This window comes from Nicotiana sylvestris, chromosome 10 (genome assembly GCF_000393655.2).
Source record: "Nicotiana sylvestris chromosome 10, ASM39365v2, whole genome shotgun sequence".
NCBI lineage: Eukaryota > Viridiplantae > Streptophyta > Magnoliopsida > Solanales > Solanaceae > Nicotiana > Nicotiana sylvestris.
In genome coordinates, this window is record NC_091066.1 from 103,782,031 (window position 1) to 103,854,119 (window position 72,089).

General features: G+C 38.5%; 2 protein-coding genes across 3 annotated transcripts; one reads left to right on the top strand and one right to left on the bottom strand.

Annotated features, from left to right (window-relative positions):
• Positions 1–18,158: 18,158 nt before the first annotated feature.
• LOC104247400 (anaphase-promoting complex subunit 8) lies at positions 18,159–23,527 on the top strand. The gene is made up of 4 exons (XM_009803411.2): positions 18,159–18,516; positions 18,591–18,927; positions 21,676–22,926; positions 23,060–23,527. The coding sequence occupies exons 1-4, from the start codon at positions 18,431–18,433 to the stop codon at positions 23,129–23,131; spliced, it is 1,746 nt and encodes a 581-aa protein (XP_009801713.1). The 5' UTR covers positions 18,159–18,430; the 3' UTR covers positions 23,132–23,527.
• Positions 23,528–34,256: 10,729 nt separating this feature from the next.
• LOC104247398 (uncharacterized) lies at positions 34,257–38,712 on the bottom strand. 2 transcript variants are annotated; one of them, XM_009803409.2, is made up of 6 exons: positions 37,979–38,711; positions 36,665–36,716; positions 36,075–36,164; positions 35,202–35,266; positions 34,908–35,075; positions 34,257–34,787 (listed from the first exon to the last, which is right to left on the bottom strand). In XM_009803409.2, the coding sequence occupies exons 1-6, from the start codon at positions 38,621–38,623 to the stop codon at positions 34,740–34,742; spliced, it is 1,068 nt and encodes a 355-aa protein (XP_009801711.1). In that variant the 5' UTR covers positions 38,624–38,711; the 3' UTR covers positions 34,257–34,739. The 2 variants fall into 2 exon arrangements, with proteins under 2 accessions (XP_009801711.1, XP_009801712.1); XM_009803410.2 differs by having other exon boundaries at positions 34,653–34,787; positions 34,860–35,075; positions 37,979–38,712.
• Between the last annotated feature and the right edge of the window lie 33,377 nt (positions 38,713–72,089).

Consider the following 72,089-nt stretch of genomic DNA (forward strand, 5'->3'; position numbering starts at 1 on the left):
GTGAGTCTTATATTGTGATCGTTGTGATTCCTATTATGTACTATTCATGTCTAAACTGATGATTAGCCATGTTGAACAAGACTTGTGGTATTTTCCTAGTAATTGACCTTTGTTGAGTATTGGCTCAAGTTGAGATTCATTTTGTGAAGTTAACGGTTGGAACGAGATTTGGTTATAGCTGATTCCCTTGCCGGGACGTATTTATTTCTATTGTTGATTCCCTTACCGGGATGTTATTGTTTCCACTGTTTGGCTGAGGAAAGAGCGATAAAGCACGAAGGGTGATGCCATGCACATTCATACTTATAAATATGGTGAGAAAGAGTGAAAAAGAATGAAGGGTGATGTCGTGCACATTTATATTTATATTGATGCATATGGTGAAGAAGAGAGATAAAGCACGAAGGGTGATGTCGTGCACATTTCTAATATTTATATAGTGAGGAAGAGTGATAAAGCACGAAGGATAATGTCGTGCACATTTTCATTATTGATTGCATGGTGAGGATTGAGAGTAAAAGCACGAAGGGGGATGTCGTGCATTCGTTGTATGTTTGTTGTGATTATTTGTTATTATCGGTTCAAGTGCCTTGATTGTTTCATTTTCGTTATTTCTGTGCTTCCTTATTCTGGTATCTCCCATAGTATGTTGCCCCTTCCCGTTAATTTCTATTTAGCTTCTATTATGGTTATTTTGTTAGATATTGTATAACTGCACAGGTTATGGTGTTTGTTGTGTCCTAGCCTCGTCACTACTTCGCCGAGGTTAGGCTCGACATTTACTAGTACATGGGGTCGGTTGTACCGATGCTATACTCTGCACTTTTTGTGCAGATCCCGGTACTGGACCATACGGACCATAGATTGTGGTTGCTGCCTTCAGTCTAGTGGAGACCCAAGGTAGTCCTGCAGGCGTCCGCAGGCCTTGGTATCCCCTTCTATCTTGTTTCTTTCTATTTTCATCTATTTCTGAGACTGATGTGTATTTTCTTTATTCAGACCACTATTTGTAATATTCGTAGATAGTCCGTGAGATTGTGACACCAGTTCTTTGTAGAGTTTGTGAAGATTTCACATTTGTACTAAGTTAAACTATTAAATTCTGTTCTTCCGCATTTTTATTTCCGTTGTTTCCTTATGTTAACTTATAAATTATTAAAAGATAAAGTAAAAACGTAGGATAATCAGTAACGTTGGCTTGCCTAGCGGGTTCAATGTTAGGCGCCATCACGGTCCCGACGGTGGAAAATTGGGGTCGTGACATCCACGTGCCTTGATTTCAAAATTTTTTGAAGACAAACATTACCCATAAAAGCACAAACTCAAATATATAATTTATTCCTATTGTCCAATTTCGTGGTCAAAATCCAAATTTACCATTTCTAGATTTTCTTCCAAAATGCCACAATTTCTATAAATTTTCATCTTAAAATTCATATATAATTCATGCATTTAAGTCACAATGGGTAGGAATCACTTACCATATGATAGATGATGAAAATGTCTTTTCAAAATCGCCCCAAAGTCTGCTCCCATGGAAGAATTGAGATAAAATAGCCAAAACCTGATTTTCCAAACTTATACACTGCCAAGCAACTCTTTATCATGAACGCGGCATTTCCCTCGCGTTCGTGAAGCTCAACCAACTCCGGCTCCAAAACACTTCTTTGCGAACGCGAGAAAAGTATCACGAACACAATGCTCCACCAGGCTACCTCATCGCAAAGCTGACATTACGAACGCATAGTGTTGCCATCCAAACCTTCGCAAACGTGAGACAGTAGTCGTGAACACGAAGCACAAAAGTTCCAGCAGCCAAAAATCCTACTTCGCTAACACGTGAATTCCTTCGCGTTCGTGAAGAATAATACTAGACACCAGCACCACCAGTTGCAAAATAAGGAAAAATGGTCTGAAACACTTCCGAGGCCCCTGGGACCCGAATTGACGGTCGAAATCCTTCTTTTAACTTTTAAACATTCAAACTTAGACGAGCGCGTCCGAATCACACTTAAACATTCCAAAATGATGCCAAATTTTATGTACAAGACAAAAATCACTATATGAACCTATTTCTAGTCTCGGAATCTTAAACGGATATCAATAACATCAAAGTCCACTTCACATCAAACTTAAGAAATTATAAAGTCTTAAAAATGCCAACTTTTTACGATAAGCGCCAAAACGCTCCCGGTCCACCCGAAACTCGATCCGAACATACTCCCAAGTTCAAAATCATCATAAGAATATATTGGAATCCTCAAATTCTAATTCTAGGGTGGTTTACTCAAAAGTCAAACCTTAGTCAACTCTTCTAATTTAAAGCTTCCGAATTGAAAATTATCATTCCAAATAAACTCCGAACTTCCCGAAATTCAAATTCAACTACGCGTACAAGTCATAATACATAAGCTGAAGCTACTTAAGGTTTCAAACTACTGAATGACATGCTATAGCTCAAAATGACTGATCGGGGTCATTACAATCAACGATTGTATACAAGTGTTCTTTTAGTGGTGTAACTTACATTATACCAAATTATAAAACAATAAAATATTAACCTTATACATTGTATAAAGTTGATAAATTTTAATTATTACATGTTGTATCTTAATACATAGCATAATATCATTTTTATGTATTAGCATTTTTATTAGTCCACTCTAATATCATTATATATTCTAACTTTATACCTTGTATATTAGTTTAACTTACTGTCATGCTTCTTGACGCAATGATTTTTTCCTCAGCAATATTTCACACTTTGTGCTAAGCTTTGTAACAGTTTCTAGTGCTCCGTTTTTGCTTGTGTTATTCCAAGCCATAACCAACATCATCAAGTAGTCTGGCATATTGTAGATAGGTAGATCCCTCGCCGCCTTATTCGTAGAATTTATGGATTCCGCAATATTTGAGGTCGTCACCATGGACCTGTTAACGGTTGAATGCGCTACCGAGCACCTATCATATCTAATATTGAATAAGAATTGTTTAACCCTCCCATCAAGGTTTCATATTTCTGATATGTATTAGTTGAATTCCTCAATTGTGTATACTTTAGCTATAGCAAAAATTATGGGCCTTATTTTCTTTTGGCTCTTCTTAAACCTCAACTTTATGTTGTTGTTCCATAGATGAAATATGCATATATAGTGAGGCACTTCTGGATACACAATTGAAGTTGCCTTAAAAATACTTTCATGCATGTCGGATATGATGCACATTCCTTCCCTTATACCATATGTTTCTCGCAAATTATGGAAGAACCACTCCCATTATGCATCGTTCTCCGAATTAACCACATCATATGCGAGCAAACTTTTTTGTGGAATAAGGTCTGCGTATACACCACCCTTCCCAGACCCCACTTGTGAAATTATACGGGGTATGTTGTTGTTGTTGTTGTTATATATGCGAGCGGAAATATTTTACCTGATTGAACATCGCAAAACTTAACTTTAAACTTAAATTATATAACATATTAAATGCAATAAAGCAAATTTGATGCAAAAGTACAATGATTTGATAAATTATACATGATTTATACTAAAAATAAAAGATACTACATGCAAATTTGTTATACCATCAAAATAGTCTGATTATTGAGGGTATAATTCATACATGTTATACATCACGTATAATTATACATGAAGTAATTTCTATTTAGTCTATTATATTCAATAAATGTCTACTTCAACTCACTTGCTGCATCTTGGGTGCAAGCTGTTAGTAAGGTCCCTTTGTGTGTTAATTTGAAAGCTACCATTAATAACTACATTAGTCATGCATACTCTCACCCTTTAATTGATGAGTAGAGTGTTACATATACATAAAAGAAGCACCCGTTATCTGATTTTTCCAACCTTGTCACTGACCTAGGAGTTGTATGCATTAGCATATACAAAAACCTCGGAAGCTTATTATATGAATCGCTTGGTTTACTTCTTAATAGTTCAAAAACTTTTTTCCTTCGACCTCCATGCTTTCAAATAGTTCAAATCAACTCCATAATCCCTTTTGATGTCACGTTGTATTTCTGCTGGAGTATACTCCAACTTAGGATCTTCTAACTTGCTCATTATTAAACTTCCAATGAGATTAGAGGTAGCCTGCCGTTGTGAAAATAATCTAGGTGGAATTATTTCACATGTGTAAACTTTTTCAAACTTTCTCACTTTAAATATATTCTAGGTGTTTAGGCTGATGACTTAAGATTTCATGAGCATTGATCACCTAGACATACAAGATAATACCTGCAATATTATGCCGCTACATACGTGAATTACTTTTTTGATTTCAAATATGAAAATTAATTTTGTAACTTGGCTAAAAACTCCAATGAATTTATACTAACACATATATAATACCACCATCGTTCCATGTATAATTTGTGCATATAATCTAAAGCATCGGTTCAATCTTTTAACTCAAATGTTATATTAAATTTATATCGTTTAATAGCAGTACATAGGAATATAAAATTACTAAATATTAGTGCTACCGTGCCCAATTATCAATCTGACATGCATATAATTTTACAAATCATGAGGTTCACTTGATACAGTTAGCTATATACATGTATCTTCAGCCGGGCATATCTAGATATTCATTGAAATTTATATAAGATTACCATTATTATGTTAAATATACAACTTACAAAGCATCCTACAATTGTATATAATTATACGTTAACTTTACCTTACCTGGTTTTATTTGAACGTTCAACCTTGAACTGGAACTACTCTCGTATTGCAAGATGTTTCATAACATTTAGCAGTATATTCTTGTTTTTGTACAACTGCCCTTCATTAACCTCTTGATGTGAACTGCTGCCGATTATACACTCTCCATCGATCTGCATAATATCATAGTCCTCTCCATTTCCGGAACTAATCAATTTAATGGTTTCCAGATTGTCAATCATGGGCAAATTCTGAAAAATATTGGAGTTTGACTTGTTTTTAATCAGATTCAAGCATGTAATGTCGTTACCCTGCTCTTTCAATGTTATAGACAATGGATAATCAGTGAAATATAAATTTTTCCTTTTCAACTCTATGTACAAGCCCAAACTCCTATCGTTGTATACTTTTATGGGTGGAAAATACTCTTTCACAGAAGATCCAATATCAATCATATCAATGTTTGCGATAACTCCATGTATCTTTGATATCTCCGAACGAAAAGATTTAAAAAATCCCAATCCATATTGATCGACACCCCACCGACGCAAAAATTCTAAAACATGTGTTGCATGTCCCATTCACTACTATGTTGAACCAAAATTGTGATTATGTTATCCATGGAAGAAGAAGTATACGAGATATTTCAGTTGTTTGCTTCCTATTAGTTGCTTCTCATCTCTTTATATGATATATGGAATATACGAAATACGGCCGTTTCGAATACGAAGATTGTTTGACACGGTTCTTAATTGAGGTGAACCAGCGTAACTGAAACTCTATTGGATGCTTGATTTAAGGTACAAGGTTTAAAGGATTTTGACTAGTAATTTAAATATTTAGTTGCCTTGTGTGTAAAAGACCTAATGCTGCTACAAATGTGAAAATTTTCCTATAATTTTGCCTAATTATGTTTTTTGCTCGGGGTTTTATTGTTAAATTCAGATTTAAATCTTATGAATAGGTTGAATCTATAGAGATGAGTGGTCATATAATTTGATATGTGACTAATATAGGATTGTTTTAACTAAATATAATAGATTAGGGACAATGTTGCTCTTTTTCGTTTTATTTTAAATGGTTCGTTAGTTTTTAGGATTTTTTGGGCGGTGTGCGCATTTTCAACTCAATAGGTAGATAGAGGGTATTTTTATACCAAATCTAATAGGTTAGAGGCAGTTTTAATCCTTCTTTTTTTTAAGAATAACTTATTTATACTGACAACTTATTTTTTGTATATTACTAATATAATTTAACATGTTATAGTAAATTGTTTACTTTATTTACACATTATGAATATTTGTATGTATTTATCTTTTAGATAATATAAATGCTAACCAAAAAAGAAAGAATTATACATAAATACAGTCTATACACATACATTGCAACTCGGTGGCCTTTATAAAATTTTGCAAAGCTATAGCCCAAAAATAATAGACTAGGATTCAATAACCAACTCCAAATAGATTCTCAAAATCTCTATTTAGGTTCTTAGCTTTTAACCTATTCTCCGAATTACTAATTGTGACTTAAATATAGTTTAACAAAGTGGTGAGAATTAGATTTGTAAGTGTCACGACCCTGGTTCACCCTCCGTGAACCATCATGACGGCACCTAGTCTCTACGACTAGGTAATCCTAACAATGCGGAATATAAAAAACAATTGCTGAAGAAATAATTAAAACTGAAATAGTAAAATAAAATAGTGTTTAAAATGTCGCTCGGCATACACAATAACAACTCTCAAAACTAATAACATTTCCCAAAATCTGGAATCTCATGATCACAAGCCTTTGAATGTCTACAAGTATCTAACTCCAGAATATCTAACAAGGGAACGAAAGTACAGAAGGGCTAATACAAAAAGGGGGAGTAGAAAGGGAATCTTCGGTCTGCGAACGCGGCAGATATACCACGGAGTCTCTACAAGTGCCTCGTCTCAAGCGTGATAAGTCTGAGTGAAGTACCTGGAGCTGCACATGAAAAACATGCGCAGAAAGGGCATGAGTACACCACAGCGGTACTCAGTAAGTGTCAAGCCTAACCTCGGTCGGATAGTGACGAGGAAGGTCAGGGCCCTACTGAGATTAAATAAAATATAAGATTCAACATTGTAGAACAAAACAGTATAAGTAAGTACAACAGTAAAAGTAACACATGATATAAAGGACAGCAACAACTACTACAAAGGCAAAGTAAACACAGAAAGAAATACAGCTCAGCACAAAGATTACAACCGGGGATCTCCCAGGATACCGTCCTGTAGTCCCAAATATAAATATCCAGTGGATCTCCCGGGATCCCGTAGTTCAACTTATAATGCGAGGGGATCTCCCGGAATACCGATCCGTAGTCACAAATGTAAATACTCAGTACAGGGAGAATCTACTAGGAGCAGTCCCGTAGTTCCAATATAAATGTGCAAGGGAATCTCCCGAAAATACCGTTCTGTAGTCTCAAAGTAAACATACAGGGAGATCTCCCAGGATATTGTCCCGTAGTCCCAAAGTAAACACACAGCAATAATAAGAAGAGTACATAGTTCAATTCAAGTTCCATACCAAGGTAAAATAGGTATTTCTAACCTAGCATGTTGCACGTAATCTAAATAAGGCAGTTTGAGAAAATAAGGCAATTAAGTCAATTAGACATGCTTTTCCTAAGCTAACAACATGCTTAAATTGCAAGTAGTATAAACAGGAAAAGAAAACATACTAGTAATTACTTAATGAAAACCAGATTTTCAACAATTAGCACAAGTATGCACTCGTTACCTCACGTACAAGGCAATTCAATTATCAATAATACCAAATCATAAGGGGAATGCCCCCCACATAAGGTTAGGCAATCCACTTACATCGAACCGGCTCAAAGTCAACCCGAAATCACGTCTTTGCCACGAGTACTCGACTCCAAATGGCCCAAATCTATTCAATTCAATTACATAATGTAAATAACACTTCAAGTAACTGATTCTACAAATAAATTCTAAGCTAATACACGAAATTAGGCAAAATGACTAAAATGCCCCTCGGGCCCACGTTTCGGATTCGGGTAAAATTTATATTCTCAGAATCCCTATACTCTCATGAGTTCATGCATACCAAAATTATCCAAATCCAAAGTCAAATTCCCAATCAAAATTCGAATTCTAGGTCTAAGAACTTTCTTCCAATTTTTCCCCAATTTTCATCTCCAATCCGAAATTAAATGATAAAACTAATAATAGATTAGTGGAATACAACTAGAAATGGATAAGGAATTGTTACCCAATGATCTACTCTTCAAAAACCCCTCAATATCGCCCTCTCCCGAGCTCCAAATCAATTTCTAACTTTTTGAAACTAAACCTTCGAATTCTGATTTTTCTGCCCAGCAAAGTCGCATCTGTGGTTCAATTTTCGCATCTGCAATACTGCTTCTGTGGTCAAGGGAACCGCTTCTGCGGTTCTCACTTAAAATTCCCTCTCCGCACTTGCGACCCATAGGTCGCATCTACGGTCACGCAGGTGCGGTAACACATCCGCTTCTGCGGTTCCTGCTCACTCTCATCTTGGCCACTTCTGCAGCTTGACTCCGCATCTGCGGGAGTCGCATTTGCGGCCTCTCAACCACAGATGCAGTTATGACAGCAGCCCAAAGACTTCAGCTGCAAACTTCAACTTTCCAACTTCCTGTTAACCACCCAAAATCATCCTGAGGCCCCCAGGACCTCAACCAAAAGTACCGACAAGTCATATACCACTATCCAAACTTATATAAATATCCACAACACCTCAAACAACATCAAAGCAACCAATTAGCATCGGATTCAAGCCTAAAAACTTCAAAAACTCTCAAAATATGCTTTTGATCAAAAGGTCTATCAAACCTCGTCCAAACGACCTGAAATTTTGTACACACATCACATTCTACACTATGGAGCTACTCCAACTTCCGGAATTTCATTCCGACCCTCAAATCAAAATCTCACTATCAAACCGGAAACTTCAAAAATTCAACTTTCGGTATTTCGAGCCTAAATTAGCTACAGACCTCCAAAACATAATTCGAACACGCTCTTAAACCCGAAATCACCCAATGGAGCTAACGGAACCATCGGAATTCCATTCCGAGACCGTCTTTACACTGTTCTAACTACGGTCAAATTTCCAAAAACTTAAGCTCTCATTAAGTGACTAAGTGTCCCAAAACTCTCCGAAACTTCAAATAAACCCTCCCGGCAACTCACAATAGTAGAAACAAACACGGGAAAAATAGTTAATAGAGGATCAGGGCGTTAATTCTTAAAATGATCGGCCAGGTCGTTACATCCTCCACACTTAAACATTCGTTCGCCCTTGAACGAGCATAGAGACATACCTGAAGTAGTGAAAAGATGAGGGTAATGGCTATACATATCCTGCTCGATCTCCTAGGTCGTGTCCTTGACCGACTGACCCCGCCACAGAACCTTTACTGATGCAATGTTCTTTGACCTCATCTTTTGAACATGCCTGCCCAATATCGCCACTAGCTCCTCAACATAAGATAGATCCTTATCTAACTGGACTTAACTGAAACCCAACACATGCGACGGATTAAGTGATACCTCCGGAGCATCGAAACATGAAATACCGGATGAACTCCTGCCAAGCTGGGAGGTAAGGCAAGCTCATAAGCAACCTCCCCAACACGCCTCAATATCTCAAAAGGGCCAATAAACCTCGGACTCAACTTCCCTTTCTTCCCAAATATTATAACGCCCTTCATAGGCGAAACCCGAAGTAGAACCCGTTCTCCAACCATATAGGAAACATTACGAACCTTCCGGTCTGTGTAACTCTTCTATCTGGACTGGGCTGTACGAAATCTATTCTGAATCACCTTAACCTTCTCCAAAGCATCGTGAACCAAGTCGGTGCCCAATAATCTAGCCTCACCCGGCTCAAACTATCCTACCGGGGATCTACACCGCCTACCATATAAAGCCTCATACGATGCCATCTGAATGCTGGACTGATAGCTGTTGTTGTAAGCAAACTCCGCCGGTGGAAAGAACGGATCCTAAGACCCTCCAAACTCAATCACACACACGGAGCATATCCTCAAGAATCTAAATAGTGCGCTCAGACTGTCAGTCCGTCTGAGGGTGAAATGTTGTGCTCAACTCCACCCGAGTACCAACTCATGCTGAACGGCCCTCCAGAACTGCGATGTGAACTGAGTACCTCTATCTGAAATGATGGAAATTGGAATACCATGCAGAAGAACAATCTCCCGAATATAAATCTCCGCCAACTACTCCGAAGAATAGGTAGTACACACAGGAATGAAATGTGTGGACTTGGTCAGCCGATCCATAATCACCCAAATAACATCGAACTTTATCAAAGTCCGTGGGAGCCCAACTACAAAGTCCATGGTGATCTGCTCCCATTTCCACTCCAGAATCTCTATCTAGTGAAGCAACCCACCCGGTCTCTAGTGTTCATACTTCACCTGCTGACAATTGAGGCACCGAGATACAAACCCAACTATATCTTTCTTCATCCGCCTCCACCAATAATGTTGTCTCAAATCCTGATACATCTTTGCGGCACCCGGATGAATGGAATACCGCGAACTATAGGCCTCCTCTAGAATCAACTCCCGGAGCCCATCAATATTGGGTACACAAAATCCGACCCTCAATCCTCAATACCCCGTCATCACCAATAGTCACATCTCTGGAATCACCATGCTGAACCTTGTCCTTGAGGACAAGCAAATGAGGGTCATCAAGCTGACGCTCCATGATACGATCAAATAATGAAGACCGAGAAACCACGCAAGCTAGAAACTGACTGGGCTCCGAAAGATCCAATCTCACAAACTGGCTGGCTAAGGCCTAAACATCCATTGCCATAGGCCTCTCCGATGCTGGTAAATAAGCCAAACACCCCAAACTCTCTGCCCGGTGACTCAAAGCATCGGCCACCACATTGGCCTTGCCTGGGTGATACAAATAGTGATATCACAGTCCTTCAGCAACTCTAACCACCTCCTCTAGCACAAATTTAGATCCTTTTACTTGAACAGGTGCTGCAAGCTCCGATGATCAGTATAAATCTCACAAGGCACACCGTACAAATAATGACGCCAGATCTTTAGGTCATGAACAATGGCAGCTACCTCGAGATCATGGACAGGATAATTCTTCTCATACACCTTCAACTGTCTGGACGCGTAGGCAATCACCCTACTATCCTGCATCAATACTCCTCCAAGGCCAATCCTCGAGGCATCACAATAGACAGTGTAAGACCCTGAACCCGTAAGCAATATCAAAATTGGGGCTGTAGTCAAAGCTATCTTGAGCTTCTGAAAGCTTGCCTCGCACTCTTCCGTCCACTGAAACGGAGCACCCTTCTGGGTCAGTCTGGTTATAGGGGTTGCAATCGATGAAAACCCATCCACAAAACGACGGTAATAACCCACCAGGCCAAGAAAACTATGGATCTTTGTAGCTGAAGATGGCCTGGGCCAACTCTGCACTACTTCCACTTTCTTCGGATCCACCTGAATACCCTTACTCGATACCACGTGGCCTAAGAATGCCACGGAATCCAACTAAAACTCACATTTTGAGAACTTTGCATATAACTTCTTTTCCCTTAGAGTCTGGAGCACTGTCCTCAGGTGCTGCTCATGATCTTCCCGACTCCGGGAATACATAAGGATATCATCGATAAAGACAATGACGAACGAGTCAAAATATGGCCGGAACACACTGTGCATCAAATGCATAAAGGCTGTTGGGGCATTGGTCAGCCCAAATGACATAACAAGGAACTCGTAATGACCATACCGAGTTCTAAAAGCAGTCTTCGAGATATCTGGCTCCCGAATCTTCAACAGATAGTACCCTGAACCCAAGTCAATCTTAGAAAACACTCGTGCACCCTGTAGTTGGTCAAACAAATTATCAATACTAGGTAAAGGATAACAGTTCTTCACTGTAACTTTGTTCAACTGGCGATAATCAATACACATACGCATAGAACCATCCTTTTTTTTCACAAACAAGACAGGAGCACCCCAAGGTGATAAACTTGGCCAAATAAAATCCTTATCAAGCAATTCCTGTAACTGATCCTTCAACTCCTTCAACTCAGGAGGGGACATACGATACGGAGGAATAGAAATGTGCTGATTGCCTGGCAACAGATCAATGCCAAAATCAATATCTCTATCAGGCGGTATGCCCAGAAAATCAGCTGGAAACACATCAGGAAAATCTTGTACTATTGGGACTGAATCAACTGAAGGGGTATCAATAGTGACATCTCTCACATAAGCTATATACGCGTCACACCCCTTCTCAACCATACGCTGAGCCTTAAGGAAAGAAATAACTCTACTGGGAGTGTGATCTAAAGCACCCATCCACTCAACACGCGGTACACCTGGCATAGCCAACATCACAGTTTTGGCATGATAATCAAGAATAGCATAATGGGGCGACAACCAGTCGAGCAACCATAAATCGGCTCTAGTCTCAAAACCACTAAGAGCAACCAAACACGACCAATAAACGCGGTCCACAATAAGGGAATCTCCCACAGGAGTAGAAACATAAATAGGGGAACTCAAAGAATCCTGAGGTACACCCAAATGCGGAGAAAAATAAGAAGACACATAGGAGTAAGTGGAGCTTGGATCGAATAGAACCGATGCGTCAATATGACAAACCAGTATAATATATGTGATGACAGAATCAGAGGAAACAGCCTCGGTACGGGCAGGAATGGCATAGTATCTGGCCTGTCCTCCCCCTCTAGGGCGACCTCTACCTCCCCAACCTCCACCTCTAGCTAGCTGAGTAGGTGGGGTAGCAACTGGTGCTGTAATTATAGCCTGAGAACTCTGCGGGGCACGCTGTGGCTAAGAAGTCTGTGGAGGTGCACCCTTCCTAAGTCTGGGGCAATACCTCACCATATGGCGTGTGTCACCATACTCAAAACAAGCTCTGGGAGGACGTGGTGGCTGTGATTGGCTCGGGCCAGGTCTGCTAGACTGACCACTGAAAGCACCCCACGCAGGAGGCGCACTAGATACTGGAGGTGTATAATAAGGCTCCTAGGGCCTAGGAGGAGCTGGAATACCACTGGCTTCTGGAAGAGCTGAATGAATGGGGCGACTCATATAACCCCTACCATGACGACCTGCTGATGGGGCACGGGCACCAGAATAATGGCCCGTCTCTCGAGACCTCTTAGCCTCCCTCTCCTCTCTCTCCTTAGTATACATACCCTCAATCCTCCTTGCAATGCTCACCACTTGCTGATAAGAAATATCCATCTCCAGCTCACGAGCCATGATAGACCTGATGCTGGGAATAAGCCCCTCAATAAACGTCGAACCCTCTCGCGAATAGTAAAAACCAAGGCCGGTGCATGTCTAGCCAAGCTAGTGTAACGGACAATATACTCTGAGACAGTCATAGCACCCTAGCGCAAATGCTCAAACTCTGCGCGTCATGCGTCCCTAAGGCTCTGAGGAACAAACTCTCTCAGGAACATATCTGAAAAATGGGTCCAAGTCAGGGAAGATGCCTCATCCAGACTGTCTAACTCATAGGTGCGCCACCACTTATAGGTGGCTCCTCGAAGCTGGAAGGTAGTGAAAAAAACCCCACTCGATCCTGATATACCCATAGTGTGGAGGATACGGTGACACTCTTCCAGAAATCCCAAGACATCATCTGATGCTAACCCACTGAATACATGAGGATCATACTTCTTGAACCTCTCAAGTCTCCGCTGCTTATCCTCAGAAGCTACTGCCCTATCCTCGGGCTGACCTGGGACTACAGGCTGTACATGAATAATCTCTGGAACCTGATCAACATGCACTCGCTACTCAAGAATGCGAGCGGCGGGAGTCTGTGCTCCTCCCCCGGCCTGAGACGTAGCTGCAGTAAGGGGAAGCAACCTTGCCTGAGCCAAAGTGGTGTACATGCTCATGAACTGCACAAGAGTCTCCTGAATAGTTGGAGTAGTAGTAGCAGTAGGCGTATCAGGTGCCTGGACTCCGGCTGGAACTGCAAGTAGCTCCTCGGCGGCAGCTCGTGCAGGTGCTCTGGTTGCACCGCGTGCGTGTCTCGGCCTCTGACGGCTGCAGTAGGGGGTGCGGGTGACTGATCATCTCGGGTAGCATGTGTCCTCACCATCTGTGAGAGAATAGAAGACAGAAGTTTAGAATTGTGTTAACAAAATCTCGCATGACAAGGAAATCAAATGAAAGAGAATTTTCCTAACAGTTACATAGCCTCTCGTAGATAAGTACAGACGTCTATGTGCCGATCAGCGAGACTCTAATAAACTGGCTTGTGATTCATGACTCCTATGAACCTAGAGCTCTGATACCAACTTGTCACGATCCCGGTTCGCCCTTCGTGAACCATTGTGACAACACCTAGTCTCTACGACTAGGTAAGCCTAACAATGCGGAATATAAACAACAATTGCGGAAGAAATAATTAAAAACAAAAATAGTGAAATAAAACAGTATTAAAAATGCCGCTCGGCATACACAATAACAACTTTCGAAACTAATAACATTTCCCAAAACCCGGAATCTCATGATCACAAGCCTTTGAATGTCTACAAGCATCTAACTCCAGAATATCTAACAAAGGAATGAAAGTACAGAAGGCCTAATACAAAAAAATGAGAGTAGAAAGAGATTCTTCGGTCTGCGGACACGACAGATATACCTCGGAGTCTCTACAAACGCCTCGTCTCAAGCGTGATAAGTCTGAGTGCAAGTACCTGGATTTGCACATGAAAAATATGCACAGAAAGGGCATGAGTACACCACAACGATATTTAGTAAGTTCCAAGCCTAACCTTGGTCGGGTAGTGACGAGGAAGGTCAAGGCCCTACTGAGGTTAAATAAAATATAAGATTCAATAGTGTAGAACAAAATAGTATAAGTAAGTACAACAGTAAAAGTAATACGGATATAACGAACAACAACAACTACTATAAAGGCAAAGTAAACACAGAAAGAAATACAGCTCAGCACAAAGATAACAACCGGGGATCTCCCAGGATACCATCCTGTAGTCCCAAATATAAATATCCAGTGGATCTCCCGGGATCTCGTAGTCCAACTCATAATGCGAGGGGATCTCTCGGAATACCGATCCGCAGTCCCAAATGTAAATACTCAGTACAAAGGGAATCTACCGGGTGCAGACCCGTAGTTCCAATATAAATGTGCAGGGGGATCTCCTAAAAATACCGTTCCGTAGTCCCAAAGTAAACATATAGGAGGATCTCCCAGGATATCATCCCGTAGTCCCAAAGTAAACACACACAACAACAAGAAGAGTACACAGTTCAATTCAAGTTCCATACCAAGGTAAAACAGGTATTTCTAACCTAGCATGTTGCACGTAATCCAAATAAGGCAGTTTGAGCAAATAAGGCAATTAAGTCAATTAGACATGCTTTTCCTAAGCTAACAACAAGCTTAAATTACAAGTAGTATAAACAGGAAAAGAAAACATACTAGTAATTACTTAATGAAAACCGGATTTTCAACAATTAGCACAAGTATGCACTCGTTACCTCACGTACAAGGCATTTCAATTATCAATAATACCAAATCATAAGGGGAATGTCCCCTACATAAGGTTAGGCAAGCCACTTACCTCGAACCGGCTCAAAGTCAACCCGAAACCACGTCTTTGCCATGAGTACTCGACTCCAAATGGCCCAACTCTATTCAATTCAATTACATAATGTAAATAACACTTCAAGTAACTGATTCTACAAATAAATTCTAAGCTAATACGCAAAATTAGATAAAATGACCAAAGTGCCCTTCGGACCCACGTTTCGGATTCAGGTAAAATTTATATTCTCAGAATCCCCATACTATCACGAGTTCATGCATACCAAAATTATCCAAATCCAAGGTCTAATTCCCAATCAAAATTCGAATTCTAGGTCTAAGTACTTTCTACCAAATTTTTCCCAATTTTCATCTCCAATCCGAAATTAAATGATAAAACTAATAATAAATTAGTGGAATACAACTATAAAGGGATAAGGAATTGTTACCCAATGATCTTTTCTTTAAAAACCCCTCAGAATCGCCCTTTCCCGAGCTCCAAATCAATTTCTAACTTTTTGAAACTAAACCTTCGAATTCTGATATTTCTGCCCAGCAAAGTCGCATCTACGGCTCAATTTTCGCATCTGCGATACTGCTTCTGCGGTCAAGGGAATCGCTTATGCGTTTCTCACTTAAAATTCCCTCTCCGCAGCTGCGACCCATATGCCGCATCTGCGGTCACGCAGGTGCGGTAGCACATCCGCTTTTGTAGTTCATGATCACTCTCATCTTGGCCGCTTCTGTGGCTTGACTCCGCATCTGCGGCCTCTCAATGGCAGATGCGGTTATGACAGCAGCCCAAAGACTTCAGCTGCAAACTTCAACTTTCCAACTTCCCGTTTACCACCCGAAATCATCCTGAAACCCACCGGGACCTCAACCAAAAGCACCGACAAGTTATATACCACTATCCAAACTTATACAAATCTCCACAACACCTCAAACAACATCGAATCAACCAATTAGCATCATATTCAAGAGCTTCAAAAACTCTCAAAATACGCTTTCGATCAAAAAGTCTATCAAACCTCGTCCGAATGACCTGAAAGTTTGCACACACGTCACATTCAACACTACGGAGTCACTCCAACTTCCGGAATTCCATTCCGACCCTCAGATCAAAATCTCATTATCGAACTGGAAACTTCAAAAATTCAACTTTCGGTATTTCAAGCCTAAATTAGCTACGGACCTCCAAAACACAATCCGAACACGCTCCTAAACCCGAAATCACCCAACGGAGCTAATGGTACCATCGAAATTCTACTCCGAGGTCGTCTTCACACTGTTTCGACTACGATCAAATTTCCAAAAACTTAAGTTCTCATTTAGGGACTAAGTGTCCTAAAACTCTCCGAAACTCCTAATAAACCCTCTCGTCAACTCACAATAGTAGAAACAAACACGGGGAAAGTAGTTAATAGGGAATCGGGGCGTTAATTCTTAAAACGACCAGTCGGGTCGTTACAGTAAGGTAATTCATCTTTGTTCAACAGACTTAAAATAAGTAGCTTTAGATTTTGAATTTAATTTTGTGAGAAATTTAAAGTGGGTAGACTTGTTAAAAATAGTATTAGGAGGTTGTCTACAAAATTTAAAGTCAGTTGATGGGGATTTGGAGTGGTTTTGAACAAGAATTACTGTTGAAAATCATAAAAGAAGTTTGTCTATAGACGTTTATATGCTTTAATACAATGGAATGCACTTTTATACATGGTAGGTACATTATGTATATAGGTATATAAAAGTAAATAAAGAAGTATAATCACATTAGTGAAAAATATGTTTGCGATACACTACGTATGTAGGTGTATAAGAAGAAGAAGAAGAAGAAAATATGAGTAATCCACCAAAATACATGTAAATAATGCATCAACCTTGTATATAATAGTATATAAGAGGTGATATATACCCTTATATACTATTATACAAATGAATCTTAATAATTGAGAAATTTAACTTAAATCTAGCTTAAATCTGCTTCAAAACGCTAAAATTTAAATTTTAAATCCTTTTTATATTTTGAATTAATTGGGACACCACCCAATCTAACAACCAACAAACTCGAGGAACTCAATTTATGAGATCAATGCTTCAAACAGCCTTTCATAGTGAACATTTATTTTCAAGTTTCAATCAACCGTAATAAACTGAAGCTCGACTTCAGCTTAAAAAGAACACGACTTAGATATTAAAACTTTAGTTCTTATTTTTTTTTGTTAAATTTTGACTTTTGAGTCTTCGAAATATCATATAATGGAGGTTCAAGTTATCCTTTTAAACCTCCCAACCTACAAGCAACGAATAAATCTCAACTTTGAATCTGTAAGGAGAAGTGAAGGAGAATAACAATGGCAGAATTTGGGGTGCAAAGTCATTGACGTTGAAGAAGAAGAAAGAATAAAAATAATAATTAGAAGTTGGTCTTTAATGTTGGACCAAGGAATGAAAAAGAAATTTCAAGTTATATACAAAAGTGGATCAAATCGGATAAAAAATTAAAAAATTAATCAAATTTGATTCGGATATTGTTCAAAGAGAGTAATTTATTCTGTCAAAAATTACATTATGTAGGTAAACTTTTTTTGTCCCACCAATTATACATGATATACATATCACTTTTATTGTAATAATTTATTAATAATACTTTCTTTATCTCAACTTATGTGATATTCTTTTTTTTAGTTCGTTTCAAATAATATATTTTTAAATTTAGAAATAATTTAACTTTAAATTTTTTATTTATCTTTAATAAGATAATTATTAGCTATAAAAAAATTATAATTTATAAACCACAAATTTTAGAAATAATGCTCCCTTTCATTTGGTTCAATCAAATACGATCATACAATTAGGCTAAACACCTCGCAGTAGTACATTGGTTTTCAAAAAACCTCCAACCCGCGCAGCCCACTCCTTCCACGACCTCGCCGTCAACCGGCGCTCCGGCAATCTTGTCGTCGTCCGGCTCTCCTACTAAACCGGTGTAGATCCCGGCGAAGTAATCTTTCTGTTACACGAATTGGCTTGTTCCATTACCCTCGCCTCCTCAAATTTTGTATGTAGAATTTCAGAATTACAAGAAAATTTTCACATCAAATGGGTATCAAAGAAAATTGTAGAAACGAGCTCCGAGCCGCTGTCCGTCAGCTCAACGACCGTTGCCTCTACTTTGCCTCCAAATGGTATTCCCTAAACCCTAATTTTCTCATTGAGGTATGTATAATTATTTCTGATGGAAAATTGGTTTATTAAACAGGGCAGCAGAGCAGTTAGTGGGAATAGAGCAAGACCCAACAAAGTACACGCCATCACACACTAGATTCCAGCGTGGCAGCTCCAGCATTCGTCGCCGGTTCCGTACAGCCACAGAACCTGCTACTTCTTTCACTTCCACACCGGTGGCCGGTACATCTTATGTATCGACCCCATCGGTGGCGTTGGAGGATGATGGCAGCGACACCGCCATTGACAGTGACTTTTACCTGCTTGCTAAGTCCTACTTTGATTGTCGTGAGTACCGGCGTGCAACTCACGTGCTTCGCGACCAGACTAGCAAAAAAGCTATCTTCTTGCGGTGTTATGCTCTTTACTTGGTTTGTTCATCTGACCCTCTTACTCTCTCCGTCCCAGTTTTATGTGATGGTGTTCCATTGGCACAGAATCTAACAAAGAATGATTTTTGTACTTATGGTCTAAAATAGCCTATAGATATTTGTTTGCTATAAATTAAATGAGAAGTTTAAAGTTAAATTGTTTAAAAATATAAAAGGTATCATTTTTTTTGCACATACTAAAAAGGAAATTCCATCACGTAAGTTGGGACTGAGAGAGTATCAATCTATCTTTTTCTGCTCAATTTTGGTCTCTCCATCCACCCTCCTTTTCATTATTATAACAAAGAGGATAAATCTGCTAACTTTGTGTAATCTGAATTCTGTGAAGCAAAATCAGTCTCAAGCTTGAATAAAGAAAGAGAGTGTGGCATGTACAAGACTAAAATAGTTTAATTTTAAGAAAAGGAGAATTCATATAGCTGATTCCAACTAGTTCAGATTGAGGCGTAGCTGGTTGATTGGTGAGTTGATCAGTTAGAGAGTAAATCCGATATTGGACTAGCTGTTAAGAGTTTTCCCATTATAAGGCACTAGTTTAACATTGAAGAGTATGCTGTTACTTGAATAAAAGAGATGAAATTTTTAATTGGTGAATATGAAATAGTAATGTCAAGTGGAGTGCATTCAAATATATTACTCAAAACTGGTCAAATTTCAGCTAAGGAAATTTTGAGAGTCAAGTCAAGAAGTCGCGTTAACAAAACCAATGACAGTTATGTCATTTAAAGCTTGGAGAATTTCGTTTTTGAGATAGTTGCCTTTTGGATAACGCGTCCTGTATAATTCACATTGATTGGTAAATGGATGGTCTAGGAGAAGTTATGGCTAGGAAATGCTCCTGTGTTGTTACCTAATTATGATTTGCACTATTTCAGAATACATTGCATTTCTAAGGTGTTAAAGGGACCTTTGAAAGAAAAGAGTATGAGAGATCCAAAATTTATTGTCAATCACCGAATTCTTATGTCCTCTTTTGTCTCATGAATTCTCTAGGTATTATATGTATGTGGATGTGCCTAACTCTCCTATGTTTGTGTTTACTTACTAAGGTGAAGTAAAGAAAATAACTTCGGAACCAACAATGATTTTCTTCACTTGGTACTCTCAAAGAAAGTGGTGTCTCTCATTATTGAAGTCTTTAACACTCACTTTTTTATCCAGTGTCATTCATTCCATGAATAACAGAAGCTGCAGTTTCAGATAGTGTCTAGATGGGTTATGAACTAATTATCTCAATGATAGTGAGAAACTAATATCTTTTCGTCTTACTAATGTTCCAAGATTTTGAATCGTGTAATCTCCTTCAAGATAGTTTCACTCTATAAGTAAATGTATGTAAGGTCTTCCCTCCCTGTATTTCATATCTTTGACCTTTCACTCGCATCCGGATAAACTCTAGAATACGTTTCATGTGTGTTTGATGGGGTAGCATGTCAGATCTGCCATTTAATTTAGTCTCCAAGGAAGAAGGAAGGGAAAGGTCCAATAGAGAAGTATAAAAGTAGTAGAACATTCTGGTACTATATGCGGGTAGAACTTTCTTTTAACGGAAAGTTGGCATTTCTGTTTCTAGATTGGATGGCTCTAAAGAAGAAAGAAATCCACCATTTAGAAAGCTCTATTCTTTGTGTGTTATCTCTTCAATTTTTTAAGAAAAGATTGCTAGGCTTTTGGGAGCCTTTATCTTGCTGCATGTTGGCTTACTAGTGCATTTGGAGGCTATATATGACTCTTTCTCCTTTGCTCGTTTCTTTGGCTTACCCCTCACCAAGCTGGAGGACGGAGGGTGAATGGTCTTCTGTAGCTTCCTGTACTTTCACGTTTTTAAACAGCTTTCCTTCAACTTTACTTCTAAGTCACATATCTGAAGTATAGCATCTTATCATTCTTGTGTAACTGCCGAAAGTTTGCTGATTTGGGTCTAAGTATCTCTATTAGACTTGTAATTCACATCAAACTATGAAATGTTTAATGGTGTTTGTCTCTTTTCTTTTATCTCTTAGCTTGCCCAATAAGTGCTGCTGTTGGACCAGAAATATATTTGAATATATTTTAGTTATGTTGACACTCCTCCCATCTGTATGTTTTGATTTACTTTTGTTTATTCCTTATTCCAAATGATTAACCTCGCTCAAGGATTCAAGAATCAACCAGTGTAAACAGTTGTAAAAATAATCAGTAGTAATAATCTAGTGTTAACTATATAGTGACTCAAACTAACTCCTGAATGTCCAATCTTTGGCAAAGTCTGTCGTAAAATAGAAGCACAAGGAGCTATTTGAGGCAAATCCTGACCAATACAAATGTAATAGCCCTTAGCCACCTTTACTTAATCTCCATTCCTAACCCAACTGGTAACAGAAAATGGTCAAAGGGAGGAAAGGTAGTGCACTCCAATTTTCTCTTTTTCAATCTTCTCCTTAATCAAGTTTTTGAGTTAGTAATTTAGAAAAGAGATAAGGATGAGTAGGTATCAAATCTTTATCTATGTTCAATTCTAAGACGGAGGCCTTTGATGGTTTGCCGATTGCTTATTGTGTTTTGCTTTGAAAATGATAGTGCCACCGTTTGAATAAATCTCATCTTAGTCTGGTTCTCAGATGTTATCAAACTTCTACAAATGTATGAAAAGAATACAACCTGAAGTAGCGTTATTCCATTCCTTTTTATCGTGAAATGTACCCGATGAGCCTTGATACTTATTCTGCTTCTTGCTTCTTCCTGAAGGCCGGGGAAAAGCGAAAAGAAGAAGAGATAATTGAACTTGAGGGACCCTTAGGCAAAAGTGATGTTGTGAACAAGGAGCTGGTTTCTCTTGAGCGAGAGTTGTCTGCACTTCGCAAAAATGGAACAATAGACTCCTTCTGTCTTTACTTGTACGGACTTGTTCTTAAGCAGAAAGGCAGTGACAATCTTGCTCGGTCAGTTCTTGTCGAGTCAGTAAATAGTTATCCCTGGAACTGGAGTGCTTGGTCTGAATTGCAGTCATTGTGCACTACAATTGAGACATTGAAGAGTCTGAATCTTGATAACCACTGGATGAAAGACTTCTTCCTAGCCAGTGCGTACCAAGAACTCCGTTTGCACAATGAATCATTGGCAAAATATGAGCACTTGCAAGGAACTTTCAGCTTTAGCAATTATGTCCAGGCCCAAATCGCTAAAGCTCAGTACAGCCTGAGAGAATTTGAACAAGTGGAAGTTATATTTGAAGAACTTCTAAGAAATGACCCTTACAGGATTGAAGACATGGATATGTATTCCAATGTGCTGTATGCCAAGGAATGTTGTTCAGCCTTAAGTTATCTTGCACACAGAGTATTCTTGACTGATAAATACAGACCAGAGTCTTGTTGCATTGTTGGGAACTATTACAGTTTGAAGGGGCAGCATGAGAAGTCGGTCATGTATTTTCGGAGGGCCCTCAAATTAAACAAAAATTATTTGTCAGCTTGGACACTTATGGGTCATGAGTATGTTGAGATGAAAAACACTCCAGCAGCAGTTGATGCCTATAGGCGGGCTGTGGACATAAACCCATGTGATTATCGAGCCTGGTATGGGTTAGGGCAAGCATATGAGATGATGGGAATGCCCTATTATGCCCTTAATTACTTTAAGAAGTCAGTGTTCTTGCAGCCTAATGATTCTCGGTTATGGATTGCAATGGCCCAATGCTATGAGACAGAACAGCTTCATATGCTTGAAGAAGCAATCAAGTGTTACAGAAGGGCTGCAAATTGTAATGATAGAGAAGCTATTGCTCTTCACCAGCTGGCAAAACTGCATGCTGAACTTGACCGTTCTGATGAAGCAGCATTCTACTACAAGAAGGATTTGGAAAGGATGGAAGCTGAAGAACGAGAAGGTCCAAACATGGTTGAAGCCTTAATGTTCCTTGCTAGATACTATAAGACTCAAAAGAGGTTTGAAGAAGCCGAGGTTTATTGCACCCGCCTTCTTGATTACTCTGGCCCAGTAAGTTCATATTTGTTTCTAATTAGACTAAGAGTCAATAACTCAGTGTTTAAGTTAAAATATTGCCTATGTATAGTTCATGTAAACAAACTTTTTAGCTGCTTCCCTCGCTCTATTTTGTTTATTGATGCAGGAGAAGGAAACAGCAAAGAGTCTACTCAGAGGAATAAGATATGAAATGGATGTTGAGCATTTTCCACCCTAAGTTTCTTCTCTCTTTGCAGTATTGTGAAAGAAATTGTCATGTGTAAGGTCACTGGAGAGTGTGTTCATGCTTGTCAATAACTTGCTGAAAAGCTTGGGGAGGTCACGCGGAACAGCAAAAGGTATCATTAAACTTACCGAGGACATGACCCTTGATAGGAAGGTGTGGAGGCCGAAAATTAAGGTAGAAGGCTAGTAGGTAGTCGAAAGTGTTTCTTTCCCATACCAGGAATATTAGTGTTAGTCTTGTATTCTATTAATGGTAGATTTCTATTATTACATGTTGTTCCTTTGCTTAATTTTCTTATTGTTTTTGCTACTACTTTCTTTTCATCTTTTTGAGCGAGTGTCTATCAAAAATCTCTCTACCTTCAAGGTAGGGTAAGGTCTATGTACACACTACCCTCTCCAAATCCCACTCATTAGACTATATTAGGTTTTTTGTTGTTGCTGCATGACCAACTCTGGCCACGGGATATCTCTATTCAATGATAAACTTATATAAAGTGACTTGAGCTAAAGACAGATATTTATACATAAATTTTTGAAAAAGAAGACACTTATCATCAGTTTATTATGAATTAATCATCTGATGAACTAAGCAATTTGAAACAAATTAACCGAGGAAAAGATCGCAGATGGCTTAAAAGATGAAATGGAGCAGTATAAACAAGTTTATCTTGTTCTTGGAGTTGCAGAGTGATTTTTTCTGGCTATCCATCAAATAGTCTAAAGCCATTTCAAGACTAGACCGGAATCTTTCCAAAAAAGGAAGAGATCTTAGAAAAACGAAGGCGAATACCACCAAATGACGTGACCCAATTTTATCCATAAAAATACTTAAAAAGGCATCTTGTGTTTATGCCAATCAAGAACTCTAACTTACGTATTGCCAATTAAAACGAGTTACTGTATAACTGCATACATGGTTGACATGCGCGGAACAAAGGTAACAAAGGAACGAACTTATTGATTATCCAGTGCAAGCCCATAAGTAACAAAGGGTTACAGTATTCTTCAAGGAAGAAACCTGACTAGGTTTTACTAAGCAATCCACTACTCTTCCAGTATGGATCGAACTTTTGTTAGATAAATCTGATTCTCGATGAAGAACGTATTATTGCAATTTGTTGTCAACATTATATTTGTTAGATACTTATGTACATAATATGAATTAGGCATACTCCCACGTAGAATGGGAGTATGATATGTATTGTATAAATAGGGCTCATTGTATTATAATTAGATAGAAATAATACATTTTCTCCCGTACATTCTCACATGGTATAGAGCATCGGTGATAAAAGATCGTTGTGCGTCATTCCAACGACATACATGAAGAAAGAATTCAGTCACAATGCGATTTTTCAGTGACCTAAATGACTGTTTGCGTCAGAGTCACTAATTATCAGTGTTGTGCGAAATCCAACGCCACCACAAGATTTCCAAGAGAGAGGCGGCCAAACCCCAAAAAGATCCTCCTGAAAAGAGCCACTCACGCACCCCCACGCGCCTGTCAGAGATCTGCCTCCGGCGGCACCTGCGGTCTATTCTAGCCAGAATTTGGAAAACCTTTTTTTGGATAGTGTTATCGTATTGCAATTCCGAGCCTACCCATCCAATTTAAATCAAATTCTAACCACTTTTATATTTTTCCGACGTGAACAGTGTTTTCTCCGGTGTGAACAATAATTCATAGAAAATTTCTACTTTTCCCGGCGTAAACATTATAATGGCATTCATATCAGAAGCCTTTGACTCACAATCTATTGGATCCCATATATAAATTCAATCTAGATGGTTTCTTTACCGGATTACATTGAGTTCCTTCAGTGCAAAGCATGTAAACATACATTTTCAGAGATAGCTTCCATAGATAGTAGCGTATCTTATGTCTCCCAATCTTCAACCTCTGATTCTTGAGTCATTGATTCAGGTGCATCTGACCATATTTATGGTAACAAATCTCATTTCACTACTATTTCATGTTCTCAATCTCTACCAACAGTCATAAAGGCCAAGGGGTCTCAAATCATGGCAAATGGAATAGGTCAAGCAAGTCCACTTCCTTTCTTACCTTTAGATTCTTTTATTTATGTTCCTGGTAGTCCTCTTAATCTCATAGTTGTTAGTCGCATAGCCAAATCACTTAAATGCTCTATTTTATTTCTTGATGACCTTGTTTTTATACTGGAACGTAGTACATGGAGGATCATTGGTACTGAGCATGAATCAGATGGACTTTATTACCTTATCCTTGTAAAATCACATGGACTCACATCTTGTCTTCCTTCAACAACTTGTCTTGTTACTGATTCACAAGATTTATTACATAAATGGTTGAGACATCCCAGTTTGTCAAAACTTCAGAAAATGGTACGTGATTTATCTTACTTGTCCACTCTAGAGTGTGAGTCATGCCAGCTCGGTAAGCATACCCGCTCTCATTTCCCTCGGCGTCTTGATAATCGAGTAGAGTCACCTTTTTATTTTAGCCCATTCAGATGTTTGGGGTCCTAGTCAGGTCAGTTCTACCTTGGGATTCTGCTACTTTATTAGTTTCATTGATGATTATTCTAGGTGCACTTGGATATTTTTGATGAAAAATGTCTGAGTTGTTTTTGATTTTTCAGACTTTCCAAGCTGAAATTCAAAATTAATTTGAGGTTTCTATCCACACATTAATGATAATACCCTAGAGTATTTGTCTTCCCTATTTCAGTAGTTTACGAACTCTCATGGGATTTTTCATCAAATATCTTGTCCGTACACATCCCAACAAAATAGGTTAGTTGAAAGAAAGAATAGACATCTTATTGAAACTACTCGTACCCTACTCATACAATCTCATATTCCGTTGCATTTTTTGGAGATGCAATTCTTACATCTTGTTATCTTATTAATTATATGTCATCTTTAGCTATCCAGAATCAAGTTCCATTCTCTATCATGTTTCCTCACTTACCTTTGTTCTCTCTTCCACCGCGTGTCTTTGGGATCACGTGTTTTGTTCATAACCTTACTACAAGAAAAGATAAGTTAGATACTTATGCTCTTACGTGTGTATTTTTGGGTTACTCGAAAACACAAAAGGGATATTGATACTATTCTCCTGACCTCCAGCAGTACTTGATGTCCGCTGATGTTACCTTCTTTGAAACCCAATCATACTTCACAGGCTCAGGTAATCACTTAGATATTTCGGAGGTGCTACCAGTTCCATCTTCTGGATATTCAGTCACTATCTCCCATTCATCTTCCTCTATAACTCTAGCTTCACTACCTACAACTCCAGTTGCAGCTCTACCACCTAGTCTAGTTCAACCTTCTACAGCTCCACTACTCTTGACTTATCATCATCGTCCGCACCAAGCATCAAATCCAGCTAATTCACGTCCTGCAACTGACCCTTCTAATACTACGGACTTTTCCTCTCTTAGTCAACCGATTGCACTAGAAATGTATACGGTCCACACTTAATCCTAATTCCAATTATATGGTTTAAGTTACCATCGTTTGTCATCACATCATTATGTATTTGTATCATCTTTGTCCTCTCTTTCCATCCCTAAGTCTACAGGTGAAACACTTTCTCATCCAGGGTGGCAACATGTTATGATTGAAGAGATGTCTGCTTTACATATGAGTGGTGCTTGGGAGCTTGTTCCTCTTCCTTTGGAAAAATCGACTGTTGGTTGTCGTTAGGTGTATGCAGTCAAAGTTGATCCAGATGGACAGGTTGATCGACTTAAGATCCGTCTTGTTGCCAAAAGGTATACTCAGATATTTGGGCTCGATTACAGTGATATGTTCTCTCTCGTAGCTAAAATAGCATCGATCCGCCTTTTTCTATCCATTGCTGCTATTCACCATTGACATCTCTATCAGTTGGACATTAAGAATGCTTTTCTTCACGATGACCATGGGGATGAGATTTATATGGAGCAACCATCTAGTTTTGTTGCTTAGGAGAGTCTAGTGGTCTTGTATGTCGGTTACGTCGGTCCCTTTGTGGTCTAAAGCAGTCTCCTCGAGCCTAGTTTGGTAAGTTCGGCACATTTATTCAGGAGTTTGGCATAACTAAGGATCCGGGCATATTAAAGTATTTTCTAGGTATCGATGTCGCTCAATCTAGCTCAGATATTGTAATCTCACAACGGAAGTATGCCTTAGACATTCTTGAGGAGACAAGACTGACAAACTGTAGACCTGTTGACACTCTTAGGGATCTGAAATACTAAACTTGTTACATCTCGCGTTTTCGTACGTTAAAATTTCTTTTTCACTTAACCGATGTAGACTTTGGGATGAGATCATCTTGACGTTAACGTACTTAAGCCATTTATAACAAGCGATAAATAAGTGTTATGAAGGATAAAGGGGTACACGGATTAAAGAAAACAAGTTTCGTTGAAAGTGGATAATTTGGAATAAAATACGAGTCGAGCGATAATACCCGATAATTATAAACTAGTACCATGCAAGGTACCATATGACCACGGTAATATAATATATAAAGTATTTTAAAAATAAATAAAATTTTAAGTAATTTATTGTAATTTTTAAATTATACAGATAATTAATTAATTACCGGGTAACAGGACGTTACCCAATTAACTAATAAGTGGATAAAAAAATTAATATCCCACCCCTACCCCACGTGGCAAGAAGCCACAAAATGGAAAATGATTAAGTAGTCACTTTTGCAAGATGGCTAATCATGAATATGACCAAGACATTACATTTAAGTCTTAGCAAATAAGACTTGTATCTAGGAAACTAAGGAATTCATTGGATAAAAGTACATTCTGTCTTTGGTTTCAAAACCAAAGACGTTAGCAGCAGAGTCATTTCGTCCAAAATATTTAGCAACATTTCGATTGGAATTTCAAAGAGCTAACCAAATTTCGTTCAAAAAAAGAGATTCAAGCAGAATTTCGTCCATATTTCGCAGAAACAAATTCGTTAAAATAATTCTAGGAATAGATATATTAAGACCCTTCCTTCTTTCTTTTGGCAAGGTCCAATTATACTAAAGAAACGAGCAAATGCACAGTTTCCATAAAATACTCTATTCGTAGAGATACTAGGGATATCTATATTCTTGAATCCCCATGAAAAATATTATTATTTTCTGTTCATGGGTCTCAAAATAATACACAGTTGAAAAAGTTTATCCGGAAGAAATATTGAGATTATTACGTATTTTTCATGCATTTCACTCATTTATACATGTCCATTGACCCATGATCAGATGACGTTATATACGCGTATATATATATATAAATATATGTATATGGGATATGGGAAAAGGTTACGGCGTTATATACGCACCACCACCTGATCAACTGGTATATGTTGATGATGTTGCCCACAGTGGCCGAGACGATATGATGGGATGCCCTCAGTGGCTTGATGATATTATGTACACCCATACCTATGCATGACATGACATTTATACGCACGTGCATGACATTATAAAAGTTTCAGAATTTACAAAGTTATTTAGATTTAAAGATTTGTTTCCTTATTCCATGTTTCATCTATGTCTTTTACGTACTAATTTTCATGCCTTACATACTCAATACATTTTTCGTACTGACGTCCTATTTCACGGGGCATGCGTTCCATGCCCGCAAGTGCAGGTAGGCAAGTTGACGGTCCCCTTTCTTAGGATCCCTGATCAGCGAGAGTTGGCATGCTCCACTTGATCCGGAGCTGCTTTGATTTTGGTACGATATGTTTGTGTATATATATATATATATGTATGAATGTATGTATATGGTTATGATGTGGCTTAGTCCCGTCTTTGCACATTTATGTTTCTATTAGAGGTCTGTAGACAGTATGTCTAGTTGGGTTGTATGTGGTCTTGTCGGCTTTCAGTTTTGGATGTATAGTTGTCTATAGCAGCCTTGCCGGCTCGCCCACTGCATTCTGTATGTATACGTACATATGCCTTGAAGGCAGGTTTCCTTCTTGTATGTTATTTTCGTAATTCAGCAGATGTTATACATGTTCATATCCTAGATGCATGCTTAGGGGTGTTTGACAGGTAGGACTCAGGCACCCGTCGCGGCCCATCGGTTTTGGGTCGTGACACAAGTGGTATAAATGATGCCCTAGTAGTGGAATAAGGGCATAATTGTGATAAATAGAGGATGAAGTTTGGGCCTTCGAAAAGGGGAAGTTCCCGAATTGTAAAAGATTATAATACCCATGTAAGTTAACTCAGAAGGGGGCTAAGTTTCAATGGACCGATGCTTGCGAACGGAGTTTTCAGGCATTGAAAGACAGATTAACTTCAGCACCGGTTCTAATACTCCCAGAAGGGACCGATGGTTAGGTTATCTACTATGACGTTTTAGGCGTTGGATTGGGTTGTGTGTTGATGCAGCATGGTAAGGTTGTAGCTTATAGACAACTAAGAAAGCATGAGAAGAACTACCCGACCCATGATCTAGAGTTAGCCGCAGTGATTCATGCACTAAAGTTGTAGAGGCACTACTTGTAGGGTATTCATGTTGATATCTATACGGATCATAAGAGCCTCCAGTACATCTTCAAGCAAAAGGAATTGAATCTACGTCAAAGGAGATGGTTGGAGCTACTTAAAGACTATGACCTTGATATTTTATACCAACCGGGGAAGGCAAACGTAGTTGCCGATGCCCTCAGTCGTAGATCTATGGGTAGCCTGTCGTATTTGCAGCCAGAAAAGAAGGAAATAGCCTATGAGGTTCATCAGTTAGCTAGTCTTGGAGTTCGATTACTGGACTCAGGTGACGTTGGAATTACTTTTTAGGATACATCAACATCCTCTTTAGTAACTGAAGTAAAATAACACTAGTGCGAGGATCCTGTGTTAGTTCATTATAGAGATACCACCTTCAGAAGGAGAAGATGTCGTTTGAAATTACAGAAGATGGGGTCCTCAGATATCAAGGACGATTATGAGTGCCTAATATTGTAGGGCTTTGTCGGCAGGTTATGAGAGAAACTCACTATTCTCGTTATTCTATCCATCCAGGAGCAACAAAGATGTATCATGACATCTAGGAAGTATATTGGTGGGACGGAATGAAAAAGGATATAGCAGAATTTGTTGCTCAGTGTCCTAACTATTAGCAGGTTATGATTGAGCATCAAAAACCTGGTAGATTATTGCAGGCTATGGAGATTCCGACTTGGAAATGGGAAATAATAAATATGGACTTCATTGTAGGCTTACCTCATACCCATCGTAAGTTCGATTCGATATGGGTGATTATTGATAGGTTTACAAAGTCAGCCCATTTTCTGCCCGTTAGGACTACATATTCCTTAGAGGATTATGCAAGACTTTATATTAAGGAGATAGTACGACTGCATGGTGTCCCTGTATCTATTATCTCGGATAAAGGAGCTCAATTTACAGCTAACTTCTGGAAGTCCTTCCAAAATGGATTGGGGACTCAAGTAAGTCTTAGTACAACATTTCATCCCCAGTCAGACGGACAGACTGAGTGTACTATTCAGACACGGGAGGATATGCTACGAGTTTGTGTAATGGACTTCAAAGGTAGCTGGGATGATCATCCGCCGCTTGTTGAGTTCGCATATAATAATAGCTACCATTCCAGTATTCAGATGGCTTCATACGAAGCTCTTTATGGACGGGAGTATAAGTCTCCTATAGGGTGGGTCGATGTTCAAGAATCTGGATTACATGGGCTAGACTTTGTTCAGCAAGCCATAGAAAAAGTAAAGTTGATTTGGGATCGACTATTGACAGCTCAGAGTCGTCAGAAGTGATATTCTGACGTGCGGCGTCGAGATTTAGAGTTCGGGGTCGATTCTGGGTATTCTTAAAGGTGTCACCTATGAAGGGTGAGATGAGATTTGGCAAGAAAGGCAAACTTATCCCACGGTATATTAGGCCTTATAGTATCATTCGGAAAGTGGGCCAAGTAGCTTATGAGTTAGAATTGCCCTCAGAATTGGAGTCTGTCTATTCGGTTTTTCATGTATCTATGTTACGAAAGTGCATTGGCAATTCTACCCGAGTGGTGCCTACGAATGATGTACAGATTACAGAAGACTTATCATACAAAGAAGTTTAGGTTGTCATCCTATACCGACAGATCCGCAAGCTACGGAAAAAGAGGTAGCATTCGTGAAAGTACTTTGGAGAAACAACAATGTGGAAGAAATGACTTGGGAGGCCGAGGAAAACATGAAGTCTAAATATCCCTACCTATTTCCTCCTCCAGAGAAGGGTCCGACTGAGACGTCATAATCATAAGGTACGTGTATAAATTCTTGTGTTAGTTATTGTCGTTGGTCATGTGAGGCCATTGTTGTTATTGATAATTATGGTCCGATGTGGCGTTAAATTATTAAGCTTCTACAGGGAGAGTTGGTAGTAGTGTTGTTACAAAGGAGACCCTGCCAAAGTTATATGGATCACGGGGAGTTGAAAATTCGAGGACGAATGTTTCTAAGAGGGGAAGGATGTTACATCTCGCGTTTTCGTACGTTACAATTTCATTTTCAGTTAGACGTAGACTCGGGGATGAGATCATCTTGACGTTAACGTGCTTACGCTATTTATAACAAGCGATAAATAAATGTAATGAAGGATAAAGGGGTACACGCATTAAAGCAAGTTTCGTTGAAAGCGGACAATTTGGAATAAAATACGGGCCGAGCGATAATACCCGATAATTATGAACTAATACCATTCAATGTACCATATGACCACAGTAATATAATATATAAAGTATATATGAAGTATTTTAAAAATAAATAGAATTTTAAGTAATTTATAATAATTTTTAAATTATGCGGATAAATAATTAATTATCGGTGGTAACAGGACATTACCTAATTAACTAATAAGTGGATAAAAAAATTAATATCCCACCCCACCCCACGTGGTAAGAAACCACAAAATAGAAAATGACTAAGTAGTCACTTTTGGCAGATGACTAATCATGAATATGACCAAGACATTACATTCAAGTTTTAAAAATAAGACTTGTATCTAGGAAACTAAGGAATTCATTAGATAAAAGTACATTCTGTCTTTGGTTTCAAACCAAAGACGTTAGCAGCAGAGTCATTTCTTCCAAAATCTTTAGTAACATTTCGATTGGAATTTCAAAGAGCTAACCAAATTTCGTTCAAAATTTTAAGATATTCAAGCAGAATTTCGTCCATATTTCGCAGAAGCAGATTCGTTCAAATAATTCCAGGAACAGGTATGTTAAGACCCTCCCTTCTTTCTTTTGGCATGGTCCAATTATACTGAAGAAACGAGCAAATGCACAATTTTCATAAATTACTCTATTCATAGAGATACTAGGGGTGTCTATATTCTTGATTCCCCATGAAAAATATTATTATTTTCTGTTCATGGGTCTCAAAATAATACACAGTTGAAAAAGTTTATCCGAAAGGAATATTGAGACTATTACGTATTTTTCATGCATTTCACTCATTTATACATGTGCATTGACCCATGACCGGATGATGTTATATACGCGTATATATGTAAATATATGTATATGGGATATGGGAAAAGGTTACGGCGTTATATACACACCACCACCTGATCAGCTGATATATGTTAAAATTATTGCCCACAGTGGTTGAGACGATATGATGGGATGCCCTCAGTGGCTTGATGATATTATGTACACTCATACCTATGCATGGCACGACATTTATATGCACGTGCATGACATTATAAATGTTTCAGAATTTACAAAGTTATTCAGATTTCAAGATGTGTTTCCTTATTCCATGTTTCATCTATGTCTTTTATGTACTAATTTTTATGCCTTACATATTCAGTACATTTTTCGTACTGACGCCCTATTTCACGGGGCCTGCGTTCCATGCCCGCAGGTGCAGGTAGGCAAGCTGACGACCCCCCTTCTTAGGATCCCTGATCATCGAGAGTTGGCGTGCTCCACTTGATCCGGAGTTGCTTTGATTTATATATATATATATATATATATATATATATATATGACGTGGCTCAATCCCGTCTTGGTGCAATTATGTTTCTATTTGAGGTCTGTAGACAGTATGCCTAGTTGGGTTGTATGTGGCCTTGTCGGATTTTAGTTTTGGATGTATAGTTGTCCATAGCAGCCTTACTGGCTCGCCTACTGTATTCTGCCTGTATACGCATATATGCCTTGAAGGCAGGTTTCCTTCTTGTATGTTATTTTCGTAATTCAGCAGATGTTATACATGTTCATATCCTAGACGCATGCTTAGGGGTGATTGACAGGTAGGACTCAGGCACCCGTCGCGGCCCATCGATTTGGGTCATGACAAAACTTCTACCAGGACAGGGGGAGCCGCTTAGAGATCCTGCAAGATATAGGCCTCTGGTTGGTAAATTAAATTATCTTACAATGACTAGACGTGACATTTCCTTTCTTGTAAGTGTGGTAAATCAGTTCCTGGATTCTCACTATGATAGTCATTGGAATGCAGTTGTATGCATTCTTCAATATATAAAATCATCTCCAGGCAAAGGATTATTGTTTGAAGATCGAGGTCATGAGCAAATTGTTGGGTACTCAGATGCTGACCGGACAAGATCACCTTCTAATAGACGTTCTACGTCTGTATATTGTGTTTTAAGGTAATTTGGTGTCATGGAAGAGCAAGAAACAAAAAGTGATTGCTCGATCTAGTGTAGAAGCATAATATCGAGCAATGATTGTGGCAACATATGAGTTAATTTGGATCAAAAATTTGCTTAAAATTTGGTGAGGTCAGCAAGATGGAACTTGTGTAAAAATCAAGATGCCCATTATATTGCCTCAAATCCGATGTTCCATGAGAGAACTAAACACATTAAGACTGACTGTCACTTCGTCAAAGAAAAGATACTCTCAAGAGATATTGCTCCAAAGTTTGTTAAGTTGAATGATCAACTTGCAAATACTTTCACCAATTCCTTTACTGGTCCTCGTATTAGTTACATATGTACAAACTCTATACATATGATTTGTGTGCACCGACTTGAGGGGAGTATTAGATAGTTATGTACATACTATGAATTAGTCATACTCTCACGTAGAATAGGAGTATGATATATATTGTATAAAAAATAAGGCTCACTGTTTTATAATTAATAAAATACCAATAATAGATTTTTCTCCCTTGCATTCTCACAATATTGACCTGTGCTTACATAACCAATTGACTTATAGATAGATGAATCTGGCCAATGCAGTACGTTGACGTTCCACATACAACAAGAGACAAGGGCTGAGCTCAAAGTTGAGAAGACCAAAGAAAAATATTTACAGAATTTCTTGCTCTAAGCTAATACAGGCTAGTTTCTCCATACGAAACTTAGAACAGACACACAGGTACCTACTATGGATATTAAAGCTGAAAAGCCAATTCTATAGATATCCTTCTCCATCCCAATTTGCCTGGTTTAAACGAGGACTTGCTCCTTTAAAAGCGACAGGCGGGGACAACCCATCTAAAAGGAGCCCAAAAACAAAACCCCTCCATTGGCATCAAGTCATCAATTAAGTATTAGCATGATCATGTCACTTTGTTTTAACAAATCTTCCAAGCATTCATCGAATTCATTATCTATGCGCACGATCACGCCAAGAACCTTGTTGCATTGCAAGTGCCTAAATTCATATATCACGAGCATGAGTAAGCACAATGGGAGAAAAAATCAAGATAAAAAGCAAAAACCTAACCGTGTAATAATGGGCAACAAACTGCAATATCAAGATTTAAGATATCACCTGCCCGCTGATGAGACTTGTGGCAGAAGCAGTTTCAGAGATGTCCTTTTTTCCATTATCCTCTTCTGCTTCATAATCAGTTTCGGTGAAAGGTGGAAGTGGCAGAAGTGAGGGAACTCCAAAGATAGCCTCATCATGAGCAGCCTTGATTTGTTCCTCCCTCCTAGTCTTCAGATCAACAAAATTTTACAACAGAACGAACATCAGTTCGCTCTCCCTTTGACATGACCAGAGCCCATTTGCATCATGTTGTTATGAGAAGGAAATGATAACACAAACAGAAAGTGCACATACCTCCACCGCAGAAAACCGAAAGCTTTTGCCAATGTGGTTGACTAAAGCAGCATCATCTTCTGCAGCTGAAGCAGTCAACAGTGTTTATCAGTATCAGCAAATAGTAAGGAACCTTTCTGTCTGCATAAACATTGATATAAGCAAGAAGGAAGGTTCCCACAGGCCCACAGGAAACAAATAAAAATATCATTATGCCCCTGTTAGGAAGTCATCTTAGTTTCACACAAACATCACACATAATCATGTAATTGCTGCAATAAAGCAGCTTCGCGATAACAAACCAGACATCACATCCATATCTCCACGTGATATGTATAAAGTATAGTACATTTGCTTTATTTGGACTGACCTCATCCAAATTAAGATGTTTTATTGAGAAAGGTCCGCAACACACTTTAGGCAAATTATGAGTTTCATTTTAGATGAAATGAAAACAAATCCTTCACGAGCAGGGATAACCTAACAGTACTCCCTTTTCCAAACTTTTACCGTCAAACATCTTTGTTGGAGTTCCTAAATGTTGTTTTAGCGTGGCATCTTACATCCACATTGACTGCTGATATATTGGAAACACTGTATCCCTTAAATCACCATCAAGTTGAGGAATTCTAGCATGCTACAAGTAGCCAGACAAATAAGTATATACATAACTTGCAAATTCACCACTAGTTCGTAAATAAAGGAACAGTATCGAAATCCAGATTTTCCTAGAGCAGGCCAAGAAGCCTGGAACCTGATTTTAGTACAGTTCATCCTATTACCATATTAATGCTGCCCTATTGCCGCGAGAATAACAATCATACAACAAGTGATATAGAAAAGGATTCAATTTGACAAAGTCCATAAGTAAGCAATAGCAGCCAAATAGCTTACCTTCAATCTCCTCTTCATCCAAAGGGGCATCCTTGTCGAAGTCAAAACGCTCCCATCCAGAGCCCATGCCTTTTGTTTCATCTTTTCGAGCTGTCAAAAGGTTACAAAAGAATACAAGATGCCAATTATATCCATACTCATATTGAGTTACAAACTACAATCTCTTCCACCTTTTGTATTGAGATTGTAGAATAGCTAGAACAGAAATGTAGAAGAAAAGCAAAAACTTAGGAAATAGCTACTTCGCATAAACGCATAAGCAACAATATGCTCTATGACATACTTCTTTTGTCATCTCTTACATGTACTGATGGCAGGCTCAGATTCTCCTTTTAGGAACCCATCATTATTATTACCATTCTTTATAGGAGGAGTTATGGCCCGATAATTATCAGCAGAATTAGGTAATATCTCACGAACCAGTATACACTTTTTTTAAATATAAGGCAGTATACACATAATTAGTATCTATTGTATAGTACATCAAACAGCCAACTTACATATTAGGCATCCACAATTTGAAGAAATTTCTAACAATTAGTAACACTTTCATACACAAAAACGAGCAGAAACAAAAATTAAGAAAATACCAGTTTCTGAAAGCTGATGTTTCATTCTGGCTTTGACTCTTTCGGCTGGAGTCTGTTCAACGTAGCAGCAAAAAATTAAATAAGCAAATAAATAATGTCAGCCTCAATAACAAATAACAAAGTACTTGAAGATCTTAGAGGATACAATATCAGAGTCCAATAAAGAAACTTCAGCCTAGCAATCCAAAAAATGAGTTGCATCTACTTGGTAGTCATATAGGTGCTTTACAGTCCATTTTCACAGATTTGAAATCTCAGATGAATAGTTAGAGGAAATATACGGATATGGGAGCATTGGTAAAATCTCTTATGCAATCAATTTGTCTGTTTTATGTGCTCAATAACCAGAAGATTCCTCGTTTCTTTAGTTTCAGCAAATTTATAAGTATATCAGTCTTAAACACATTTAGAGGTCGTTTGGTAGAGTGTGTTAGAGAAAATAATGCATGCATTAGCTTTGTGTATTAGTAATGCTTTGTTTGGTACACTTTTTCAACCTATGTATAACTAATACAAGCATTAGTTATACACTCTATTTGGTATTATCCTATGTATAGCTAATGCATAGAAAACCATGGCATTAGCTATACAAAGGCTATTAATGCATGCATTAGCATGGTTAAAGACAAAATTATCCTTAAAGTCCCTTAAGTTAAAGAATATGGAGGGCATTTTTGTAAACAATTAAATTTCTTAAAAATTATGCAATGCATTTTAATTTTTAATACACCACACCAAACAATGCATAAAAAATAATCTTTGTATAACTAATGCTTGCATTACTAACCCCTGCATTACTAATGCACCTTATTTAACATTATTCTTATACGCCCTACCAAACGACCCCTTACTGAAAACGATAACGTTGGTTAATATTCTATCTGAAGTTCTGCACTTCTGCAATGTAGTCATTCTTATAGCATAAAACATGATGGTAACATGTTCAGCCAACATTATCCACTCTTCCCTTTCAACAATTGCTGTGAAATACTTTATATCGTTGAATTAGAATGCGAGACTGTGCAACCTCATTATATACTAACTCAGATCCACGTGTAAGCGTGCACATAAATCCGCACATTTTACACATTCCAGCAATTTGTTAAAACCCTACAGTACATTAAAATTACCTTATCTGGATGCCATAATCACAGTATTGATCAGTAGTGTGATTCTCCACAAAAAGATACTGCCTATTCCTATAAATGCCATTTTTTTTCCTCATCCTATAAATGCCGTTGACAATGCATTATACTAGCAGCAAAAATAGCACAAAATTATAATCACACAAGCTAAATTGAGAAATAAAATTACCATATTTTCATAACCTTCAATCAATTTGCTATAATCAACCGTAGCATCCCTATCTTTTTCCGATCTTCGATCCCGTGGTGGCACACTCCTTGACCTCCTTCTACTCTTCTTCTCTTTTTCCCTATATTTACCTCTATCTCTACTTTTACTTCTACTTCTAGACCTATATCGACGATTCGACCTATAAGCATCTCGGCTTCGACTCCGACTCCGGCGTATGGAATGCCTCTCTTTACCTCTGCTCCTGCTCCGGCGCTTTGAAGTCCGGCTCGGACTTCGACTTCTCCGGCGCGAATGCCTTTCGCGGCTCGGACTTTGGCTTCTACTGTTTTTTCCTTTTGATGAAACCCTAGAAGAAAGGCTACTGTCGTAATTTTCATCGTCTTTGGGTTTCTTCTTGAGCTTGAGCTTGTTTTGGATGGATTGAAGTTGAGCTTGTTTTTCGAACTCAGTAGTTTTCGACGGGCTTGATGCTCTGACAAAGCTACTTAGAAATGAAGATGAAGAAACAAGAGCAGAGCCACGGGAGGGAACGGCGTCGTTGTTGGAAGTTGAAGAAAAGCCTAGACCTTGCTTGAACTTTGCGGCGCCTTCTCCTTTCCGTGTAAGCTCGTCGTAGTATGCTGCGGCCTTTTCTTCCTCCATCTTACGGCGGAGTGGTGGTGCACCGCCGTTGACGCTACCAAAAGGCTGTTGATATGAAGGTTTGGGCCTCAATGTAAACCTTTTTGGGGAAGTACACAAATAGCCATTTTATGGTTGCTGCATAGGAATTAGCCAATAATTATTTTATGATACACTAATAATCTCACTAATGGGGTACGAGGAGGATATTATTTACGCATAACTTTCTCCTACCCCAAAGAAGTAGAGAAATTGTTCCCGAAAGACTTTCGGCTCAAGAAAACAAAAAAGACAAAAGGAGACAATATTAGTATCACCACAGAAATCATAGGAAAAGTAGGAACAACATGAATCCAAAAGAAAGATGCAAAGCAAAAGCGATAGCGGGTAAATAGGTCCTGCACTTAAAAGCGAAATAGTAAAACACAACATTGTCACTAGCTATTTTAGACAAAAACCCTACCAGACTAGTCTCACAATGGTACGAAGTATGGCAAGACCTCCTAACCTACAACCCCTAGTACTCGACCTCCACATCTTCCTATCAAGTGTTATGTCCTCGAAAATCTGAAGCCTCGACATATCCTGTCTGATCACCTCTTCCCAATACTTCTTAGACCGCCATCAACCTCTTCTTGTGACCTCCACAACCAACCACTCACACCTCCTTACCGGGGCATCTAGGCTTCTTCTCTAAACATGCTCGAACCATCTGAGCCTCGCTTCCCGCGTTTTGTCATCAATGGGAGCCACATGCACCGTATCTTGAAAATTATCATTCCTAATCTTATCCATCCTAGTGTGCCCGCACATCCATCTCAACATCCTCATTTCTGCTACTTTCATCTTCTGGATATGTGAGTTCTTAACAGGCCAATACTCAGCCCCACACATCATGACCGGTCTAACCACCGCTTTATAGAACTTACCTTTGAGTATCGGTGGCACTCTCTTGTCACATAGGACTCCAGATGTTAACCTCCACTTCATCCATCCTACCACAATACGGTGTGTGACTTCCTCATCGATCTCCCATCCCTTCTAGATAACCGGCCCAAGGTACTTGAAGCCGCCTCTACTTGGGATGACCTGTGATTCAAGCCTCACATCCACGTCCACTTCCTCTGGCTCAGCGCTGAGCTTATCATGAAAATTTGAATTAAAAATCTTTGCTTGAGGACCAAAAAATTAAAATTTAGGACACATTAGTTAATTTTAAAATAACAGTCATCTAAAATGATTACCTGATATCATTTCCACAACTTCTTTAGTATATAGCCTCATTAAAACTTTGATACAATTTAGATAGTCATGAAGCACTTTGAATTCTAATTGAAAGCTAATTTCATAACATGACGGCTATATGTACGATTGGCTAATAAATAAAGGCTACTTTACATTTGACGGCTATACTTGTAATACTTAGCTTCCTAGTTTAAATAGCCCTTAAGACTCTCATTTTAGACTTAGCTTATTTTGATATTAAAATTAAGAATTTCTTGAGTGAGTATTATGGATAAATTCCATTGTTGTTTGAAAACCTTTAAGGTGACTTTTATGGGGATTCTTTCTCTTGAGGGTTATCCTATAGTTTGAGGTTGATTAAGATTTAAACTGAAGGGTATTTGTGTTTGATTTCAAGTATTTTTCAATTTCCCGAGTTAGTTCTTTGCTAAATTTTATCTTTCTATCTTTTTATTTGTGTTCTTGTTATTTTTGCTTCCGCGTTCGTATCATTTTGGTATCGGAGCATAAACTATGGATTTGTTTTTATAAATTTCTTGTTTATTGCTTGATTTTATATCAGAAATTAATAAAAATAAATAAAAAATATCCTTGGTTCTTCCCTGTTTCTATCCTATTTTGTACTTTTAATTCATCAAAACCATCTCTGGATCAGGAATACCTTTTTTGTTGGTGAATTCTATTCTCGAATTTGAGTTGGCGAAGTATTTGAGCTTAAAACGGGTAAAACCCAGTTGGAATAGGTGATTGTTTCGAGAAAATCTAGAAAATCACCATTGATGGATTTAAAACTTTTCAGATCTGAAATATTATTGAAGATTTGTGGTCCAATTTCGATTTGGTGTTGCTAACTATTGATAATTGTTTTTGAGATGAAGCTAGTTCTAAGATTTGAAGCTATTTGAGAGCTAAAACGAAGAAGAAAATGCGGTCTTGGGTGTTCATTGTTCGTGTTTGAAATGGTAAATCCTTCACAAGTTGAATCCGTTTAATACATGATGCTGCAAACTTGAAGTTGAGAAAAAAAAAACGTTCTAAGCACACCATTGTCGAAAGTCGAAGTTGTGGTGACATTAAGGGCTCAACTCTCTTCATGATTTTGTGAAATTTAGAATTTTTTTAAAACTTGGAAGCCTGGTTCAAAATTTGAGCGAATCATCTCAAGAATATGTTTAACATCAGTTCAAGAAGTTGAGCCTTAATCCGAATTCTAATCTATGGTTGCTATTGAAATCGAGATTGTGAATATCACTATGAATTTGGAATTCTTGGAACTTAGAATTGTCCAACTCGAAATTCTCTTACGCATTTATGAATTGTGGTGTTGAGCTTTAGTCAAGGAGATTAACCACTGCTTGTGAGAAGAATTTAGTGCTAAATTTCAAGACCACCATTTTTGAACAACTTGAAAGAACTAAGAATACTGCTTGATACTTTTTTTTTTATATATTTCCTTTTTAACTTCCTTTTGTATTCATAACTAGACTTCATTTAGTATTTAGTTCATGTTTGTGTTAGTTAATCTAGTTATTTGTGTTTGTACTTTCTTTACAAACCAATTTTCTTTGTGCTTTTCTCTTTAGTTTCGTTGTTAATTTCTTATTTTCATTGTTTGTTTATTATTTTTAGCTTCTTTGTTGAGTCACATAAATTCTATTCTCGTCCGAAGTTTGGAAGGACTGCTTGAAAGTGCCTTGATTGAGTTTGACATCAACTTTGGATATTTACCCAAGAGTGGTAAAATGCTTGAGTGGTCAGATTCTTAGTGTGTGTGCCTAAAAATCAAGTGCACAAGAGTGATACATGAGTTGAAAAATTTAAGTGCAATCTTTGAGGGATACTCTAAGGGAGTGAATTTGGAGAGGACTTTTTTAAATTGTTTTCTTTGTTTGTAAGTATTGTGTCTTTAAATATTGAAGGTACTTCAACTGCAAAGGAGGGAGTATTCAATGAGACCATTTGGGAGGCTTTACAAGCTTTGATTATGAAAGTTGACAATATGAAACATATGGTCAAGTCTCATGTCAACGTTCTTAACCAATAGCAAGACTTGTCACCTAATCCTAACCAAAAAGTGAGAACTAGTACAACACAACAAACTAGTTCTACTTCAACCGCACCACTGATTGCAAGGCTAATCAGCCAATCACAAGCTAGACAAGCAAGCGTTGAGAATCAACAACAACTTCCTAGGCCACAACGACACAAAATAACTTTGATGATGATTTGGACTACGGCGAGCACTATGATGAATCAATTTGAGTCCAACTAAAGAGGAATGGATAAAGTGGCTTTAGAGGGAGAGGTGGAAGGCATTGTAGGAGATATCAAGGTAGGAACTTGAATGATATTTATGATTACGGTTATTATCATAATAAAGAACATGATAGAAGATGGGGAGATGAAGAAGATTGGGGTCTTAACAACATCAAGGCTTCACTTCCTACTTTCAAAGGAAGTAGTGATCCCAAGGAATTTTTAGAATGGGAAATACAAATGGAAAGAATATTTGAGCTTAACAATGTATCTGATGTAAAGAAATTTAATTATGCTATTTTTTAAACTTGTTGATTATGCTTCTTCTTGGTGGAAGAAAGAGAAACATGATACAAATAAAAATGAATGTTGTTTAATATGATTTTGGACCTCGAGTAGGTCCATTATGAATCTTGTAACTTGTTGGTATACTCATACGGGGTCGGGGGGACCTCCGGTGAGGTTCATATCGAAAATGGATTGGAACTTGGACTTGGAGAGTTCCTGTTGCTGCTAAGTTTGGTGTCATTGCACCTGTAGAGGGAGTTACCACAGTTGCGGTCACGTAGGTGCAGTAGGGATCGTCGTAGGTGCGAGGTCTGTGGAGATGGCCTGGGAGCGAAAGTTCGATGAATATTCCACACCTACGAGGTCACAGATACGGGAAAAGGTCCGTAGATGCGGAAATGGCCCATGAGGCCTGGGGGTGCAGAAGCGGATTTGGTCCTCAAATATGTGTAGACATGTGATTTTTGACCCTCCCCAAGATTTTCATATTTTAGCACATAAATATTTAATTTAGGCCTAGTATCGTTATCTCAAATAATTTTTACTCTTTTACTTTATTTTATTATAAGAAAATGAAAATTACAAAAGAAATAGTTTCATTAATGTTTGTAGTCATTTTTAATCTTGAAAAAAAATACCATAAAAAGTTTTGTTTTAATGGAAAGTCTTATTTTAACAGTTATTTTACTTAAGTAGGACTAATTAATAAATGAGGTCGTATTTTAGTTTCGTTCGCGGGAAAAGAATAAATTTGGGCTCGAACAATCCTTTTTTAGGCCTAGCTTTTGGACCTAGTCCATAATTACTAAGCCCATAATTTCTAGGCCCATACCCCTAACCTAATCCCTACCCCTATATAATTGAATCTAAAAAGAGAGAAAGATCGGCTGTTTTTTGGGGTTCATTTTGAAGCTAAGCTTCGTCTTCTTCGAGAAGCCTAGCAAAAACACACAATAGACCCTTGATTTTTCAAAAGAAGCAGCAGCTGCTAACAGCCGCAATTCACGGCCCCTGAATGCTAAAACACACACACACAACCTTCACCATCCTCTCGCCGGAACTCACATGAACAGACACCCAAAACATCACTAAAATACATACACTTCAACTAAAGGTTTTTAGTCAAGGTCGCCGAACACACTTATGCGTGAGATTCCAGCAAGGTTTTCCGTTCGAAATTCTGGTCTCAAGCCGATTTTGGGTCTAAGCTCTGTATCAAATCTATGGTGTGAGTCGTGTTTGGTCATTGTATGAGCTTTTGGAGGTTTTGTTCACTGGAAAATCATTGTTTCAGTTGAGGTTCATTCACATTCTTTCCTTTACGAATATTAGTTGGGTACCATTTTTGTTTGATTCCGATAAGTTTGATCAATTATTTCATTTCAATCTTGAATGAACATTGAGAGCTTAGCTTAATTGTTAAATCTTGTAGAATGTGGACATTATATTTAACAAGTAAAACATTCGTTAATTTGTTTAGAGATCTGATAACATAAAAGTGATATTTTGTTTCTTTTTTGGTTTGTTTGTTATTGAAAAGAAAAGTCATTAATGAATTGGGTTTTGGATAATGAGTTGTGTTTATTATTAAAATATGGGTTTTGATTTTGAGCTGACCATATGGTTGAGCTTAAGAGAATTTTTAGCAAAGGGATATGGGCCTAATAAATAATCTGCCAGACACATTTCCATGATAATATGTCTGGCCCGTTTTCTCGTTAATAACAAAGCTAGCCTACCTTGAATTATTTTATGTTTTTCCACAAAATCCATAACCCATGACCCTCATTTAATTAATACTAATTCTTTAAAAATTGAGATGTGCCATTAGTTGAATTTTCCATGGCCCTCACAAACTTGAAAGTGCCTAGTTGCTTTAGGCGCGCTATTTAAATCAATTTCCTTAAATTCGGATGTGCATTTTATATGACCCAACTCCAATTCTCAACAACGTTAAATAAAATGTGTCGTAGATCGTGGTTGCATCTCATGTAGCGTGGTTCAAGGCGTGTTTTAAATAACGTTGAGTCTTCCTAAAAATAATTAAAAGCGGTTTAATAAGTTAAAATGTACCATAGGCTAAAACATGTATTAAAATCAGATAATAAGCCAATATAATAGTTTAAGCGACCGTGTTAGAATCACAGAATCCGGGAATGCCTAACACTTTCTCTCGGGTTAACAGATGTCACGACCCCAGCCCCGGTCATGATGGCGCCCAACACACTGCTAGACAAGCCTAGCCAACTAACAACCCTTTATGTTTCTTATGAAAATCATTATCAATTAACACAGTTAAATTGCTAAATTACTCCAATAAGAGTTTAAGACAACGAGTTAAATATGCGGAAAGTCAGATGATAATACCACTACTTAGCTCGTACAGATCTGGTATCATAAATCTCGAGCCTCTAGTACAGGTTTAACAACCTAATACATGTCCATCTAGGGAATACTAATTAATAACAAGGATAGAAGTGAGAGATCAGGGCTGCGGACGCCATGCAGCTACCTCGATGCTCCCGGATATGCGCTACTCAACTGAAATAATCCTCACTCCGCCTCAGATGCACCTGGATCTGCACGCAAGGTGCAGGGAGTAATGTGCGTACTTCGACCCAGTGAGTAATAAGCATAAATAATGACTGAGAATAAGAAATCATGGAAAACACAGAGTAATCTACACTGCGGCAGTTTAAAAACAAGTAATATGAGAGTAATAAACCAATGGAAGCGAAATGTAGAAATACTACAACAAATAAGCAGTTAAGTGACAGACATATAAAGAGAAATCAACACATAGAACGGTACCCTATAGTACCCGCTGTGGCGTGCAGCCCGCTCCATTTATTTATCGTCGACGGTGCTCACTGGGGGTGTGCAGACTCCGGGAGGGGCCCTTTGCGGCCCAAGTGAAATATCAAGCCATCTCGTGGCATCAAATCTAGGCCCTCAGCCTCATATCAATATCAGTATAACACTGCTGCGGCGCGCAGCCAATCCCATAGTATCCTCACATCTGGCCCTTGGCCGTACTCAGTCCAAAAATCATATAAGCTCCTCAGGGAATAGTAAAATAGCAGTTCTCAGCCCAAAACATCATTTAATATATCTTTTAGTTTCAAAAATTGAGTAAAAGTGACTGAGTTGTAAGACAGTAGAAAACGGTACGACTGAGTTCAAGTAGTAAGTCAAACAGTGAGGAAATAGTAAATAAACTCCCCGGAGGGTTCAAAGAATTGGCAAGAAGCCCAAATATGACAATCAGTCCAAATAATGATGATAACAAATAAGCTTTAATCAAATACGCAGTAGAAGCATCACTCGGGACGGACCAAGTCACAATCCCCAATAGTAAACGACCCGCGCTCATCATCAAGCGCGTGTCTCACCTCAATATAACACTACGATGTGCAAATCCGGGGTTTCAAACCCTCAGGACATTATTTACATTCATTACTCACCTCAAGCAGGCCGAAATCCTAGCTCGCTACTCCCTTGCCTCGCAAATCAACCTCCTCGAGCGTCGAATCTGATCAAAACCACAAGTAATACGTTACAATAGGCTAAGGGAATACAACCCAATCGAAAAGACTCGAAAAATATCGAAAATCACGAAGTTGGCAAAACCCAAGCCCCAAGCCTACTTCTCGAAAAATTAGAAAATTGACATCGCCGGATTCCTTATCTCGCCACGAGTCTATACATATTAAATTTACCGAAATACGAGCTCAAATGCTCCCTCAAACCCCCAAATTTCTATTTCAAAAGTCAAGCCCTAATCCTTCCCTTTTTAATCAAAATTTCAATGAATTTAGATGTTGAATCTACAATTAAATGACGTTTCTAGGCCATAGGACTCACCTCCAATCGATTCCCGGTCAAAACCCCCTTTAATACTCGTCAAAAGCTCCCAAGGTTACTCAATAGTGGGGGAAATGGGACTTGGTTCGCGGGTGAAATGTTTATTAAAACCCTTATGTCAGCCCAGATTTTACTTTATGCGATCGCATCCAAGCCTCTGCGATCGCATAGCTCAACTTTCCCAGGCCTCCAAAATGTCCTATGCGAATGCGACCCCTTAACTGCGATCGCACTGCTTCACCAATCAAACCTATGCGATCGCATACACTACTCCGCGATCGCATTGAACAAAGTACCCCTCAGAACCTCAGGTCCATTTAACACTACGCGATCGCATTACTCCTCATGCGATCGCAATGAAAAACCTCCTCAACCTATGAGATCGCATTGAGCAATCAGAACGGCCTTCCCCAAACCTTCTATGCGATCGCAATTGCACTCCTGCGATCGTAGAGAACAAAAATGTTCTGCAACACTCAGCTGAAATCTACAACTTCAAAAACCAAGATTGATCCGATTGACCATCCGAAATCACCCCGAGGCCCCCGGGACCTCAACCAAAAGTGCCAACCCATCCTAACACATCATTCAAACTTGTTCCAATCATCAAAACACCACAAACAACACCAAAACCATCAAATTACATCGGATTCAAGCCTAAATTTCTTAAAAACTTCCAAAATACGCATTTGATAAAAAACCCGACCAAAACACCTCCGAATGATCTGAAATTTTGCACACACACATCCAAAATCACCTAACGAAGCTACTGCAACTCTCGAAATTCCATTCTGACCCCCGTATCAAAATCTCACCTACCAACCGGAATTCGCCAAAATACTAACTTCGCCAATTCAAGCCTAATTCCACTCCGGACCTCCAAAATCAATTTCGATCACACTCCTAAACCACATATCAACCCCCGAAGCTAACCGAATCACCGGAAATCACATCTGATCCCTCTAACTCAATAGTTAACATCCGGTTGACTTTTCCAAAACAAGCCTTCCTTAAAGAGACTAAGGGTCTCATTTCCTATCAAAACCAATCCGATTGAACTCTACACACCGAATACCGATAACGAAACATGAAGAAGCATAAAATGGGGGAAATGGGGCAGTAACTCACGTGACGACGGGCCGGGTCGTCATAACAGAATTCCTTACTTAGAATTTCTGGTTCGTAGACTTCAAAATTGAAAGTTGAATTTCCTCGATTGGGATTTAAAATAAACCAGTGACTTGAGACAACAATTAAAATATTCCAAGTGGAGACTCTAAAGAAATTAAATAAATAATCCCATTTCGAATAATTTCACTTTAATTGGAAAAACTCCCTTATATCCCCTCTCGGGTGTAAAAAGGAAGTGTGACAGCTCTGGCGACTCTGCTGGGGAATAGAACCCAGAACTTCTGATTCATGGTTCAAGAATTCGAGCTTAGAATAGTTGTTATGATTGGCTTTCATGATTGTCTGATATTACGTGTTTGAGCCTAATGTACTAAATGCCTCTTTTTACTGCTTTGATATTGTTTGAACTGTACATATAAATTTTTACGAAACCCTCTTCTCTCTGAGTCTTCTAAATTATCTGGGAAGTGTGCACTTCGTGTGACTTCTTTTCTGTTAGAGTCATATCCCAATTTTAGAACGAGGTTCGGATAAGTTGCAAAGCCGGTGAAGCTTCTGTATTCCCGGTACATTGCCCCCTCTGCTCGAGCTGTCCGCTCGGGTAAGCCAGGTCTAGAATAATACACCCAAGTTTTAAACCTAGAATAACATAGCCTCATGCCGGATCCCTAGTAGGAACATTTTTTTTGCATCACGTGCATTTGACTTTGGGGACTCAACACAGGGGTTGGGTCCGTCTAGGACGAGTGTACTCAAATTAAAAGACCATCCTGATGCATCTTACATGCTACTTGTGTATCTGTCTGTTTTGGCTTGCATGTTAACTGGCTTCTAGAATAGGGAAAGAAAATGAAAAAAAAGAGAAAAGAGAAAATCAAAAAAGAGAAAAAAGAAAAAAAAAGAAAAGAGGGTGAGAAGTAGGTATTTGAATTATCCTGAAACTCTGCCGAAATTTTGAAAAAAAGGAAAAGTCATTTCAAAATAATTCAATTTCTGTTCTATCAAAACTGGGCGAACTACGCAGGTCTGATTCTCAGCGGATGTGAGATACGTAGGCAAACCTCATCAGTTCTGGCCCACAATTTTCAAAAAAAATCCAAAAATATTTTCTTTTAGTTCCTTCTTTAGAAAGGCTTTCTTTTAGACCCCAATTTTAAATAAAAAATACAAAAATATTTTCTTTTAATCTCTCTCAAAATCCAAAAATATTTTTCATTCTTCTTTCAAAAATTGAAAAGAAAATTTAAGATTTAAAAATATTTTCTTTTTTTTCTTTAGAAGTATTTCTTTTATAAATTCAAAATAAAAGTCCAAAAATCCGAAAAAAATATTTCCTTTCTTTTGTATAAGTTTTTCTTTCGAAATTCCAGAAAATAAAAAAGAGTCGAAATTCAAAAAAAATATTTTCTTTATTATTTAGAAGTCTTTCTTTTCAAAAATTTAAAACAAAAAACAAACATACAAATTGAAATCCAAAAATATTTTGTTTCTTCTTTTAAAGTCTTTCTTTCGAAAAAGTCCAAAATCCAAAAAAAGAGTAAGTTTATTTACTTTATTCCTAATCTTCCCGAACTACGCAAGATCTGATTCATGTTCCCCAATGATACGCAGGCAACCCACATCAGGTTCGATCAACCATTTAAAAAAATGAAAAATAAAAAAAAATGAAAAAATTATAATAATAAGGACTGACTGAGTCCATTCTTACATGTTTTTTTTGAATTGTGAAGAAAGTTGAGGTGGTCGGTTTGTGGTAAGCTAACAACACAAAATTCAAAGGAAGAATGACAAGTGACATCGAAGCTGTTGCAAACAGTCATGAGACTCAGGGTTAGAGGGTTCAACAAGAGTCTACTGTGGTTGAGGAAAATAGAGTACTGAAACAAAAAATGACTGAAATGTGTCAAGCATGGGCCAACGGCCAAGGACCTCTCTTTTCTTCTCATGGCTTCCCAGAGTTCACACCCATCCCGACTACTGCCATTCCGGTCTCATTGTCTGATCAATCCTATCCACCTGGGTTCAGTCATTATCCCAACTGTACGACTACAACTGGAACTTCTGTTTCATGCTCCCAAAGTGTGCCAGTGGCAACCAATCAGACAACCACTACTGTTATGCCCGTCTTTACCATCCCACAACCGATAGTGGTGTTGAGGAAAACTCATGAGTCACAATTTGCTCTCAGCAAGAACAATACCACTCTCTTGAGCACCACTCATACTTGTTTGATCTTCCTGTAAACATTGAGAATCCTGCCCGAAAGATGGAACATGAAGAAATGACCCAAAGAGTGAAAAGCTTAGAACAACAGTTGAAATACATGCAAGGGTTGGCTGGTCAGAAGAGCATTGCCTTCAAGGATTTATGTATGTTCCTCGATGTCCACTGGCCACCTGGTTTCAAGATTCTCAAATTTGAAAAGTATGATAGACACAGAGACCCCATAACCCACCTAAAAAGGTATTGCAATCAACTAAGAGGTGCGGGAAGAAATGAAGAATTGTTAATAGCTTATTTTGGGGAAAGCCTTACAGGAGTAGCATCCAATACAACATTGACATTGCCCCAGACTGCAATTCCCTTTCAAACCTGAAGAAGAAACCAATTGAAAGTTTCAGGGAATATGCCATTAAATGGAGAGAACAAGCATCTAGAGTTAAGCCACCCATGGATGACCACGAGTTAATCACTATCTTCCTTTAGGCTCAAGAGCCAGATTACTTTCAAAACATGATGTCCGCAGTTGGCAAATCCTTTTCGGAAGCAATCAAAATGGGAGAAATGGTAGAGAATGGCCTTAAGACAGGCAGAATTATAAGTCAAGCAGTTCACAAAGCCGCAACTCAGGCTGTCTAGATTGAATCCGATAATTTTGGTGACACGAATTGAGAAGGTTGAAGAAATCATGATGACATCAGGGTCGAGAAAAGGTCCCAGGAGAACATCTCGAAGGTATGAGCAGCCTCCTCAGGTTTTCCATGACTCCCCTGAGCACTATTATCCACCTCAGAACCCTCAATACTCTGTTTCTCCACCTCAGTATGTTGCCCAACCACCAAATCACCCTAGAAGGCGAGCACGAGCATCACAAAATCTCTACCAGCCTCCATAAAATTTTCAAGTGCCCTATAACCCACATCCATGCCAGGGGTATGGAAGGGAAAAAAGGTTGAAAGATAATTTTACATCAATAGGAGAGTCCTATACAAGCTTATTTGAGAAGTTAAAGAATCATGACATGATTGCACCCATTCCTCCAAATCGTGTGGACCCACGTGCAAGAAGCTTTGACCCATCTAAAAGGTGTGAATACCATTCCAATGCCTAGGGGCACAATGTTGAAAGTTGTTGGGATTTGAAAAGAGAAATAGAATGTATGATCTAGGAAAAACTGATTGTGATCCAAGACAGTGACGCCCAGAATATCACGCAGAATCCTTTACCTGCACATAATGATGCGCACTTTGTGGGGATGATGCCTGGTGACATAGAGTATGAGAACCCTCTCGGGAACTTGCCGACTGAATTGGAGAAGGCCATGGTGATTCTGATGAGCTAATTTGTGGCTAAATGTCAAGCTTAGAAATTGAAAAGTCATTCTCTTCTCACTAGGAAGGAATCTTGGTAGCTTGTTTTGATGTTTTTTCTACTATCTAGGTTATTTCAGGATTGTCACCCAGATTTTATTTGTTTTATTGAGTCAAATCATTCCATCCCTCCATTCTGTCTGTGTGAGTTCTGTCTATCAATTTTGTTGCTATTTTCATTAGCCGGGTTATTTTAGGGTTGTAACTCGGATTTTAGGTTGTTTGTTTTGTTCCTTATTCAATAAAATACAGTTTGTCCTTTCGTATCATTCTGTGCTTAGTTTCTTCCATGCTAGTTTTAGTGATATGACATGCATACATACTTTTTTTGGGCCAGATCTTAGAAAATAAATTTAAGCTTGAATTGGATAACTGAGAACAAGACACTTTTGAGGATGAATAAAGAGTCGAAATACTTTGGAATTAAGGTCGAGTAAAATTTACCTTCAAATCATTGTGAAGATCGGGCTTGAGGATGTTTAATCAATTGAAGTTCGTTGGAAAGTTTGACATTAAGGGATAGAAAGTGTTTTGTGACCACGACACACCAAGAAGATAGACATGTTCGTCAATGTTGTGATTGCAAAAGGATAATATATTTGGCGTTCTCGAGGTTGGGAGGTCCTTTTTCTGCTATCCAAATATTTTATATCCTTCACTACCCCTTTGAGCCTGTGTTACGTTCTTTGACCACTCTCTTTTGGAATCAAGTTTAGAGTCAAAAAAAATTTAAAAAATAAAATAAAATAAATAAAATAACAATAAAAGTCCATGCCCCAAGAGTACAAACTGGGGCAGCTTTTAGAAAGTTCTAAGTGGAAAAAAGAGAGAAGAAGAAAAGAATTGTCAAAGGTCCATGCCCTCAAAAAATAGAAGTTGGGCAAACAAAAAAAAAAGAAATAGAAAAGGAAAAAAAAAGAAAAAAGAAAAAAAAAGAAAAAGAGAAACAGAAAGAAAGATGAAAAATAGTTTAGGTCAGATGTTTGAACTACGTTCGACCTGATTCCTTAAAAAATAAGGATATGTAGGTAGCCTCACGGTTCGGTCCAACCAAATCAAAATTCAGAAAAATCCAAAAAAATCCCCAGTATCTAAAACTGGGGCAAAGATTTTATTTTATTTTTGAAAGAGTTAATTCCAAGAGTTGTAAGTCTACAACCCCATCATTTTTGAGTCTACTTTGAGCCTTCATGCCGACCCTTCCTTCCAACCCTATCCAAAAACCTTCCCAATAAGATCTCCCGATAAGCCTTCAAGAATGTCAAGAGATGCATGCAATGAGCAACAGTTGTCACACGACATAGAACACTGTCAAGTTGCTCACAAAAAGAGAGTCTTGCTAGTGAAAACCTTCACGGGTATTGTAAGGCGACGGTAAATAGAGATGAATAAATGAGAGAGACTTGTTGGTAAAAAGTCCTCGGGGCACCACTAGTCGAAAGTGAGTTGTGAAGCTGATGCAAAATTGACACGAACAAGCCCAACTTCAAAGGTCGTAAGAATGGTAAAATGGAAGATTGAATTAGTTTGATAGATCGGCCGTTAAGTCCAAAATGCATGTCATGATCATTAAGGCTAGTTATTGAAAAAAAAACCCTTCCTTCTATCCTTCCCGACAGGGACATTTCTTGTTAATATTATTTCTTTGCATCATTTGTGTCCTCCACTCTGAGTCAGTCCTTGTCAAAACAATCAAGAAAAGATTTCAAAATCTGCTACCAGCTTTTCAGTTGCACAAAATAAATTTGGCCAGCACACTCGGTTGTTACTGTCAACGTGCCTTGAGGATTCATGCAAAGGCTCCCCCAAAAGACTCTTGTCAGCCTACTTGGTGCAAGCAAAGATGACTGGTGATTCTCTCTGACAAACAAATTGCTCAAAAAGCAGGGAGTCATTCAAGATATCAGAAAAGGTCACCTAAGCAAAAACCTCCAGTTGGGATAGGGCTGATTGTGCCACAAATACAAATGGTACCGGGTGTGAAACAATTAGGGTTGATGCAGAGCAAAAGTCTCTTGGAACCGACTCAAGCTGATTGAGCAGAAGCCAAGCTGCCTAAGACTACAAACCGATCACCATTTTCAAAACTGACAAATTTTTCTTTTTGTGAAACAGGAACAAAGTAGTGCAAGGAAAGTGGTTCAAAAAAAACAAAAACAAAAACAAAAAAAAGAGAAAAAAAGAAAAGAAGAGGAGCAGACAAAGGGAAGTTTTTCAAAGCTTTGCCTTTATTTGCCTTGCTATTGTGCATAAAATCTTGCCATTGATCTTCACATTTTTTCTCCTAGGATAAAAAAAGTCCTAGTCTAATGGATTTTCCTCCCAATAGAAATCTTAGTCTGATGAATCTTTCTCCTAAGATAACAAAAATAGACCTAGTCTGATGAACCTTCTCCTAGGATCAAAATCTTAGTCTGATAAATCTTTCTCCTAAGATAACAAAAAGAGGACCTAATCTGATGAAATTTTTCCTAGGATCAAAATATTAGTCTGATGAACTTTTCTCCTAAGATAAGAAAACCTAGTCTGATGAATCTTTCTCCTAGGATAGAAGTCTTAGTCTGATGAACTTTTCTCCTAAGATAAGAAAACCTAGTCTGATGAATCTTTCTCCTAGGATCAAAATCTTAGTCGGATGAATCTTTCTCCTAAGATAATAAATTAGAAAACCTAGTCTGACATTTTTTCTCTTTAAAAAAAAACATTGGGGCGATTTGTTTAAAAGAATGATTTTCTCAAAAGAAAAAAAAATAAAATTGATTTTCTTCAAAAAAAAAAAGGAAAAAAAAGTCCTTCTTGGTTCATTTTAGCATAGGTACACAATTCAGTAGTGTTGCTTTTCCGACATTGGGTCTCCAATCGCTAGTTGAGATTTTTAGACATAGGGCCTCCATTCCCTAGTCGCCTTTTGCCAACATAGGGCTCCAATCCCTAGTTGAGAGATTTTTAGAAATAGGGTCTCTATCCCCTAGTCGCCTTTTGCCAACATAGGGCTCCAATCCCTAGTTGAGAGATTTTTAGATATAGGGCTCCATTCCCTAATCTCTTTCTCCTAAAGACACACAATCCTTATTTTATTGCAAAGAAAAAGAAAAAGAAATAGTTTAGATTTTAGTTACAAATAACTCACGAAATTTTCCTAGTGAAAACTAGGGCAGAAAAATTTCATTCGTTTGTTTGTTTTTGGTGTCTGAGCAGGTTTTACCTCGAGACACAGGTTCGAGACGACCAAAATAATGAGTCTCAATCCAGAATAAAGAAGGAAGAAAAAGAGCAAAAAGAAGTGAACCCAAAGTGCTGAAGCGGAGAAAGATGCAGACTGCTCAAGATATGATTGTAGTCACAAGCTTTGTATGTCCCGCCATGATCCGAGAAGTTGAAAAAGGAAAGAACCAACACCTGCAACTAACAAGCATCAAGATTCAGATCAGAGTCCACATGAAGAACCAACCAAGACTCGAGATAAAGCTTCAGAAGACTCATAGATAGGAATCTTGTAACTCGTAGCTGATAGGCTTAGTTACTCTTTTTAATTTTTGATTTTGATGTAATAACAGGACCGGAACCTCGGCGGAACGACACCTCGATTGGCTCTCCACCTCGGTATACTCCATTATCTCACTCACATATGAACTATACGTGGCCTGATTTCTTTATAGCCAAGGATATGTAGGCAGCTCAGATACCAGGGCTCGGTCACATTCTCCTTTCTTTTAGTTTTAGTCTCCTTAAATAAGGGTTGGGTCAAAAAACCTCTCTAGTCATTCTTTGTCTGAAAACTCTTCGCGTTTCCAGTCAAAGAGGGGCAGCTGTAGACATGTGATTTTTGACCCTCCCCAAGATTTTTCATATTTTAGCACATAAATATTTAATTTAGGCCTAGTATTGCTATCTTAACTAATTTTTGCTCTTTTACTTTATTTTATTACAGGAAAATAAAAATTACAAAAAAATAGTTATCATTAATGTTTGTAGTCATTTTTAATCTTGAAAAAAATACCAAAAATAGTTTTGTTTTAACGAAAAATCTTATTTTAATAGTTATTTTACTTATGTAGGACTAATTAATAAATGAGGTCGTATTTTAGTCTCGTTCGCGGGAAAAGAATAAATTTGGGCTCGAACAATCCTTTTTTAGGCCTAGCTTTTGGACCTAGTCCATAATTACCAAGATCATAATTCTTAGGCCCTAACCTAATCTCTACCCCTATATAACTGAACCTAAACAAAGAGAAAGATCGGCCGTTTTTGGGGATTCATTTTGAAGCTAAGCTTCGTCTTCTTCGAGAAGCCTAGCAAAAACGCACAACAGACCCTTGATTTTTCAAAAGAAGCAACAGCTGCTAACAACCGCAATTCACGACCCCTGAACGCTAAAACACACACACACACAACCTTCACCATCCTCTCGCCGGAACTTACACGAACAGACACCCAAAACATCACTAAAACACATATACTTCAACTAAAGGTTGAGTTAAGGTCGTCGAACACGCTTATGCGTGAGATTCCAGCTAGGTTTTCCGTTCGAAATTCTGGTCTCAAGCCGGTTTTGGGTCTAAGCTCTGTTATCGGATCTCTGGTGTGAGTCGTGGTTGGTCGTTGTATGAGCTTTTGTAGGTTTTGTTTACTGGAAAACCATTGTTTCAGTTGAGGTTCATTCTCATTCTTTCCTTTACAATTATTAGTTGGGTACCATTTTTGTTTGATTCTGATAAGTTTGATCAATTATTTCATTTCAATCTTGAATGAATATTGAGAGCTTAGTTTAATTGTTAAATCTTGCAGAATGTGGACATTATATTTAACAAGTAAAACATTCGTTAATTTGTTTAGAGATCTGATAGCATAAAAGTGATATTTTGTTTCTTTTTGTGGTTTGTTTAGTGTTTGTTATTGAAAAGAAAAGTCATTAGTGAATTGGGTTTTGGATAATGAGTTGTGTTGATTATTAAAATATGGGTTTTGATTTTGAGCTGACCATGTGGTTGAGCTTAAGTGAATTAATTTTAGCAAAGGGACATGGGCCTAATAAATAATCTGCCAGACCCATTTCCATGATAATATGTCTGGCCCGTTTTCTCGTTAATAACAAAGCTAGCCTACCTTGAATTATTTTATGTTTTTCCATAAAATCCATAACCCATGTCCCTTATTTAATTAATAATAATTCTTTAAAAATTGAGGTGTGCCATTAGTTGAATTTCCCATGGCCCTCGCAAACTTGAAAGTGCGTAGTTATTTTAGGAGCGCTATTTAAATCAATTTCCTTAAATTCGGGTGTGAATTTCATGTGACCCAACTTCAATTCTCAACAACGTTAAATAAAATGTGTCATGGATCGCAGGTGCATCTCATGTGTCACGACCCCAACCCCGGTCATGATGCTCATATTTCACCTGCTGATAGTTGAGACACCGAGCTACATAACCTACAATATCTTTCTTCATTCTTCTCCACCAATAGTGCTGTTTCAAGTCCTGATACATCTTCGCGGCACCCGGATGAATAGAATACCGCGAGTTGTGGGTCTCCTCCAGAATTAACTCTCTAAGCCCATCTACATTGGGCACACATATATGGCCCTGCTTCCTCAATACACCATCATCATCTATAGTCACATCCCTGGCATCGTCACACTGAACGTTGTCCTTAAGGACAAGCAAATGCGGATCATCATACTGGCGTTCTCTGATGCGATAATATAAGGAAGACCGAGAAACAACACAAGCCAACACCCGACTGGGCTCAATATTGTCCAGTCTCACAAACCGATTAGCCAAGGTTTGAACATCAACTGCAAAGGGCCTCTCCCCAACTAGAATGTACGCCAAAGTCCCCATACTGACTGCCTTTCGGCTCAAGGCATCTGCCACTACATTGGCCTTTCCCAAATGATACAAAATAGTGATGTCATAATCTTTTAGCAACTCAAGCCACCTGCGCTGCCTCAAATTAAGGTCTTTCTGCTTATACAAATGCTGAAGACTGCGATGATCAGTGAATACCTCGCAAGATATGCCATATAAATAGTGTCGCACCTCCTTTTCACCGCGCCCGCGGGGCGCGTGGGGGAGTTTTCTCCAATTGAAGGACAGTCGAAACGGCATTTACTTAATTATTTCAGAGTCGCCACCTGGGATTTTTAAGGCGTCCCAAGTCACCTGTTTTAATCCCTGAATCGAGGAGAATATGACTCTGTTTATTATTCTGCGAACCAGAAATCCTGAGTAAGGAATTCTGTTAATTCGGAAGAAGGTGTTAGGCATTTCCGAATTCCGTGGTTCTAGCACGGTCGCTTAACTGTTTTTTTATTATTGGCTTAATTATCTTGCTTTTATTAAATACATTTTTTTTGCTACGTGATTTTTCTACCGCTTTTACTTATTGTGATTAAAGACCCTTCTTTGAATCGAATTACGCGTACGTATATTCGTGTTATAAATTTAAAAATGCGGAATTGTGTCACGCGTACGTGTACACAATAACTTTTGATAATTTATTTATTAAGCAATCATTTTTTTTTCGAAATCGTGTCGAATCAAGAATATTTGTTTTTCTTAAATAGTGAACCGCACATCTCGATTTTTTATGAAATTAATTTAACGTCCTCGAAGAAATCCCTTATATTAAATATTCGCTCGAAATTGCGCGCACGCATAATTCGAATTGCTTTTATTGGTATAATCAGATTACGCGAACGTATCCCTAATTACACCAAATATTCTTAATGGTATTATGAATTTTCCACAAATTGTTTGTTATATCTACACATTTTATATGAAAATACTGAGAAATTCATATTCAAGGGATGTCTTTAAATTCTTTTAAAAGAAATTCACAATTTATTAAATGTTGCCCGTCGATTATAATTTCCGGGTATAAATTATATTCATTCCAACTATTCAGATTCAAAGAACAGAACAAAAATATGATTAATACTATTTTTAACAAACATAACATATATATATATGCCAAAGAATGAATTGTATATGAAACTGAAAATGAATTATAAAGGAAAGAATATTTTTCAAGAACTTTTATTATTTTTATTTAGTGCAAGTTCTATTCATAATTACCATTGATATAAAGTTTTGCAATTTGTGTTCGTACATCTCATCTTATTCTCATATACTTGTTTTAATCTTCATAAACGAAATTAATTTAATCAATTATGCCTATGATTGAGTTAGGATAGATATATATATAATCAAATCAATTTGATTCTCAATCTATGTGAATTATTATTAACTATTAACTTTCACATTATAACATTCCTAGGCCATTTGTTATTTTAAGAAAGAGAACAAATCTACCTAATTAACTTAATAAAGTGATATTGCATACAACATTATTCACCATATTTTTGACATTTGCAAACATAGAAGAGGATAATAATGCAACTTCCGACTATTGATGTTAATCATAATCACTATTACACCATATATGAATAAAATGCAGCCAATCATCATCTAGCCTTAAACAACTATTAACTAACTGATAAAATAAACTAATAGCATATTTTTCTTGATATTTCCATATTATGTTATACCTAGCTAACAATACCATAAAGTGTAAATAAAAGCCAACTTTCTGTCATGCTTCCTATTTACACCACTCAAAGATAACTAAACTAATTAAATTTTGACATGGAAAATATTATTACAAAGTTTTATATGAATTTTAAAACAAGACAATTAACTTGTAGCCATCGAGTCGAACTCACTACTGGTTAACCAACATGAAACCAAAGCTGAAATTTTCAACTAAAGAACTCGAATGAGTAGAAGACAGTATTACAATTCAAACCCTATTTATTTGTCATGTTGAATCTCTTTCCAACATAAAATTTAAAAGACATGTACCTGAAAATGAAGGTAGGAGGAGTAAATTTCAGCAGTAGCAGCAGTAACAAAATCAGCAGAATATACCAATAACACAGCAAGTCTGAACAAGACCCGTTAACCCAGATGAACAGTGACAGAAACTTGAGGGAAAGATTTCAGATTCAAAACTGAATAATATCCACAAAAACAAACAACGGACAGATTCTAGAAGAATATCATTTTTTCAAATTTCAGTTTCTTCCTATTTCGGATTCCTATTTCTGATTTTTTTTTCTGTTTCTATTTTCTTCTCTTCTTCTGTCCAGATTTCCCTCTACGTACATATATTTTTGTGTATATACCTCATGCCTTAAAATCAGACCCTTAAAATCTCTCTCACTCTCTTAAAAATCTGATCTCAATCGTTCTTCAAAATCTGTACTTTTTCTCCTAATTTCCTTTTGATTTTTTCCTCTCTTCAGTTTTAAAATCTGTCCTACAAATCAGATTTTTTTTCTTTCTCTCCTAAAATCTCCTAAAGTCTGCCCTCTAAAGTCTGTCCAGCTCCCTGTATTTATACAGATCTGTCCCTTTCTTTTTAAGTGCTTCTTGGACCCCTTTCCTCTTTTAAAATCAAAAAGTTCCATTAAAAACTGCTTTTGAATAAATTAAATGATCCTATCCTGATTTTAAGCAGCCTATTATCCCTTGTTCCCCATTAGTATCTTAAATTATAACCATTAACATCCCACTTTCAGTCCACTATTTTATCACATTACCCTTACTGTTCTGTCCCAAAAATGTCCCAGAATTCCTACTGTAATTACTGTTATTACTGCCTTGAATTCAGAATCTAACAATACAGATTTTAAAATCTGTTTAAGCAGTTATAACCAATCCTATGATTTGAGACAGTACATCACATTTATGCACAAGAGTTGAATTTAAATAGGCGATTCTCAATTGAACACTGAACCTGAATAACACACACTAACATTACACAGAACATGCAGGATTATTTCAACTGAGATTCAAAACTGAACCAAAAAGCAAACAAATACAGGAGCATTGCCAATATACTGACAATGCCCTGAAACTCAATGCTCAGAAATCAATACATACACATCATTCATTTGAATTTACTAGTTTATTAAACAGGAACCAACTGATTAACAATAACTAATTAAATGGTTATAGCAAAATAATCTACTCAAAACAGGTTGTCTCAGTCAACATTTTCAGAAGCAAGATTCACAATACAACTAATCGACGAACTTAATCAAGTCGATTACACACATTGTACATAATCACAATCAACAGAAACAATTCACATTTAGAATCAAGTAGACGGGTAGGGGACAGTATAACAAAATTTGACTAGAAAATTATGAAAAATTAAACAAACTAATGAAACGAACATAGAATACACGTAGAATGCACATAAGAAACAGAAATTACCTCTGAACCTTCAAATTCAACCGGATTCAACTCAATTTGGATTTGGACTTTGTTTGAAATCAAACAGACCTTAGTCGAAGTATTTTCTATTGAAAATACTTTGACTAAGGTCGATTAAACCTCAATCTTTCGTCTGAAGTGAACAGAATCCAAAAGTATGGTATTTCTAGGGTTCTTGAAGGTTTGATTTGTGACTTAACCATTTCTGGTCAAATTCGAGGGGGACCAAATACGACACAAGGGTGAGGGTAACCTAGGGGTCATTTGGTGTCAGTTTAGAACGGATTTGAGTTTGTTCTTGTTTGGTACGAATCTTCAAAAGAAGATTCGAGAAACTCGGAACTGATTCGAGCCAAACAAACTTTAGATCCATACCTAGGGTGGTTAGGGGAAGCTATGGTGTCGATTTGGGGCTGTTAAGTTCAGATCTGAGTTTGGCTCGAATCTTCAAATGAAGATTCGAGAACCTTCAGGAAGATTCGAGCCAAGAGGTAACATATTCGGATAGAGGGTGTTCAGGGGATTCTAGGGTGTTATTTTGGTGACCGGCGGCGTTGATGCCACCGGGTTTCAGGCGGTGGGATTCTAGGGCGGCTAGGGTTAGGAGTGGGGGTTTGGGGATGATGATGAACAGTGAGAGGAGGGGGGGGTGTTTAGTTTGGGGCCGGGGTAGGGACTTGGGACTTATATAAGGGTGGGGTGGATTGATATTGTCCATTGGATTAGGCAGGATGGACGACTGAGATCTATTCACTTAACCAAACGATGTCGTTTGGTTTAAGTTAGGGGGACGGGTTGAACCGAGTATTAGATCGGGTAAGGGTCTCGGGTTAGGGTGATGAAATCTTGGCCGTTGGATGGACTTAATCCAACGGCCCTTGATGAAGGATGATGAAACGTCGTCGTTTGACGTAGCCGAATTGGATAGGACAAGCTTGTTTGGATTGGGCTGGGGGGGGGGGAGTTAATTCGATTTGGGCCTGGATTTTAATCCAGGTCCGATTTTGTATATATATATATATATTTTTTTTTTCATTTTTTCTAATTTAAATTTCTAATTTTTATTATAAAACAATTTTAACTTCACAAAAATATATTAATTATTCTATAACAATTATTTAACACATAGACAAAACATCAATCACACAGTGGAATATTTAAAATAGAACTATTGCATATTTTTTGTGATTTTGTTTAAATTATCTTTTAAATACATAATTAAATCCTATATGCATGCAACATGTATTTTATTTTAATTTTCAATTTATTATGACAAAGTAAACATTTACGGACATAACACAAATATTTAACTCCACGCAAATTCAAGAATTACACAGTAAAAGAAATTTATTTTATTTTTTGATTTATTTTGGAGTAGTTTTCGTAAGGCAAAAATCACGTGCTCACAGCTGCCCCTCTTTGTGCGGAAACTCGAAGAGTTTTCGTGCAAAGATAAAGTGAGCGGATACGAGCGATTTTTGCCCGTTCGAATACTCCGTGGGAAGCATTTTTGAAAGATTTGACCGAACCTCTGCTTCAAAGGTTTCCTACATATCCTTGGCTATAAAGGAATCAGGTCAATGTAGTTCGGGAAGTTTTGGGTAGCTGGGACTACCTTGGGACTGTGATGTTACTGCTGCTTCGTGCTGTTTTTACTACTTGCTGACCTCCTTATTACACCTTACTTCAACGGAAATACAAAAAAAAAAACTAAACTAGACTATGGTACATGAATTATAAAAATCTTATCTAGATCATGCCCTTGCGTTTCTTGTTGTCTTGATATCTTGGTGACTCTTGGGCATTTTGGTTTATTCCGTATTCCTTTTCATTGTGTCCCGTATTTTTTTTTTGGGACTCTTGTTGTTTCTTGCTGGGGATTTTGTTGGACTTCTCTGCTTTATTGATTCTAAATGTGCTCCTTTATCATATGAGCGGGCTTTTGATTTCAAAACTTCAATTGTATTCCCTCGTTCTCCAGGTGGGTGCCTTGACTGCTTCTTTTCTTTCTTCATCCTCGTTCTCCAGGTGGACGCCTGACTTCTTCAATTCTCCATCCTCATTCTCCAGGTGGACGCCAGATTTCTTCAATTCTTCATCCTCATTCTCCAGGTGGACGCCTGACTTCTTTAATTCTCATCCTCATTCTCCAGGTGGACGCTTGACTTCTTTAATTCTCATCCTCATTCTCCAGGTGGACGCCTGACTTCTTTAATTCTTCATCCTCATTCTCCAGGTGGACGCCTGACTTCTTCTTTTCTTCATCCTCATTCTCCAGGTGGACGCCTGACTTCTTCTTTTCTCATCCTCATTCTCCAGGTGGACGCCTGACTTCTTTAATTCTCATCCTCATTCTCCAGGTGGACGCCTGACTTCTTTAATTCTTCATCCTCATTCTCCAGGTGGACGCCTGATTTCTTTAATTCTCATCCTCATTCTCCAGGTGGACGCCTGATTTCTTTAATTCTTCATCCTCATTCTCCAGGTGGACGCCTGACTTCTTTAATTCTTCATCCTCATTCTCCAGGTGGACGCCTGACTTCTTCAATTCTCATCCTCATTCTCCAGGTGGACGCCTGACTTCTTTAATTCTCATCCTCATTCTCCAGGTGGACGCCTGATTTCTTTAATTCTTCATCCTCATTCTCCAGGTGGACGCCTGACTTCTTCTTTTTCTCATCCTCATTCTCCAGGTGGACGCCTGACTTCTTTAATTCTCATCCTCATTCTCCAGGTGGACGCTTGACTTCTTCTTTTTCTCATCCTCATTCTCCAGGTGGACGCTTGACTTCTTTAATTCTCATCCTCATTCTCCAGGTGGACGCCTGACTTCTTCTTTTTCTCATCCTCATTCTCCAGGTGGACCCCTGACTTCTTCTTTTTCCCATCCTCATTCTCCAGGTAGATGCCTGACTTTTTTAATTCTTTACCAGGTATTTCCTGATACAAATATTGTATTTGCCCCTGTTTTAAATCAAAGAAAACTTCGTTATTTTAAAACAGGGTGGTTGACTGGGGTATTCTTGCCGATGGTGATGCTTCTCTTCGTCTCTCTTTATTGCCTTGGAAGGGTTGAAAAGACTGTTTTTCCTTGTAATTGATCCTTGACTATAGGATTCCCCTCTGTATGTTTTCCTTCAAACCCTTTTAACTGTAATCATATGTCCCTTCTGACTTTGCTGATCCACTTTTGATTTCACCTTTCTTACACCCATATCTTTTATCTCCCACCTTTCGTGGCCGTATTTTGTAATCTTGAATCTTGGTAGTATACCTTGACATTCCTTCTTATTTGTTTGGAATAAAACTTATCTCAAAGCTTTTAGAAAAGTAAGATTATTAGTGACGAAACACGCTGATTTCGACAATTATAGAATGAAAAGAAAAATCCAAGTTTGGATGACTGTTGGAGAAAGAATAAAAACTTATCTGATTGGAGTTACTGGCACCAATGATCAGGGTATGCATTTCGGATTAATCAACCCAGTCTTTTAATCAATCTCCTTTCAATTGTCTCATTTTTGTTTTCCCCCAAAATTTCCGTAATCCAACTTCATTTTTCATTTCACATGCCTGGTGGACTTTCAATGTCTCAAAGAGTTTTCACCGATAAAATTTCCTCATTTGTTCATTTTTTCACTTCCTTTTCGCCTTATGGTGCCTACGAAGGTTTTCACCAATAAGACTCTCTCATTTTACTTTTCTCTCAACTTCCGTCGCCTTATGGTGCCTGTGTGGGTTTTCACCTATAAGACTCTCTCATTTTTACTTTCTTTTCTTGTTTGTACCAGAGTGTTATGAACCATCTTCATTTGCTTGAATCAACATTTTTCTAAGATTGATCGAAAGGTCTTTTTGGTATGGGGTTAGAAATGGAAAAGGTATTAAAAGCTAAATAGCTTTGGTATGAGTTTTAAAATTACAACTCTTGGAATCTTTCTTATTTCCAATACAATTCCTGCCCCAGTCTCTTGATTGGGGTCTCTTAATGTTTCTTTTCGTGCACATTGTATATGTCGTGCACCCTATGACCGAGCCGTGAGGCGCCTACGTATCCTTCTTTGAGGAATCAGGTCAAACGTAGTTCACTAAATAATAGTGATGTTTTTTTTTATTTGATTTTCATTGTTTCCAAGAGGGGGTAGGAAAGAAACAAGTATGGCTCAAAGGGGGGAAACAAAGGGTATAGTGTTTGGATAGCAGAATAAATTGCCTTTGTCATTCCAATCTTCGAAATAATGCTAAATACAAACATTCAAAAATTTTATGCATAATATCTCTTTACCGCGTCAGAATTGATCGCCATATCTATGCATTTGCCTTCAATATCTTTTAAACATAGTGCACCATTCGATAATACTCTGGTCACAATGAATGGTCCTTGCCAATTCGGGGCAAATTTGCCTTTTGCCTCGACCTGATGTGGAAGAATACGTTTCAGCACATGCTGACCTACTTCAAACTTCCGGGGACGCACCTTTTTGTTGTATGCTCTTTCTATTCTTCTTTGATATAATTGACCATGACATACTGCGGCCAATCGTTTTTCATCAATCAAGTTTAACTGTTCCAGACGGGTTTTGACCCATTCATCATCATCAATCTTTGCTTCGGCGATGATCCGAAGGGAAGGAATCTCAACTTCTGCAGGAATTACTGCTTCAGTGCCATATACCAACAAATAAGGAGTTGCTCCTACTGAAGTGCGAACAGTAGTGCGGTATCCCAATAATGCAAATGGTAATTTTTCATGCCATTGTTTTGAACCTTCTACCATTTTCCGAAGTATCTTCTTTATGTTTTTGTTGGCTGCTTCTACTGCTCCATTCGCCTTGGGCCGATATGGGGTAGAGTTACGATGTGTAATCTTAAACTGTTGACATACTTCCTTCATTAAGTTGCTGTTAAGATTAGCACCGTTATCTGTGATGATCACCTTCGGGATTCCGAATCGACATATGATATTTGAGTGGACAAAATCGACCACAGCTTTCTTGGTCACTGATTTGAATGTCTTGGCCTCAACCCATTTGGTAAAATAATCAATAGCTACCAGAATGAACCTGTGCCCATTGGATGCTGCCGGCTCAATTGGTCCAATCACATCCATGCCCCAGGCAACGAAGGGCCATGGTGCCGACATTGTGTGCAACTCGGATGGTGGAGAATGAATCAAATCTCCGTGTATTTGGCATTGATGACACTTGCGCACAAAACTGATACAATCTCGCTCCATGGTAAGCCAATAGTAACCGGCTCGGAGGATTTTCTTTGCCAACACATATCCACTCATGTGGGGTCCGCAAACTCCTGAATGTACTTCAGACATGACAGTTGTAGCTTGTCTGGCATCTATGCATCTTAATAATCCAAGATCTGGTGTTCTTTTATACAAAACTCCTCCGCTTAAGAAGAATCCATTTGCCAATCGCCTAATGGTCCTTTTTTGATCTCCTGTGGCTTGTGTGGGATATATCCCCATTCTGATATACTCCTTGATGTCGTGGAACCATGGTTCACCATCAAATTCTTCTTCAACCATATTGCAATAAGCGTGCTGATCGTGGACTTGAATATGTATTGGATCTACATAAGCTTTGTCCGGATGGTGCAACATTGATGCCAGGGTAGCCAATGCATCGGCAACCTCATTATGGATTCTTGGAATATGTTGGAATTCCACTGATTGAAACCGCTGACAAAGATCATGTAGACATTGTCGGTATGGTATGAGCTTCAAGTCTCGGGTTTCCCATTCTCCTTGAATTTGATGTACCAAAAGATCCGAATCTCCCATGACTAAGATTTCTCGGATACCCATGTCTGCGGCTAGCCTTAACCCCAAAATGCAAGCTTCATATTCAGCCATATTATTGGTGCAATAAAATCGCAATTGAGCCGTAACAGGATAGTGATGCCCTATTTCAGAAATGATTACAGCTCCTATCCCGACTCCTTTCATGTTAGCGGCTCCATCAAAGAAAAGTTTCCAGCCAGGCTTTTCAATTCGCTCCACCTCGTCGATATGCATTGTTTCTTCATCAGGAAAATAAGTTTTCAACGGCTCATATTCCTCATCGACCGGGTTTTCGGCTAAATGATCGGCCAGTGCTTGAGCCTTCATTGCAGTTCGAGTCACATAGATGATGTCGAATTCTGTGAGCAATATCTGCCACTTTGCAAGTCTTCCCGTTGGCATAGGCTTTTGAAAAATGTATTTCAATGGATCCAACCGAGAAATGAGGTAAGTAGTGTAGGATGACAAATAGTGTTTCAATTTTTGAGCTACCCATGTTAGGGCGCAACATGTCTTTTCCAGATGAGTATACTTAACCTCATAAGCTGTGAACTTCTTGCTAAGGTAGTAGATGGCCTGTTCTTTTCTGCCAGTGAGGTCATGCTGCCCCAATACACAACCAAATGAATTTTCCAAAACCGTCAAGTAAAGAATCAAAGGTCTTCCTGGCTCTGGCGGGACCAACACGGGTGGGTTTGACAAGTACCCTTTTATTTTATCGAACGCTTCTTGACACTCATCGGTCCATTTGACCGCAGCATCCTTTTTTAACAATTTGAAAATTGGCTCACAGGTTGTTGTGAGCTGAGCAATAAACCTGCTGATGTAATTTAACCTTCCCAACAAACTCATTACTTCAGTTTTGTTTCTTGGAGGTGGCAGTTCTTGGATGGCTTTGATCTTTGATGGGTCTAGCTCGATGCCTCGTCGACTGACTATGAATCCCAGCAACTTTCCAGATGGAACTCCAAATGCGCACTTGGCAGGGTTAAGCTTGAGGTTGTACCTGCGAAGTCTTAAGAAGAACTTCCTCAAATCCCCAACGTGGTCGGCCTGATGCTTTGATTTTATAATCACATCGTCCACGTATACCTCAATCTCCTTGTGTATCATATCATGAAACACTGTGGTCATTGCTCTCATGTAGGTTGCTCCGGCGTTCTTTAAACCGAATGGCATTACCCGGTAGCAATAAGTTCCCCATGGTGTGATGAATGCCGTCTTTTCTGCATCTTCTTCATCCATTAGAATTTGATGATACCCGGCATAACAATCCACGAAAGACCCTATATCATGCTTGGCACAATTGTCGATCAAAATATGGATATTGGGTAATGGGAAATTATCCTTTGGACTTGCTTTGTTGAGATTGCGATAGTCGACGCATACTCTAATTTTGCCGTCTTTCTTTGGTACAGGAACGATATTAGCCAACCAAACAGGATATCGAGTGACTCGAATGACCTTTGCTTCCAATTGTTTGGTGATTTCTTCCTTAATTCTCACACTCATGTCAGGCTTGAATTTTCTCAGCCTCTGCTTGACAGGAGGCACCGTTGGATCGGTGGGCAATTTGTGAACCACTAAATCAGTGCTCAGGCCCGGCATGTCGTCATACGACCATGCAAAAACATCTTTGAATTCTATGAGTGCTTTAATTAACTCCTCTCGGATCTTTGGCTCAAGATGGACACTTATTTTAGTTTCCCGGACATTACTCGTGTCCCCTATATTGATGTCCTCGGTATCACTCAAGTTAGGTTTGATTTTTTCCTCAAAGTGAATTAACTCTTTACTAATCTCTTCAAAAACCTCATCTTCATCATATTCTGATTCATAATCACAATATATTTCTTGAATTAATATTTCGGAACCAGATTGATTTTTAAGACTGGGCTGAGGATTCCTCATGCATGCCATATCACTAGAGCCAGCGTAAAAAGAACTGTACAGGAAAGAAGAAAAAGAAAAGAAAACTATCAGGAATGATAATAAAAAGGAAACTGCTTTTTATTGGATGATGAAAGATAACAAGGTTTTGCACACTTCAAACAAACTGTAAGATAAGCTTTGGGATTACAACCCTGAAGTAACCCAAACAAACTGAAAGAAAATCAAAATAAACTACCAAGACTCCTTTCGAATTGGGAGAGGAGTGGCTTTCCAATTACTGAGCTTTGTTTCTGGCCCAACGAATTGAACTTCTGCGTTGCTACACCCTTCTCCGCTTTCCAACATATTCACATCACTAAACAATTTCTCGAATCTTTCAATTAATTCCTCCTGTTGGGATTCAGGAATTGTTGTTATCGGGCGATTTTTAGCACCGGTCTTGACAAAAGACTTTGACAGATGTGGGACTGGTTTTGGAAGAACCCATGCTTGGTGTTTCAGCTTCCTAGCCCTTATCACGTCATTGGCAGTGGGTATGAACCCCAAACCGAATGTTCCCCAGTTCTCGGGGAGAGATACTGGTTGTATAATTCCTTGCAAAGATAAACCCAGACCTTTGCCGGGTATAAAGCCATTCTTTAACATTTCATAAGCTACCATGACTGATGCAGAGGATATCTTTGGATTTGGAAGGTATTTCCCCTCTGGAATTTTCTCTATCGACACTGTGTCGGTCACTTGGTATACCCATGGTCCCTGGTCATTTTCTGTTCCCTCGACCGGTACAATGGTACTGCTGTGAGCATTTAAACTTTCTTCTCCATACACGACTACTTCTTGATGATCCCATTCAAACTTGACAGCCTGATGTAGTGTTGACGGGACTGCTTTAGCAGCATGGATCCATGGTCGACCCAACAACAAGTTGTAAGAAACAGTTATGTCCAACACTTGGAATTCCATTGTGAATTCAACTGGCCCTATAGTTAGTTCCAACACTATGTCGCCAAAAGAATCTCTGCTTCCACCGTCAAACCCCCGTATGCAAATACTATTCTTCTGGATCCTTTCCTCTTTAATTTTTAATTTGCTTAAAGTGGAGAGAGGGCATATGTTTGCACTTGACCCATTGTCAACCAATACCCGGGTTACTACGGAGTTTTCACATTTCACGGTGAGGTAAAGAGCTCTGTTGTGCTCGGTACCTTCCACAGGTAATTCATCATCAGCAAATGTAATTCTGTTTGTCTCAAAGATTCTGTTGGCTATTTTTCCCAAATGATTTACAGAGATCTTTTCAGGAACATGAGCCTCATTCAGGATTTTCATCAAAGCCAGACGGTGCTCCTCTGAATGGATCAGTAATGACAACAATGAAATTTGAGCGGGGGTCTTCTTTAATTGATCCACAACAGAATAATCATGGAGTTTCATTTTTCTTAAAAACTCTTCCGCCTCTTCTTCCGTCACAGCTCTCTTTGTTGGGGTTGTATTATTTTTAGTTTTTCTTAACTCTTCGGGAGTAAAACATCTTCCCGAACGAGTCAAGCCTTGCACTTCGCACACTTCTTCCTTAATTTCTTTTCCCTTGTACATTACAGTCACCCGTTCGTAGTTCCATGGGATGACTTTGTTGTTGATGACCGGCAACTGGATTACAGGTGCAATAATAACCTGATCTGTACGGGCTCCTTCCACGAATACAATGGGTTTGTTAGCAACCCCTGGTACTATCACTTTCGGCCTTTCTTGTTTTGCGGTGCTCGATGATCCCTCCTTTATTATCATAGATGGTCCATCACTATTTCTGTTCTGCTCAGGTACCGGCTTCTCCTCCGTTAACTGCTTATCTGGCTTGGTTTCATGAGACTTGATCATCATGACAGTTTGTGATGGCTTCTTTGTCTCCCCATCAGCTTGTATGATTTCTATCATATTAGCCTCTTGATGGGCTGGCATTGGATTTCTATTGATATTTGGGGCTTCGGGGGTTTGAACCTCGATTTTATTAGTATCAATCAACTCTTGTATTGCATTTTTCAAATGCCAGCATTTCTCCGTATCATGGCCTGGTGCACCGGAGCAATATTCACAGCTAATGGTGTAATCCAGATTCTTTGGAGGAGGATTGGGTAGTTTGGATTGTATTGGTCTCAGCATGTCTAGCTGTCTCAGCCTGTGGAACAGACTAGTGTAAGACTCTCCCAATGGAGTGTAAGTTTTCTTTTTCTGTTCCCTTTCTCCCCTGAATGCTGGCCTAGGCCTGAAACCTGGTCCGGGATAGGCTCGTGGGTAAGTATTTGGTGTGACAGGAGCACGCCAATTGGTGTGAACAGGTGGCTGATTGTATGCTTGAGCATGGTTAATGGAAAAATGAGGCTCTGAAGGGTGATAGTAATGTTGGGATGAATCATGGTGGTAAGCTGATTGGCGAGGTCGTTGTTGATTATAGTAAAGCGGTGAACCTCTGGGTCCCGGCCAAATTCCTGAATCAACTACTGCTGCTTCCTCCCTCTTCTTTCTTCCGATTCCTCCTACCCCGCCTTGAATAGCTTGAGTAGTTGCCTTAATTGCTGAATAGCTCATGATTTTATTTGTCTTGAGGCCTTCTTCCACCATACCTCCCATCTTCACTACTTCGTTGAATGATTTCCCAACCGCTGAAACCAAATGGGCATAGTAAGTCGGTTCCAAGGCTTGGAGGAAGTAGTCTACCATTTCGCTCTCCTTCATAGGAGGATCCACTCTTGCTGCCTGTTCTCTCCACCGAAAACCATACTCTCTGAAACTTTCATTGTGTTTCTTCTCAAATTTTGTCAAAGATAATCGATCTGGGATGATTTCCAGATTGTATTGGAAATGGTATGCGAATGCCTGTGCCAGGTCATCCCAGGTGTACCATCTCCCATGGTCCTGGCGTGTATACCACTCCAAAGCTGATCCGCTTAAACTTTGACTGAAGTAAGCCATCAATAATTCATCCTTTCCCCCAGCTCCTCGCATCTTGCTACAGAAACCCCTTAAGTGGGCTACTGGGTCGCCGTGCCCGCTGTATAGGTCAAATTTGGGCATCTTGAAGCCAACTGGCAATTGTACATTGGGGAATAAGCATAAATCTTTGTATGCTACACTGACTTGCCCGCCTAATCCTCGCATGTCTCTGAACGATTGTTCTAGACTCTTGACCTTCCTGAACATCTCTTCTTGTTCAACATTTTTAGCTGGCTTGTCAATTTCGGTTGGGAGATCAAAACGAGGAGTAGTTGAATGAATTTCGGAAGCTTTGAGGGTGGGCTCCGGGGGGCAATATTGGTTGTCCTGGGCCTGGAATGTAGGCTCACTAGGAGATTTGTGGAATGTAGCAAGTGGAGGTGCTACGAAAACAGGAGTCATAGGTGGAGGAAAATATGGAACGGGTTTCGGAGGAGGAGACTGCGGTGTCTGAGAGGTGGTGCCTCGGTAGTGCTGGTAAATGGGGAAATTTGGGGATAATTCAGTGGTAATATTATCCTGAGTTTGGGTCGTTGATGGAGCAGGGTTATTTGGGTAAGATGGGGGTAACTGTCCTGCAGACCAGGCTTGGTACAGCCATTTGCTGCTTGAGTTTAAACATCTCTTCTTTCATTTTCCCGACATCCATCTCCTCTATCTCCATACCTGTGTCAACATCTGGGATAGACATACTTTCGGGTATTGGTCCTTTTGATCTTGTGTGATAGTGATAATATGCCAGTATACTCTTTAGAGAAACTAATTGCTTGAATTCTGAAAATGAACAAACTTGTTAGTTTTGAGAGTTTAACACATATATAATCACATGTTGAGATGCAATGCTCCTAGACAAATAATCCCTTTCTATTATGCATTTGCTCGGCTTCTTATGTTGTCCCAGCTTTCTTGAAATTTTTATTGTTATTCACTTTTATTTATTATATATATCTTTTTATCGTGGTGGTCGAATCTTAGAGATTGCCTACGTATCATGCCTTACATGAATCAGACCTTGCGTAGTTCGGACTAAAGGCAATCACTTTTATTCATTACACAAAGATGGAATTACATTTGAAAACTTTAAGAAAATGGCTTGAAACACACACACTTAAATCAAAATAAAAGATACAATTCTTAACATCTCACAA

Coding starts and splice junctions, on each gene's coding strand:
- LOC104247398 (XM_009803409.2), bottom strand. CDS start 38,623: ATGGAGGAAGAAAAGGCCGCAGCATACTACGACGAGCTTACACGGAAA. Junction 36,717..37,978: donor TTGAAGGTTATGAAAATATG/GTAATTTTATTT, acceptor TACGTTGAACAG/ACTCCAGCCGAAAGAGTCAA. Junction 36,165..36,664: donor ACATCAGCTTTCAGAAACTG/GTATTTTCTTAA, acceptor ACCTTTTGACAG/CTCGAAAAGATGAAACAAAA.
- LOC104247400 (XM_009803411.2), top strand. CDS start 18,431: ATGGGTATCAAAGAAAATTGTAGAAACGAGCTCCGAGCCGCTGTCCGT. Junction 18,517..18,590: donor CTCTACTTTGCCTCCAAATG/GTATTCCCTAAA, acceptor TTTATTAAACAG/GGCAGCAGAGCAGTTAGTGG. Junction 22,927..23,059: donor TTCTTGATTACTCTGGCCCA/GTAAGTTCATAT, acceptor TTATTGATGCAG/GAGAAGGAAACAGCAAAGAG.